Source organism: Jatropha curcas, chromosome 11, assembly GCF_041381405.1.
Source record: "Jatropha curcas cultivar XTBG-Jc1 chromosome 11, XTBG_Jcur_1.0, whole genome shotgun sequence".
Classification (NCBI taxonomy): domain Eukaryota; kingdom Viridiplantae; phylum Streptophyta; class Magnoliopsida; order Malpighiales; family Euphorbiaceae; genus Jatropha; species Jatropha curcas.
Window position 1 is genome coordinate 21,269,035 of NC_143161.1, and position 72,089 is coordinate 21,341,123.

A 72,089-nucleotide genomic window follows, 5' to 3' on the forward strand; every position below is an offset into this window, starting at 1 on the left:
TAAAGACTCAACCTCCTTATTGTACAAACCGTCCTTCTTATTGATGCGGGTTTAAATGCTCACCAACTATATCCTTTACACTTCTATAAATAGAGTCTTCACTTTACTTCTCCTTCACTTCCAGCATTCAAAGCAAATTTGTTTCTTAGATAATCCTTTTTCATGGCCTTCAGAAATCAAGTCTCATCCTTTGTCCAATCCATCCCCGATGACCTATCGCAAATTCCTCCTATGAATCAACTCGTTGTTTGGCTGAAATATTTCAAAGACTTAAAACCCGACCATGGCTTCTTATCTTGGCTCGTCACTCATTTTAATCCTCACACCATGGTTTTCCGGTTTGAAGACTCTGAAGTAACTCCGACCTATGAGGAAATGTGTGCCGTGATGGATCATCATCCTGAACAAGATGAAACTCCGGCTTTACCCCCAGGTCCTAGGTACGATCTAGTTGAGATTGTGGCCCTGTGTCCAGTTTACCTTTCTAATGGCGTAAACACGGATCAAGGTCTTTCTTTGGAGCCTTTTCTAAGTAAGGTTCTGTCCATGGATCTGGATCCCTCTTGGATTCGAGCTTGCTGCTTCTTGCTGTTGAATGTGTATGCCATGAAGAATCGCCAACCTGGAATTGGAGATTTCCGACTTCTGACAGTCGTTCGTGACATGCAAATGTACCATCATACTGTCTTCATGATGATCATGGGAGAGACGATGTGTTGGGTTAGGGATATCGCCCTTCACGTCACCAACTTCAATATTCATCATCGTGGTTGTCCAATGTTGTTGCAAGCCTGGGCTCTAGACAAGTTAAGCCTGATCCTTCCGGTCCCAGCTCATTTAATTCCAAGTTATGGCCCTGCCAACTTTCGGTCTCGGACTCGAGGACGCTTCGATTTTGGGGATAACCCGGCAATTCGGTGGACTTGTCCTTGGTGGAGGATCAGACTGTTTACAACCGGGAGTATGGGCCTCAACTACATGTTGTATGCAAGTCTAGACCATTCCATGGCTTACTTCCCAGATAGGATCAGCCGTTAGTACGGAATGATACAGCGTGTTCCCCGAATCCACAACTTTGAAAGTGGTCCGATAATGCCGCATCTGTTGACCAATTTGGCTGACCATTGGCAAAATCGAAACACCAGGTACTTAGATGAGGGAACGATGCAGGACACTATGACACCTGCATATATCAACTGGTTCTTTACCCCATGATGATGCCATGTTCTGTGAAGATAGGCCTCTACTGATAGGCCTCACTAGAATAAAATGTTGTTTGTTGCTTTTTCTGTCTCTTCTATGCTCAGGCCATGAGCTTTTATTTAATGTATCTGCTTTCCTTTTAATTGATGACCCCGATGACTCTGTCTTTATTAATTCCTGCTTTCTGCACCCATGAATCAATAAAAGACAACGAATCTTTTCTTTCGAAATCATTTGTTGCATTAGTTATTTGGGCCTCCTGCCCCCGGGTTAATAAATGGAAGCTCATAAAAATAAAATAAAATAAAATGAAAAAATGAATTATTCTGTAAAGGCAAAAGCTTACACCTGGAAACAATAAAGAATGGGGTGATTATTTTATTACCTGCACAAATCAAACAAAAATGACAAATGTAACTTCTTTATGTATGCATGAACCTACATGAGTACTAAGGTTTTATTCATGGTCTTATATTGATCTTTCCAGGGAAATCACTGAGAAAATGGTGTTCGTTCCTCTGATCAATGTTTTTAAAAGAATTCATTGTTTAGGCAGGACCAACAGCTGGAACATTTTAAACCAGATGAGTCGGTCTTGATCAAATAAGCAGAGAGGGAGGTCTTGCATTCTTTGACCATAACCCCGGAACAAAAAGAAAAATTTTGAAATTCAAATCCTTTATTAATCTTACTTCTTTTCAACATTATTCAGAAGTAAAGAAAATTTATTTTAATACAATGGTCATTTGTTCAAACTACTCGATTTCCTATTCTCCTTCAAATCAAGTTGATGGCGTTGAGCTACCAATCACAAATCTGTCACGAACGCATGGCATAGATTTCGCATTTAAACTAAGCACCAGGCGTTGATCCCGAAAATTTTGTTTCTATCATTATTTTTATTCATGCTCTAACTTTTACTTAGGCCGCCCTTTCGGGTTTTCAACCTAACGAGCTTATTTCTTGCCTAAGTTGCCCCTTCTGGTTTTCAACTTAGCCTTTTTTTTTTTTAATCGAAATCATCATTTCAGGCATAAAATCTTTTCATTTGGTCCTGGTTGACAATTCGGTTGACAGGCTTCCCTTCCATGGTGATTAATTCAGCGGCGCCTTTTGCTAATAGCTTCTAGACTTTGAACGGTCCATGCCAGTTGGGTTTAAATTTCCCACCAGGATGATTTTGGGCTTCGTGATCCAATAATCTGATTAATACCAAATCTTCGTTCTTTAAAGCCCTCGGATGTACTCGTTTGTTGTAGAAACGAGCAATCCTTCTTTTTCTCATCTGATCCTGGAATTGAGCATTCAGTCTTCTTCCATCTAAGAGCGCCAAATCTTCATACCTCTTCTTGACCCATTCTTCCTCGGTCAGACCAGCTTCTACCAAAACTCTGAGAGACTTCTTTTCGAGCTCTATTGGTAACACTGCCTCCATTCCATATACAAGTTCAAAGGGAGAGGCTCCATTTACTGATTTGAAGGTAGTACGATGCCCCCAGAGCGCGAAAGGAAGTTTCTCAGCTCAGCTCCTGTACCTTTCACACATCTTCGATAAGATTCTTTTAATCTCCTTATTCGCGGCTTCTACTGCACCATTAGCCTAAGGGCGATAAGGAGAAGAATGGTGATGCTCAACCTTATATCTATAAAGCAACTGACCAACATCTGCTTGAAAATGAGAACCATTATCTGTAACTATGTGATGGGGCACACCATAGCGACAGAAAATGTTCTGTTCAATGAATCTAGCCACATGCTTGGCGGTTAAGGTTTTGTAAGATTGAGCCTCAATCCATCTAGAGAAGTAGTCAACTGCAACCAATATATAATGATGGCCGTTTGATGCTGCTGGCGAGATTTTGCCGATGATATCTATGCCCCATGCAGAAAAAGGCCAAGAAGGAGCTGTCGGATGGACTTCAACAGCAGGTAAGTGGCTTTTATTGTCATGATATTGGCAAGCTTTGCAATGATGCACATAATGGACATAATCACCTTCCATCTGCATCCAAAAATAACCTTGCCTCATGATTTTCCTTGCTAAGCTCATGCCGCTTAAATGAGTACTTCAAACTCCTTCTGAACTTTTCTCATTATGTCTTCTCCTTCTTTTTTACTCACGCATCTTAACAGCATCCCATCCCAAGCTCTTCTATAGAGTTCACCATCGGCTAGGACGTAATTCAGAGCCATTTTTCTGAGAACTGTACGGTCTTCTTTCGTCGCATCATCAGAAAAAGTACCGTCTTTCATATACTGCAGTATATCCGTAAACCATGGTTCTGCCTCCGACTCCACCTGGTTCACAAAATGTTCTTGATAGCACGAGATATTAGCTGCGGTAATGATAAATGGCTTTTTCGACACTTTACTCAAATCCTGCCAAGCTGATGCTAGGTTTGCCAAGGCATCCGGAATTCTGTTATAGGTTCTTCCTATGTGAGTGAAGGTGATCTTATCGAAGAGTGCTGCCTTCTTCAACAAGTACTCAACATAGGGCTTCAATCTTTCTTCTTCTACCTTCCATCTCTCGTTGGCGTGTTCAATAACCAACAATGAATCTCCTATTACCTCGACCTCCTTCGCGCCAGATGTAAGAAAAGCTTCCATTCCCATGATGCACGCTTCATATTCAGCCATATTGTTAGTGACCGGAAACAACAATCTCTTGCACATTGTGGTGACTTCGCCATTAGGTGCTTCAATTACAATACCAACTCCGGCTCCATTTCTATTGGCTGATCCATCAAAGTACAATTTCCAAGCCCCTGTTTCGATGCACAGCAAATGTTCATCTGGAAACTCCAATTCCCATGGTTCGTCATCAGTGATTGGGTTTTCAGCTAGGAACTCTGCCACAGCCCGACCTTTGACCGTTTTCTTCATTACAAACTCTGCATCCACACTAGACATCTGAATTAACCACTTAGACAGCCGTCCTTCTAGAGTAGGCATTTTCTGCAGATACTTCAGAGGATCAATTTTGGAAATGAAAGTGACCCTAAAGGAATCAAAGTAAGACCTCAACTTCTTTATCGACCATACTACTGCCATACATGTTTTCTCCACCATGTTGTACTTCTCTTCAATAGGCAGTAGTTTCTTGCTAATGTAGTAAATGGCCTTTTCTACCCCGGCGGCGTCCGGCTGTACCAACATTGCTCCAACCCCTGCATCCTCTACAGACAAATACAAGATCAGAGGTTCTCCTGGTCTAGGTAAAGTGAGCACCGGTGGATTCATCAGATATTTCTTTATGTGGTCAAAGGCTTTTTGGCAGTCCTCATTCCACTTAACTAGCTGATTCTTCTTTAGTAGCTTGAAAATTGGAGCACAAGTAATGGATAACCTCAAAATAAACCTGCTGATGTACTGAATTTTACCCAAGAAGCTTCTCACCTGATGTTCTGTTCTTGGCGGTTCCATATCCTGAATGGCTTTTATTTTGTCGGGGTCAACCTCAATCCCGTTAAGTCCTACAACAAAACCTAACAACTTCCCTTTCGTTACTCCGAATACGCACTTCTTGGGATTGAGTCTCAAGTTATACTGCTTGACCCTTGCAAAGAACTTTTCTAGCATTTCTGCGTGCTCTTCCTGTGTTCTTGTCATGATCACCATGTCATCTACATATACTTCTAGCCCTTTATGGATCATACCATGAAATAATGTTGTAGCCATTCTCTGATATGTCGCCCCGGTGTTCTTCAGTCCAAATGGCATCACTTTATAGCAAAAGGTACCAAAATCCGTGGTGAAGGCAGTCTTGTGCTTGTCCACTAAAGCCATCAGTATTTGGTTGTATCTGGAAAATCCGTCCATGATAGAATAACATCCCATTCCGGCAGCACTGTCAATCAAAACATCTATGTGCGGAAGTGGAAAGTCATCCTTAGGCGAGGCTTTGTTCAGGTCCCTGTAGTCGACACAGACCCTTATCCTCCCATCTTTCTTCAGCACAGGGATTATATTTGCCAACCATTCCGGGTAGTGTACTACTTCCAAGAATCCTGCATCCAATTGCTTCTGGACTTCAGCTTTGATCTTATCCTGCCATTCTGGTATGACCCTTCTCCTTTTCTGTTTCACCGGCTTAACGCTCGGATCAGTAGGAATAAAGTGCTCTGTTATTGATCTGTTGATTCCTGGCATGTCTGCGTAGCTCCAGGCAAATACCTCTGAATTTCTTCTGATGCATTCTTGAAGATCCTGTCTAAGCTCAGGTTTAAAGTCTGATCCGATTTCGATTATTTTAGGATCTTCAGTGGTGCTTAAGTTAAATGCAAAATGATGCAATGCATTTATGTCAAATATGCGCGTGGTATAATCGATGCCATGAATATGACAATCAGGAAAACAAGAAAACAAATAGTCAAAGTTCATTTCCATTGATTGAAATAATAAAGGAAAACCATCCATATTGTTCTCAAAACAAACATCAGAAAAGCAAAATACAGGATTAATTGCTTGCTCAATACATTCATTACAAGTATTCTTTATTGCCTGAATCACTTCGTCTGCATCTGCATCTTCTTCTTCTTCCGGGGTAGCTTCTGCTTTCTCCTCTTCAAGCTTCATCTTCAACACCTTCCTCTCTGCCTCTTCGGCATCTTCAGCAGCTAATACCGACGGAGGATCCGTGCCTTGGCCTTCTGCTCTTGTACCATCTTGGAAACTTCATCCCCAATCCCCAAAAAGTCTTCAAACTTGGATATCTTCTTCGACCATTCGGATTCAGTGCTTGCTTGCATCATACCCACTGTGAACTCTGTTCCCTCCACCAGTTGTTCCAAGGAAGGTTCAGGAGACTTGATCAGTTTCTTTTCAAAGTCTGTCATGAATATCTCCAAGCCGGGGTAGGTCTTCCCCCTACTTTGAAATTCTCCTGTAGCTTGTGGGACAAAGAAAATATGATTTAGATTTGGCCCTCTAACCGGAGACCGGATCTCATACTTTTCCTTCTTCCTATTCTCAAAATATCCCAACCCGCGTCTATCTTGTTGTCCACATGCCAATGAAAGAGGTTCAAACCTTCCTTGTAGCTCTCGGCCTAGACCTTTGCCATATCGCCATTGCATCTTTTTCATCATCTTCCTTGAAAAAGGACTCATTCTGTTTACTGCACTTTTACTCTCATTGGTGGGCGCATCAATTACTGCCACTTGGAAACCAGACAACGGCACTGCCACCTCTAAGCCTTCTACAGTTGCCACATTCAGGTCTTCTTGCGCGTTAACGGTCACCACCTCTGTACCCCATGGAATCTTTACTTTTCTATGCAGGGTAGACGAAATTGCACCTAGAGGATGGAGTCAGGGCCTTCCCAACAAAAGAGCATAGTTGGCTAAGATATCAAGGACAACCACATCTACCCAGCTCTCTACAGCCCCTGTGGAGATCTTCGCTCTAAAAGTTCCTTTTGCGTTCCGCATAGTGTTGTCATAAGCCTTGACCACCATGTTTGATGGTTCAAGTTTTGACTCCTCAATTTTAAACTTGGATAGCATCTTCAATGGACACACACACAGGGCTGATCAGTTGTCCACCATTACATTCCGGGTATCACGCCCGTTAACGGCAATCTGGATGTATGATGGCTTGAAGTGGTTTCTTCCCTCTGGTGGGAGGTCCGAATCAAAGAAAGTGATTTCACCAATTCTACGCTGCAATACGTTGATCATGTCAATACTCTGGATCCGAGCAGGCACTCTGATAAAAATCATGGCTTCCAATAAAGACTCCCTATGCTCTTCAGATTGTAACGTCCCATTTTTCTATTGAATCGAGTCGTTGCTTAGAGTCGAGTTGGGCTGATCCAAAACCCGGTTCGAGCCATTAGAGTCTAGAATGGGCTAGAATGGGATGTAATTGAAATCAGGAAAAGAAGTGGACTTACTTGAAGGAAACAAAAAGATCAAAGTATAAGGATTAGGACTTGCTTGCACTAAATTATAAAGTTGAGGTCTGGAGTTGTACCATTTTGACACTTGAGGTACCATTTGGTAATTTTCACAAAAATTCATGATATTTTGGAGATGTACCCGTGAGTTCCATTTCATTTTCATTTCTTCATCCTTATCTTCATCTTCTTCCTCTATTTTCCTCTTCCACCTTCCTTTCTCCATAACTTTTAATGGTAGTGAAGATTTTAATGGGAGTTAAGCATTAATTCAACTTCTATTCAAGTAAGTAAACCTTCTTAAATTTCATAATTGAATCATTTGGTGATATTTTTAGATGATTCATAATAATTCTTATGTATAGGAGAAGTGAGCTCAAAGGTAGAAGAAAAAGGAAGCTAAAGAGAAGAGCTTAAGCTTTTTGGAGTGAAGGTGTGCTATCTCTTTTAGTTTAATTCATTTGCTTGCATGAGAATTTGTGTGTTGTGTTGACAATGAGAAGATATGTTGCTTAATGTTGAGTAAGATGACTGAAAATTGTGAAAAAGCATGAGATGTAATGAATAAATGAAGTAGATATTGAGTTCATGCTGAAACAAGTTTTGCTGGAAAAGTTACCAGTAAATTCACCATGATTTTGACCCTATTTAATGATGGAATTAGGAAGTGTCATAGAAGAGTTATTTGTTCCTCTATGTGTTAACTTTCCATGGGTTTTTGAATCACCCAAATCGGAGTTGTAAATTAAGAGATATGACCAAAATAGTAAAGACTGTGCAGGTTGGAAAACACGACGCGCGCTCGCGACTTTCGTTGCGCGCTCGCGACTTTCGTTGCGCGCTCGCGAATTGTGCCTGTAAACTCTCTGACTCTCATTTTGCACTTCTCGTGCTCGCGACTTTCATTGCGCGCTCGCGAATTTGGCCTGTAAACTCACTGAACCTCATATGTCCTTCTCACGCTCGCGACTTTGCATGGCGCGCTCGCGAATTGTGTTCTAATGCTCTTTTGGACTTCATTTTCAATGCAATTGTATTCCTTTGCTCAACTTGTATGCCTCCAATCATTTTAAAACAAAAAGACCACATGAGAACATGTATCAACACAACATGCAAGCATGCAAATGATGTGAAATGAGGTAAACACAACTTGTAATTGTATTCTATGCAATTGTGAAATGATGTGAAATGGTGTATGAAGTTATGAATTCTATGCAATTGTATTCTTTTTCTCAACTTGTATGCCTTCAATCATTTTAAAGTAAAAAGACAACATGAACACATGTATACACACAAAATGCAAGCATGCAAATGATGTGAAACTAACATGACACAAGCTGCCCGCTTGGCAAGGCTATCAGCATACAGGTAAGCAGTAAGGTTTATGAAATTATGAAGCAGTTAATTTCATGACACAAGCATGCAAATGATGACATAAGCATGTGAAAATAACATGACACAAGCATGCAAATTATGACACAGTTACTATGAATTTGTTTTATCTATTGACATACCATTAATATGCTCCATTGAGGTTAGGTAGAAACCATGTAGATAAGGTTATGTCGCGACATAGGATAGTAGATCTGCGCCCCATACAGTTTGGTACTCCGGCTACAGGCCGTTGAGTGGATATGATTATATATGGGCCATAGCAGTCAAGCATACAGTTTCATCCAGTTTCATACAGTTTTTCTTATCACTTCGGTTTCACTATAACCTTATGGAGCTATACAGTTATATTGACTACAAATTGCATAATCATATAGTATAATGAGCAGCAAGTATGATAATGAAAGTATCATGATATGTGTGCTTACATTCCATATGTGAGTACATGTTTATTTCTACATATGTATGTGCTTATATGTTTCTTTCTTCGTTGCGATATTCACTGAGTTATAATAAAAGTTGCAGAATTCATACAGCATAAAGGACACCAGGTAAAATCATGAAAGTATAATGCTATATATGCTTACAAGTTTATTTATTTAATTTTTAAGGAGCCATACAGTTATGAGATGTTATTAATCATAACTTATATGATGTGACTAAAAGTGCATAAGTCATACAGCATAATGAACAGCAAGTAAGACAATAAAAATATACTGTTATGTGTTCTTACATGTTTATTTATTTAATTCATACAGCATAATGAACAGTAGGTAAAATCATGATATGTGTGATTAAAGGTTCATATAAAGGAGTTATGAGATAATTAGAACTAAATTATTTATGTTTATGAATTAGAAGTTTATTCTTTGCTATAAGGATACATTTATGTTGAAATGTACTGATTCTATGATTATCAATGCTTTTATGAACTTTGTATTTTAAGTTAGTTGTCATCGCACTTTGTTAAGTATGTGAGTTATGAGCATCACTGAGTTTTATACTCAGCGCGTCGATTTTTATCACGCGTAGGTTGAAGATCGTGGTTGCTACTTGAAGACTTGAAGAGTACTATCAAAGCAGAAGTGATTAATTTGGTCATAGTAGATTGAGAGTTGTATAATTAAGAATTATGGCATGTATTAAGATTTATGGCATGTATAATTATTACATTTGTTAGAGCTTATGTGATTGTAAATATAAGTGAAGCATGTAATTATTTTGGTGTAAGTAGTTGGAGATAAGAATAATACTTATGAAATGATTGAAGATGAAATATTTTACTATAGTTGGTATGATTAGGTCATGAAGACTTGATATAGAGAATGAATGCAATTACTTGCTGGCTATTAAATGCTATTGAGGATTTATACAATTATGAAAAGATATATAAAGTGTTATTGTGTTATGATGATTCTTTGGAGATGTTGGAAGTTTAGAGTTTAATTGGGAGTGTTTTGTATTCATATTTAGCCTACAGGATGATATCAGCATAACAGGACATAAGTTCAACCAGATTGTAGCGTCTCGGCTCGGTTCATTCGGGTTAACGGGTGGACCGGGAAGGGATGTTACATAGATGCTATCAGCAAATCCCATAATGAAATATGTGCTCTTGTTCTCTGTAATTGGCTCAACACTGAACTGGCAGTTACACCGCTGGGTGCTTGGTTTTGACTGCTTTCACCCACCTCGACAGTCTTCTTCTGCACTTTCACTACTTCCTCTTCTTTCTTCTTTTCTTTTGGCTCTTCTCCTCCCTTCTCTGTTGTCTTCTTTTTCGTTCCATCAGCAGTAATCTATTTTCCCTTAGCCTGCACATTGCTATCGGGATTGTATACTCGCCCACTCCGGGTCAAGCTCTGGACACCTACCTCATTCACGTCCTCTTCGCTGCTATAATACCATTGTTCTTCTTGATCGGCTAAGCTTTTCTGGATTCCGAGCTAGATCTGCTTGTCTTCATCTTCTGGCGCGTCGCCCACTTTCACAGTAATGCTCTTCTCAATCTCTATTTTCACAGGCATCTTCCCTTCTTCATCGCTGCTACAGTCGTCCCATATGTTTAGCATTGCGCACATTCGTTCTTCCCACTCAGCTTCTGCTAACACAACTTCTTCCGGCAATCCACTTCCGATTGCATTGACTGATCCACCCGACTGAGACTTACGAGGCGGATAATTGTACTGGTATTGGGGGAGTGGGTTGTTCTTGGTGCTGGGCTTATTCCTCTCAGAGGGTTTGGTTATCTTTCCGCTATCAATCAGATCCTGGATATCGTGCCCCAACTTGAAACATTCATAAGTTGAATGCCCCTTGCACTGGTGGTAATCTCAATTCCAATCCATATACCTTCCACGCACAGGTTTAGTCGGATCGACCGGCAGCTTTGAAAGTACCCCATACATGACCTCAACACTGTACTCAAGGGCCTTCCTAGGTCGGTGAATTCTCTTCTCACTCTTTCATTGACTGCCCCCACTGTATTACTGCTTCCTGACTGATTCTGGTTGCTACTTTCGACATTTCTGTCATTGTAGGAGGTTCGATAGTTGACAAACCCTCTATTCTTCTTCTTTTCCTCCTTATACAGCTCCTCTATGTTCAAACCAGCTCTTTGAACTAGAGCAAAATCAGTGAGAGGTTGGGTCAACATTCTCTCTTTAAAGAAGGGTAGCAAGCTTCTACTGAAGATTCTGATTAGCTCTTGGTCCTTTGGCCTTATCTGGACCCTGTATAGCTTTGTTCTCCACCTCCTGTAATAGTCAGAAAAGCTTTCATCTTTCCCTTGTCTCAGACTCTCCAAATCACGCAAGCCAAACTCGTCACTCTCATCAGTCTTAAAGTACTTAAGAAAAGCGGTCTGCAGCTTGACCCAGTTCTTCTGAATCTCCTCATTTAGACCATCATACCATCTCCGATAGTCCTTATGGAGTGTTTGTGGGAATGCTCGTAAAACATCCTCCTCATTGTACCGGTTCATTTGAGAAACTCGGAGGAATTCAGACAGATAAGAACGGGGGTCGTTATCTCCCTCAAACACAGTATGCTTGAATGTTTTAAATGAAGTGGAGCTGGTTGGGTGCAAAACATACTCGGTTATGTGAAAGTTGGTGACCGGGTCCTTTTCCTTCACTACAGACATTTTCTCAATCTCGTCCTTCAGCTCGGCAAGTTGCTTGATTACATCATTCTCAATTGGGACAGTGTTTCCCACAGAAGTCTGATTATCTGAAGTAGGTTCTGGGATTTGTCTCTCTTCTACCACAGGTTCACTGCTTGAAGCGGGAGGAGTTTGATTTTGTGCCCTATCTTGGGAGAGAGCAGCGGCTACAATCTGAGCAATAGTTCTTATCTGAGCTTGTGAAAATCCAGGCTCATTCTCCATATCATCAGCCATTTCTACTGGGTCTGAATCAGAATCTGAATCCAATGAACTTGAATAACTCACAGAACTGACTGGGATAAACTCGGGGATTGGGGATGTTCTGACTAGGCGTTGACCAGGGCGTCGGTTCCAAACTCTCGAAGCAGTTTCCCGGGAAGGATCAATTCTGACAAAAAATGTCTGAGTTAAAGTAGGTCCTGCATGTATGCATGAGAAAATGAAAGCACATAGGATGAGAAATGCATTTCTAATGTGCTAAGACCGGCATGGAAATAAGATCTCAATTTCAACGACTGGATCCAAAAATTTGGTGTGAATAATATGACAATAACTTATTTTGTATTTCAACATTTCTAGCATTATCTGTCGTCGACCGTTCCTTTTGGATTTACGGTCAACTATTTTCTCTCGAATCCCTAACTTTTGCCTCGGAACGAAAGAATTTCCGAGCGGGATTTTATTTTTGCTATTTTTATTTTGCTGTGTATTTGTTGCATCCTTACTTTTTGCCTTGGAACATATGGCCCCAAGCAGGATTTCATTTTATTTTGTTACAAAATTTTGCAATCTCTCACTTATTTTCAGATAATGCGAGAAATGTAAAAATACAAAAGAATCGTAACCCCCTTATAACTCCCTTTTCTTTCGAGTATATATTCGATATAAGTGATTGCATTATATTATTCAAAACGAATTTGAGGTCCAGTCTCAAGACCAAGGTCAAATGTCCATACCGAACATTAGCTCTTATTAATGCATGGCTGAAAAAGAAAATGTTACATTATGCGTGAATGTCACAACATATGTACAGTTTATAACATACAGGGGAACGGGAGTTGGGAAATGCATGCCTTCCAACCTTGTTCTCCCACACACGGATTCCATTGGTATAAATTCCGACATCTGTTTCCTAGGATTAGGTCTAATCTCGACAACCAACAGGGGGTTTTGAGATTGACGATATCAACTCTCGGAAATGAATGCGGCATAACAACAGCAAATAGAACCGGTGTTTCCTTAAGGGAAGTAACTATGGTTTTTTAACTATATGCATTGGCTTTAGTCTTATTAGGCTTTACAAAGTCTGGGTTCCGCAAACAAGATTCGGGCTTTTGTTGGGCCTACTCCTTTTGATGCACCTTTAAGGTACTAGGCTTGCGGTTGGTAGTAATGTTAATTCTCGGATGGATGCACCTAAAACGCGAGGTTTAGGCTAGATCCATCGTCAAAGTTAACACCAGTACCGAAGGGTGGTACGGGTAGAATGTGGTGAGAAGAGAGAAATGCGGTATGAATGCGAAAATCCTAAAAAGAAAATAAAGCATTTAAGCACATTCGGACGATTAACAATTTTCCATCGGCTTTTCTAACCAATTTTATTTAGAAAAAGTAGGCTTTTAGAGTCAATTCCTAATTGCAACCACTTAATTATTAAAAATAACCGGGGATTAGTGGGTGCAAGATCCCCAGTGAAGTCGCCAAACTGTTTTCGCCCGTCTCACCCCAATTATTTTATTTGAGAGAGTTGAGATCCCTTAAAACCCCGGAAAAGGATCTCGGAAAACTACTTTTTATTGATTATTGAAAAGTGGTGTTAAAACTTTTTGGGAACGCGGTGCCGATAAATCGGTCTTATAAATCATTTTTTAGTCGCCACCCATTATTTCGGCAATGGGACCGTTTCCAATTTTATTTTATAAAAATGACTCCATTTTAAACCCAATTTTTATTTAAGGCCGATTATTTGAAAAACTGGTCAGGCGCACCACGTGCAATTCTAGGTAAGGGAATTGGGTACGTCGGCCCGTTGGAAGCCGACGCCCGGAAAATCGGCCTCTTTTAACCTACAATTTCTAATTGATTTTATTTTAGAAAAGCCAAATTATTTAATTAAACCCAACCCGAATAAATTGAACCGAGTTCCTATGTGGAAAACTAATTAACCGTCCCAATTAGGTTCATTCATTGCATTCATAATAAATCATCATCACCTTCACCATTCATCCATAGCAAATATAATTAAAAGACCCGCTCTTGCCTTATGGTTAAAGGCGGGCCACAAACCAGGTTTAATAATATACTTAACAATAAATAACAAATCATAAAATCTTATAATCATAGCAAATTAATTTGTTTGATTTGATTAAAACACAATTTGCCCATTATTGGTTATTTTCCGAATTAAGATTAATCACTTACTTAATGACATAAAATTAAAATAAAATAAGAAAAAGTGTCCTGGGACCCTAGAACAGATGCGTCACGCAGCTGTTCTATGAAGAACAGGTGCGTGACAGAACTCCTAGTTGCGTGGCGCGACTGTTTCGTGAGCTTATTAAAATCACCAGTTTTATTAACTATTTATTAAAAACATAACATTAAATGAAAAACATAAAAACGAAAAGAAAATGTTCCCACGAACAGTTCCGTCACGCAGGTGGTCCAAGCAAAGTCAAGGTCTTTTGGACATGAACAGTTGCGTCACACAGGTAGTAGCTGCGTGACGCAGCTGCTCTGGTCCGTAACTACCTTTCAAACTACTCTTTTTACGTGTTCTTTTTATTAGCAAAGGTTTAATATAACTCAGAAATACTCAGAAATGGGCAAAATGTTGTTTAACCAATACCAAACTAACTAAATACTAAGAAAATGAGATTTTAACAAATAAATAACTAAAAAATGAAAAAAGGAAGGTTTAAATGATTACCTAACCCTCAGATTTGAGGATTGCATGCGTTTTAGTTGATTTAGGGACACTGCTTCACGATCCCAGAGGTGTTTGTTACCAAGTTTTTGCAAATAAACGTTTCTTCTTTCCTTTTCTCTCTTTTTCTCTTTTTATGTTTCTTTTTTTTTTTTGTATTTTTAATTTTTCAATCTGTATATCTAATGGCTTGATCTTCCTCAAGGTTACTTACTTGAGTTCTTGGGGAAGAAACCCTAGCCATAAATCAAATATCTCTGCCTAAAAAATCAAAGTCTAAAGAAAATGAGAGAAAAAAGTCTCGTTTAAAACACAAAATGTTGTATTTATATGGGTAGGGCAACAGAACAAAGCTACGTCACGCAGGTAGTAGCTACATGACGGAGCCGCGAGCTGCGTGACGCATCTTACTTTTCGTACAGTTGCCGCGTATCCATACAAGCAGTGCAGACCGTTACACGGGCGTGTGCCAGGGGTGTCAGCCTGGTTAGAGTTGCGTGATGCAACTATGAGTGCCGTCAAGCAGGTGATAGCTGCGTGACGCAACCCTAACGCAGGTCAGACTCTTTGAACCGGTTTAAATCAAATTTTGATTTAAAACACTTCTGATTGACCGTGATTCTTTATTCCTTATCCTCATATCATCACCGGGTTAGGTGGGGGCATAAAATTATGCGTCAACACCGTGACACATCCAGGTGCACTGCCTCATTTTGCGTACCACTCGAATCAATTTTGCAAACACTAAACCCAACTCGTTTCGAGACCACCAGTGGCCCGTGCCACCTATGCCCTAAAATTAGGGCCATCCTAATCTCCATTTGCCTATAAATAGGCCATTAGTTTAAATGTTTGAGGGGTTTTATTCTGGATTCTAAGGGAAAACTCTTGCAATTATAATACTTAATCTCAAGGTTTAGTCTCTAAACAAATTTTATAGCCTTAAATCTAAGTGCGTATCCAATTTTTAACAAAACCTCCTTTAGATTTGCTGATCAATTTCCAACAAACACTCATTTTAGTCTCTGAATCTTGGATTGTTCATTAAGGATCAAAGCTTTTTGGGTGTTCTGGAACATTTGCTCTCAATCTTTGGGATTCTTCAAAATAAGGTAATACCTGAAAGTCCTCTATCTTTTACTTCATCTTTTTCTTCTTTCTGGTGATTAAAATCACCTTTTCTATATTGATTGTGAGGGAAGCCCATGATCAACCAAACAAACTTTGGTCTGTATAAGAAGTGGCGCATGCCACAACTAATGGTGCAGGCCATACATTATGGCGCACGCCACTCTTGTGACAACTAAACACTATGTTTACTCATTTTCTAGGCTCTGGTCTAGGAAACCCAGTGCACCACAAGAGCAATGGCAAATGCCATTAGTTGTGGCACACGTGGTTTCAATCTAGAGATCCGAATTCTAATTTTTAAGTGCTTAAATCCAATTCTTTGTGTCGTTTTGGCTCTAACACTAAGCATTAATGCTTTAATGATGTTTTAAATTCATTTTAGCCTTAATAATCAATAACAAACAAGTTTTGAGTAGTGATGATCACATTTTTTCATCATTTATGATGAACATCAAATTCTTGAACTCAATATCTTCTTCTAATCTAATCCTAACACATTTACTTTATTGTCATTTACTTTATTGCAATTAAATACTCTGCGCTTTAATCTTTTCTTTATTTATGCTTTAACTAACATTTTAACCTTTGAGTTTGATTATATTCTATTTAATATTTATGTTTAATTATTTACCCTTTATGCTCTTATTTCATTAATTTTCATTACTATGATTATGTGGCTATGTTTATGATTATTTATATTATGTTGATTATGTTTATTGTTGATTTATAATTTATTTCATTCTTTATGTTATTATTATATTTGCATGTAAAAAGTTCATAATGAGCTATATATTATTGAAAATATAATAGTTTGGGGGTAGGGTAATTAATGGGGCTTTTGTTTAGAATGTATTCTAGATTTATGGGTTGTAATTCTTTTCTCCTCCCTCTTTCTATATATGGTTTTAGTTTTATACTTTGATAATTTGATTGATCGATTATAATACTTATGAATGTCATGTTTTACAAAAGTGCATTAAAACATTTTTAGCATCTCAATTAGAGTCAATTTTATTACTTTGTTATGAATAATCGGACAAATAATGGAGGTCAATCCAATGACCGTATGATCTGGGTGCCTAACACCTTCTGGAGATCATACCCAACTTCCTTACATAGACTCTGGTAAAACAAAGGTGATCATTTCCAAAGAAGTGATCAGTTCGATATTTTTCCCTCAAAGAGGGTGGCACCTCCCAAAAATGCTCCTACCAATATAGGAACCTTTTCTTAAAAATCCTTTTTCAAAATAATATTGCCTCTTTGAAGGTGAAACAAGTTTATTAAAAAGAAAATCACTTTTGCAAATTAAAATAAATCCAAGCTTATTCTTACATCCCGACGATGCATCTTCAATCTAACGACTCTACTATAGGGATCGAATCCAGAATCTCTGATTTTTTGGTTTTTGGTTCGTGAAAGAAGTTAACTCTGATGTTTGTCCAATTATTCACACCTTAGTATTATTATTAACTTTGTAATTGAGTTTTAAATGATAGATATATATATATATATATATATATATATATATATTGGCATTCATGACATTATTCTCTTCTTAATCTTATTTTTACCCTAAACCCTAAAGGTGGTATTGGGGGATGTGGTCCTCTCACTCTACTCGACTGTTTGGACCTGCCACTAATATACACCACCCATAAGCCTCATATCTTTTGATATATTAAAAGAATTGGCATAATCCACTATCACCATTAGCATAGAACCAAATTTAAATGGGAGAAAATAACCAATTCTTGCTTACGGAACCCAACTCTTATTAACCTGACCAAAGCCCATGTAATGGCCTTAGTACTTATCCCTAGGTCTACCATAATAACTTTATGATGTGTTGTTGTATGATACATTCATCAATAAATGTGAGAGTTGTAGGTCCAAACCCCATGATGGTTTATGGGCCCAATCCAATTATCCTAGAAAATTAGTCGAACTTTTGACCATGAATCGTGTGAGGGAGAAATAAGGGTGGAGGTTATGCACTTTCCAACTCCCATTCCCTTTTGTTGTCTATGTATATTTTCCATGTTTTCTCATGCATCACATAACGTGTTTCTTTTTAAGCCATATAGGGGTGTTTTGTCATGACTCGCCCCGTCATTTGGAACATCGAAGGGGGAAAGACCTAACGAAGATGATTGACTCAAAATGAACCAAAAGAGCTCACCTCACTGTTGATGATCCGATAAAAGGCCGAAACTCAAGTTCCAAGAAGGAAAGCTCCTCTTGCTTTGTCACTGATGCATATGGATCCTAAAGAAGAGGTTCACCAACTTTTGCTTGAAATCAAGCACGCCCAATTAAAAGCCTTGACCCCTTTCTAAAGCGTTGAGGCTCGTCTCATTCTCATGTGCAATGCCACCAACTGCCTTGTTGAAATCAAACATTTCATTATAGAGGATGTTAGACCATTAAAGCTCTTAGTTAGGAGCTTGAATATTAAAATATTGTAAAAGCCTAGTTAGGGCCTTATCATATTATCATTTTATAAATACAACTTTTGGGGTAATGCAAAGCCTTTTTTTTTTCATTTGTTCCAAATATTTCTAGTATCTATTGACAAAATAAAGAGTGAAATCTCAACTATAAATAAATAAAAATCCTCACTCAGACATCATCGTTGTTTGAGGCAAAAAAAATGGAATCAAAGAAAAGAAATTCGTCAAAAGAGTGAAAGGCATCTTAAATATTTGGCTACAAAGTGACACATTTTGATCTCTTCATTTATCAAAGGTCTTTCCTCACTCATTCTTCTGAACGGTCGTAACCATATTATGATATAATACCGCATTACTTGCATTTTATGATGGTGTAAATGCTTAAATTTTGCCCCAGCATATCGATTCAGCGATGATAATCTTTTTTTGTCGCAAAACAAATTCTAGATATCCGATGGACTTGATTCTCAGACCAGTGTTTCGAGTTTAAGAAAAGTGAGTCATCGGGCCATTTTTATGTTTTTGGATTTCTAGGGATTTTGCATCGAAACAGGGCTGGGAAGCGTCATGGGTGCGTCCAAGACATATCCCGATTCACTGTCTCATTTTGCATGCCCTCGGAATGTTTTCATAAAATTTTAGCCCGACATGCCTCGGAGCCCACCAGTGGCCCGTGCCACCTAGGGTCCAAAATTAGGGCCACCCTAATCTTCATTTGCCTATAAATAAGCCATAGGTTCAAAGAATTAGGAAGTTGGTTTTTGGATTCTAAGTGAAAACTCTTGAAAATTCAGTACTTAATCTCAAGATTTAACCTATAATAAGTTTTATAGCTTGAATCTAAGAGATTAATAACTTTTTACAAAACTTCCCTTAGTTTTAATGATCAATTTCCAACAAACACTCACTTAATTTCTGAATCTCGGATTGTTGATCAAGGATTAAAGCTTCTTGGGTATTCTTAAACATTTCCACTTAATCTTTGTGATTTCTTTAAAACAAGGTAACATCTGAGAGTCCTTTACTTTTTACTTCGTCTTTTTCTTCTTTCTGGTGATTAAAATCACCAATTCTATATTGATTATGAGGGAAACCCGTGATCAACCCAAAAGCCTTGGTCTTTGTAAGCTATGGCACACACCGTAACCCAATGGTACACACCACGTCCTTGATAGTCAAACAACTTGTTTTATGGGCTCTGGTCTGGGAAAACCAAAACGCTACAAGAGAAAAGGCGCACACAATTACATGTGGCACACGTGGTTTCAATCCAGAGACCCAGATTCTAACTTTTAAGTGCTTAAATCCAATTCTTTGGGTCCCCTTGGGTCTAACACTAAGCATTAATGCTCTAATGGTGTTTTAAATCCATTCTTAGCTTTAATAATCAATAATAAATAAGTTTTGAGTTGTTTTAGTCACATTTATTCATCATCCATGATAAACATCAAATTATTAAACTCAATATCTTGTTTTAATCTAACTCTAACCCATTTACTTTACCGACATTTACTTTATTGCAATTAAAATTCCTATAATTTAAATACTATGCACCTCTAATCTTCCCTTTATTTATGTTCAACTAACCTTTAACCTTTGATTTGATTATGTTTTACTTAATGCTTATGTTAATTATTTACCTTTCATGTATTTATTTCATTAATTATCATTGCTATGATTCTGTGGCTTTGATTATGATTGTTTATTTCGTTTATCCTTGATGTATGGTTTATTGCTCTCATTGTGTTATTATTATATTTGGCTATGTAAAGAGTTCATAATAAGCTCTATTTTATTGCAAATGTAATAATTGAGTTTGGGTTATTAATGAGGATTATTGGTTAGAGTGTATTCTAGGGTCTTCGGTTGTAATAATGTTATAATTAAAATTTTAAAATATGACTCATGCGAAATATAAAAAATCTATATATAATTATAATAATTTAGAATATGACTCTCATAAAATATCATTAGTGGACCTTAATTAACTGACGATTTATTTTAATTATTATTATATAAATGTGAAAATAGGGAAATAATATTATTATATAAATGTGAAAATAGGGGAATAATGAAATTTTCGACGGTGTTTTAATGAAATTTGAATATTCTAAAATAACTTTTAGTCGTGACCAATTAGAAAATTTTATTTTATTATTTAATTGGATATAATTTATTAAAATTATTTTTTAAATAAATACACATATAGATAATTAAGCCTTCCAAAATTTTAAGTTTTATCTTTTTAAATTTTATTTTTTAATAAATATATATGATAATGAGAAATTTGAAAATTTTTATATTATATTTTTTTAATATTTGAAATATTTTATTTAGGGGAGAGATAAAAAAAGAAAAAAATTATATTTTTTATAATATTCATTTTTTCTTTATGTTTGTATAATTTGATAGGATATATTTTTTAAAAAATAAATTTTTCGATAGAATATACATTATTAGGCCTTTCAAAATTTTGAAATTTTTACAAATTATTTTTAAAATAAAATAAGCATATCTATATGTGGGATGACAAAGAGTTGAAATTTTAATTTAAAATATATATAATATTTTATTATTGTACATATATATATTGAAATATATTTATTATATGACATTGTAGAATTTACATATATCATTATTGGATGACATTGCAGAATTTTAGATAAATGATGATATAAATTGAACTAAAAAATGTGTGTACATTGCTGTTTTATTAATTAACTGTTATATTCACATTAATCTCATATGAAATTTTGTTTCTACATTATAAAAATTCAAATAATATAAGATAAAAATTATAATTAATATTTATTATCAAAAAATAAAACGGTTATAAATAACAAGTAAAAGTGAGTAATAAAAAATTGAACGAGTACCAATAATAAGTATAGTCAATGTGCAACACACGTTATAAAAGAATAATAAATATAATCAATATGCAACACACGTCATAAAAATACTAGTTAATATAATTGTACCTAGATGTTTAGTGCTGAAAAATTATTGTAACTAATTATACCAAGCACGCATATTCTCTAATAGCATAACCCCGCTGCCAAGTCTAAATTCTTACTAACCTCTCCTTACCCTATATACCCCTCCTTCACCTCCAAGCATCAAAACCCTCCGTTTTTGCTTAACATCAGTACATCACAAACAAAAGAAACCTGAAAAACTTGTACCCATAAACTCGAATCCCAGAAGCAAGAAACCCCTATTCACTTGTTTAGCAGCAGATGAGTCTACAACTCCAAAATCTACTGCATTATCACCCAGACCTGTCTTTCTCCAACAACAATCATCAGGTATAGTTGCAGTAGCACTTTTGTACTTCCGATACTGGTTCTAATTTCCAAGATGCAGTTTAAAATTTTAAAATCCCTATTGAAAGATATGAAAGATTTTGTTGATACATATATTTGTGTGTGTGTGTGCAAAGCATTAGAAAACAATTCAGAAGCTAACTATGGAATGATATGGGTTTTATGTTTTCAATGCCTTTTTATTAAACCCAAAACAAAACCCTTGCTTTTTAGTGAATCTTAACTCTCATTTGATTTAAATTTGATAGGTCATTTCTAAGTGAGATTTGATTTATGTTGTGTTTATGGTTTTTTATTGATGCAGATAATGCAAGCATCTCGGGTTTCTATTAAACCACTGAACTTTGCCTTATCACTTTATGGGACACAAAGAACTATTAGAAGGAGATCTTTGACGACAGTAGTGTCTATGTCAACCAAAAGTGTTGACATCCCAATCATGGTATATGCTAATTATTTTGTTATGGCACTTGCATTATCGATTGATAAGCTAATTTGTCAACTCTGTGACATTGTGAATATATGTTTGTCAAAAGGCAGTTTTTATCACTCACCTAAAGCATACTTTGGTTACCAGAATTCAAAGTAATTCTAGAAATGTCAATTTGTATGTTTGGTTATTATTAGTTCGTTTTCTGGGATATTGTACGATAATTGTGTTTAATAAATTTATGAAGAAATATGCAAATTACAATAGTACCATTAATTTATGTATATTCTCTTTACTTGATATTCTAGTTCAATAAAAAGTTTTCTAATAGTGAATTCACGTGAAATACAAATATCATTAGAAATGTAATTAATAAATATAACATAATAACAGTTTAAATGAACTGTAAGTCCAAAAAAAAAGGGTCAAAATTAATCAATGAGATCTTATAATTAAGGGTAATAATGTGCTTTCTCATTCACATGGGAATGTAACTTAAAAATGGTTTATAATTAAGGGTAACAATGTGCTTATTTTTTTTTCACATGGGAATGAAACTTTTCCATCTCTCTAGATGGGAAAATATTTTCCTTTACATGGGAAAGTAGAGGCTATATCTATGAATCCTAGAATTTAGCTTTCCTTGGAATATAATGTTCATGTGTCAACTAAACACTGAAATCTTACTTTCCAAGTCACTTTCCCTTGTGATTTTGCAACCAAACACTATAATTGGTGAGGTTTCTGCATTATGGGAAACTACATATTCGTCGTTTACATATTGCTTCACCTTTGGATTCTATATTATTATTTATAGTTGTATTTTGCATTATGGGAAAGTTACATTCCCATGCTACATTCACATAGGAATGTAACTTTACCATCTATAGGTTGCCACTATGAAAAAAAATATGTTTTCTAAATTATGAGTGTGGTGATTTTATGTGTGTTGATTCCACTTCATGTTTGTTCCATTGCTTTATTGATTTTAGGTAAATGGTTGTGGTGGAAAAATGGGGAAGGCCGTTATTAAGGCAGCAGACACTGCAGGACTTCAAATTCTTTCTGTGTCATTTGGCTCAGCAGAAGAGTCGGGGCAGACCGTGCAAGTATGTGGAAAAGATATTAAGATACATGGTCCTTCTGAAAGAGAAGATGTTCTTGCATCCCTGTATGATGAATACCCAAACCTCATTGTGGTGGATTACACTGTTCCTTCAGCAGTAAATGGTGCAGTATAAGTTATTTAAAGAAACAGAAAGAAACTTTAACTTTGGATTTTGCTGTGAAATTCAATTCTTCAAATAAGAATTGATTTAATATCTTGACTTTATATACTGAGCGGATTCAGTATTGTACCTGAATCAAATTTGAGCTCTTAATTATAAATTTAAATTAACTAAAAGAGAATATATTTATGTTTTCAAGCATGAAAATTGAATGTTCTAAATTTGTTTTTCTTAACAACATAAAACCTTTTTTTCTGTGTTTTAATTGAATTGAAGTGCTTTAAATTCTAACCTACCATTGTGATTTATTGATATTGTAAAGAGTATTGATCTTAAAATCATGTTTTACAGACTGTTCAGTAGAACTAAGTTCTCATAACACTTATCGGACTGTAAAACAAACTTTGACAACAGTTATTACATTGTTGCAAACAATATCATGCTTCATCTGATGCTTATGTACACTGTTTAATGACATATCCTCTTGGTGGTTGTTCTATGATGCAGACAATGCCAATTTGTATTGCAAAGTTGGAGTTCCATTTGTTATGGGAACCACTGGTGGGGACAGGGACTTGTTATATAAGACTGTAGAGGACTCAAAAGTTTATGCTGTCATCTCTCCACAGATGGGGAAGCAGGTTATCTCAGTTTTGGTATAGCTAATGTATGTAACTTTAAGTTATCCTGTTACATGTCCTAATAAATTATTGTTTTTGTAGGTGGTTGCATTTCTTGCAGCCATGGAGATTATGGCTGAGCAATTTCCTGGAGCTTTTTCTGGGTATTCCCTTCAGGTACTATTCTTTTGCATTGTATCCACGATTAGGAAGTTCTAATTTGCTTTATTATGCAAATATATATCCAGAAGGATTATCTTCGGGAATGATAATTAGAAATTCTGGTGGTTTTGATTGCAAATCCATATTTTTTGCTGATGTAAATCTTTGTCTCATAATGCACAAAGCTCAACTAACATGAAAGAAATCCTTGCAAATTTTGGGGTTGACAGGACCATTTTTTCTGTTCTTCTGTTGAACTGTTCACTTTTATGTTTGTTGATGTTTAATTTCTATCATTTCATGATAAATATTAAAGAATAACGAGTGATTTGTATCTTTGTGTTCTTATATACATTTAATCGTGGATTGTGACAATATTGGATGTACTAAGATTACTTTTCACTATAAAAATACACTACAGACACCCTGTAGTAATTAGAGAAAACAAATCAATCAACACTCCAGTCCGGTCATAATTGATATACGCTTTCCTCCCTTTCACCACAATTTAATATCATACATTTAAGGGCTTTTCTTTCCTCTGCATTGATCCTAATCTATTACTCCCTACATTATTTTTATACAGGAGAAATTTTCATTTTGAGTGTTCTTTTTATATAGAGAATTTTGCTTAATTTGGTAATTTTAGAAACCATGCCAATACGAAAAGTCTATCTTACTATTGTCTTAGTCCTTTGTGAAGCTTTTGGTATGAGAAATTCTCATGGTAAAGACAGCAAAGGTATCGATGAACATTTAATGTAAATAAATTTTGGAGAAAGGATTGTTTTTACATCAATTTCCATTAAAAAAAAATGTGCTTATACAGGCGATATGAGCATTGACTAAAATGTCGTTTGAATAGGAAGAGGCCATAGAATTTTCAAGTTGACCACATTGAGAGGAATCCTTATGGATTCTGCCTGAATATTTGGACATTGTACCATATTTAAAGGATGTTTTCAATTACCAAAGGCAGTCGAAAATTTAAATGAGCACAAATTTTCATATTTTCATACAACTTTGGCAAACAAGGACCAAAAAGAAAAAAAAATTCCATCCACAAGTTAGAGCATAAACTTTTATTTTTTTTGGAATCATTCGTATTCCCTTCGTTCCAACTAAGCATTTAAAGCTTAATTAAAATTGAAACATAATTTAAACCATAAATTTGTATTAGAGGAATTAATGAGACATTAAGGGTAAATTAGGAAAAGGGCAAAAAAGAGTAGGTTAAACTACTTAATCTTGATGAAGATTCAGTTGTTCCTATATAAAAAGAACGAAGGGAGTACAATTTAATCACTGCTCATTGATACATGATAAATGCAGGTGTTGGAGTCCCATCAAGCTGGCAAGTTGGACACATCTGGAACTGCCAAGGCTGTCATTTCGTGCTTCCAGAAATTGGGGGTATCTTTTGACATGAATCAGGTTTGTTTAAGGATTTTGATCCTTTAGCATTATATTAGTTTTTCTGTAATTCAAGTGAAAATCACTTAATCTGCTTTGTTTTGCATCATTGATATGTAATTCGTGTACTTAATGCAAAAATTAAGATATTACTCTAGATAGACCCCCCAAAATGTCATATTACCTTTGTCTAGACCGCTGCTTATTATAGCTTTAGAATGTGATCGATCCTTTAAAATTTATGAAAAATTTTTCAAGGCACTTTTTGCACTGAGCCCTCAGCATCTGCAACCATTTCTATTTGACTGTGTTTCAGGAGTTTCATGCATTGCCAAAACACATTATTATCCACCCGAATTGGAAATTGATGTGGATGGGAGGTTAGTTGCCTGATCAATGATCTAAGTTCAACATAAAATATTAGAATGGGAATATTATTGTGTGCACTCCATCTACTTTCTAGATTTTAAGAAGTTCCATGAACATGCTACTTGGGGAATATTTCAGTCTTGATATTAATAATACTTCAATTATGAGAAATATGATTGGACTATGTAACATAATCTGCAACCATTTCTATTTGACTGTGTTTCAGGAGTTTCATGCATTGCCAAAACACATTATTATCCACCCGAATTGGAAATTGATGTGGATGGGAGGATAGGTGCCTGATCAATAATCTATGCTCAACATAAAATATTAGAATTGGAATATTATTGTTTGCACTCTACCTGCTTTCTAGATTTTAAGAAGTTCCTTGAACATGTTACTTGGGGAATATTTCAGTCTCGACATTAATAATACTTCAATTATGAGAAATATGATTAGACTATCTAACGTAATTTGTTTTTCCACTTTCAAGGATTTGCGTGTTTCTTTTTATTTTGCTTGATAGTGATTACAGTTAGGTGCCAGTTTTCTGCAGTATTTGTTGACATTACTATTTCATTTAGAAAACTTCAACAGTGTTTTGTTGCGGTCACTAGTCCTAATTCCTATTTTTTTCTTCTTTCAGATACAAATGATCCGGGATCCTAAGCTACAAATTGAGATGGTGGGAGTTCCGGAGGATCATTTGTCTGGTCATGCATTCCATATGTATCATCTGACGTCACCTGATCAAACGTAGTAATAAATATCTTCATTTATATTCATTTCTTATTGAAATATGTTATACTTTTCTTTTGTTGCTTTGACAACCAATAGATAAGATCTTAAATCAATTTCCGTGCAGAGTTTCTTTCGAGTTTCAACATAATGTCTGTGGTAGATCTATATATGCTGAGGGCACTGTTGATGCAATAATTTTCCTTGCTAAGAAGGTAGACCTGTTTCCGTTCCTCTCATGATGCTCCTTCAGTTTTCCTTTTCCTTTTTTTGTTGACTCTTGTTGGAAGTTTAGATTCCAGCATGTAACTCGATTGAGAAATATCAAAAATGAACATTAGGCCTTCACTATAAATTAATCTTCCTTGTTTTCTATGCTTAACAAACGACCCTCATTTTTTTTTTTTTTTTTTTTTTTTGTTGCCAGTGCCTAAATAATTAAGTAGCAGTTACAACTGCCACTCCACATATGTTCTTTCATTTACTGTTTGTTTATGGCATGGCACGATGTGTCAATCATCTAGGCATTCTGAGTAAAGCACAATAAGTTGCTTACAAATAATGATTTGGTGATATGCAGATTCAATCTAAAGCAGACAAACGAATCTACAATATGATCGATGTCCTGCGGGAGGGCAACATGAGATAAATCAATCTGATGGTTCCAAGTTTTGGCTTCATTTCAATTTTTATTGTGCTTTCATTGCCATGCAACAAACGGAATCAGTCCATCTAAAAATTTGACAGAAGACTAATGGATGACCGGTTCAAATGGTGGTTAATGCCGGTTTTTTGAGAAAGGGGTGTGCATATGCCTTTAAAAGCAGAATTCACCCCTTCAAGTTTTGTTGTAATTGAGTAAATTTTTTATATTTTAGTACTTGTAGTGCAGAACAAGTTGGGTCTTTTAGGCAGGTGGTGTCATCAGAACTTAGAAGAGAACAAGTTGGCTTGAAAAAGAGAACTTTTGCTTGAAATATAATGAGCTGGCATGTATAATTATTTATTTTTCAGGCAATATCTTGTTGGTTATGTTGCATCCAATTAAAATATTAATTTTTTTTTTTAATGTAGTTAATGAGAAGTTGTGATGTGGTTTCACAATTTCACTTCTTAAATTAGAGTCTATACGTTTTGCCACTAACTGTCTGCAAGACAGCCTCGTCCAGCGTAAAAAATATACGATCCTAATGAGCAATCATACAGCTATAATATCAAGACGTGCAATTTTCCACCATAGCCATACCGGCAACCCTGAATAGCTTTTCCCATAACAAAACCGGTTAAGTAAGAAATGTAAATGCTTAATTTCTCTCTAGCTTATTCACTATCTTTAACCTCTTCGGTGGTTCGGCACGAAAGGAAATAAGAACTGTGATGAATGTGGGCAAGCGGTGAAGAACTTAGTTTTTCTGCAATATTTGTCATGACAATGTTAATCTTGTTTTAAAATTTTGCAGATTCATGGCATGTAAGTGAAGACTCAAGCAATCATAATTGCTGCAATCAGAGAGTATACATTTTTTTTTTATCAGCAATCAGGTTATTAGATTTATCAAGAAAGCTAGAAGGAGAACTTATCACACCCGAGTGACTACACCCAAGCTAATAAGCTTACCCAATACACCCAGATTCTAGCTCAGGATGATAAGAATACCAAGACAATGAAACAAGAGAATCAGTCTAGAAACCTCTCTTAAGACAAGAGAAGAGTGCTAGAAAAACTGAAAAAAGAGAACTTGAACAATGATGGAACAAAGAGATAACTGCAAAAAAAATACAAAGAAACTAAATCCAAGCTAAGTACGGATTCGTAGCACTAACCCCTTGCTTAGCTAAAGAATCGGCAAAATGGTTGTCATTTCTCGAGATGAAAACAAACTGAACCTGATTGAGATGAGACAAAATCTGATCAAACTTGTTAAACTTCTCCCACCAATGCCACAGCCGCTTGAGCTTTGACTAATCCAACACAAAGCGGTTTTAGAGTCTGATCCCACAATCAAAGGAAAATGTTTAACATTTGAATTCCAAAAAATCTAATAGCTGAAAAAATAGCAAGTAGTTCGGCCTCACTCGAATCCAATATATCGAATGAATGATAAAAAAAATATTTAACTAATCCATTACTGTCCCTTAACACACCTCCTACCCTTGCATGACCCGATTTACCAAAGGAAGAACCGTCAATGTTCAACTTTAGCCATCCTTCAGCCAGCGCTCCCTAAAACATAGACTTTACTGTACCAGCGGCTGTGATACACATTGAACCACCAGATCTGCAGACTTCAATCGGGAAAATTAACCAGTCACTGAGACCAATAGAAGGAAACTTATTTTTAGCCTTTAACAACTCGAAGCTTCTAAATTTAAGCTTATCGACAACCTCTTCCGAATTCTGCCTTAGATTACTGAACACAACTTGTTTCTAGCTATCCAAATAGACCACAAAGTTAAAAGCATAATAGAATTAGAGATACCACGACACCCTTTAACCAAAACAATACTATGCCACTGCCAGCTCAAGAATCAGAGAGTATATATGGACATGTGCTGCTCTTGAATTTGCACTTGTAGCTATTTTTGTTCACTTATTTTATAGCTTGGAAAATAAATGTGACATTCATTCTCTCTCTCTCCCCTCTGCCCCACTTAAAATTGTGCTCAGTTTTCAGTGGCGGAATCAGTTGTGTTGCCTAGAGGACCATATAGTACTATTAAATTGGACTGCCATTTCTTGATTGTAAAGTTGCAGAAATTTTCATGAATCTTTATCCAATGCATTAGATGTTAGAGATTAAAGAAGACAAACTGCTAATTAGGATCAAGATATTTTAAGCTGCAGGATTTAGCTCAAAAACCATTATTGCCTTATTACACTACAAGAAAATCGAGATATAGCTACAGAATTTTTTGTAGCTAATTGCATATTGCTACGGAGTAGCTATGAAATATTTTCGTCCTTAAAATGCTTGTAGCTAAAAATATAGCTACGAATTTATGGTAAATAGCTATTTAGCCACGAAATAGCTACCATAAATCTATAGCAATAAAGAGTCCAATCAATATCCAAAAATGTGTAGCTAATCTGTAGCTACGTATTACGGTCTCTAAATGGTAGTCATACCGTAGCTAATCTATAGCCATTTTGTAATAAAATTCATAGCTAGTTATCATAAATCCATATTCAAAATTGTGTAGCTAATCCGTAGCTAAAAGTTTCCATGTCTAATCTGTAACAATTCCGTAGCGAAAATTTATAGCTATTCTGTAGCAATATTGTAGCTAGAGTTAAATGTATTTGTAACTAATTCATAGCTAATCTGTAGCTATTTTACTATATATTTAATTTTTTTTTTTTATTTTGGACTCAGCAAACCTGTTAAAAATATAAATTATAAAGCAAATATGGAAAAGAAACTATATATAGCACTCATTTTTAACACTAGACATATTTGTAACTAAGTTCAAACATGTAAACATTTTAATCATAGATATTCAAGAAAAGAAAAGTTCACCAAGAGATATCCCTCTAACCATCCAAGCCTTGAACATCATTTTCGTCTCCATCTGTCGTAGGATCAACACCGAAGCTAGAAGTAGGAGCATCTGAGGATGCTGGTGGCTAGCTTGCCCTGATTTGCAAATGCCTATGAATTTGGGCAATCATATTTGTTTTTTCCTAAAGCAATCTATCAAATGCATCTTGTTGTTCCTTCAGTGAATGAATCAACTCCATGGCATCCGACGAAGTGGATGAGGCACTAAATGAGCTGCCACTCATACCAGAATGTGGATAGAAGAGGGAAGCCTGGGAGCCAATGCCGTAGACTCTACGTTTATGTTTTCCTCCTGCAGCCTCCAAATACAACTGGTACTCATCAATAGGAGTTTCTTCACCTTCAGGTTGCTGTGTGGATCATTGTTCTTTGAAGTGTTGGATTGTCCCCTGCAAAGTAAGGAAAGAAAAAAAACACAGTAGCCATATATGTGTTAATTTAGAATAAATGAAAATCTTAATAATTATTGTGAATATTAATGTCTAAAAAATGAAAGAAAACTTACAAATATATTCTCAGCGCGCTTGCCAATAAAGGTCTTCCTATCATCTTTCTTTGTATGGTACGAAGAAACACATCACATGTTAGAGGAATTGATTTAGTCTCTACAGCCTATTAAGTTCAAAATAATGTTTAAATTAATAGTAGTTGGTAAACACTAAAATTGATTAATAAATTGAAGTTGATAACATACCATATGTCTCGCATGTTCGACATGGGAGATAGAGCCTCCGGTATGACGAGATGGACCAAATCCCTTGCCACCCTTCTCAATACGCCGATTCTTTGAGAATTGTATAGGCTTTGCAACATAATCTGATGCTTTCTGATTCTCATTTCACTTCTTCCAAACATCATCTTGGACATAAGGCCTTTTTCCATGACATTTAAGCTTATGAAGCATATCCCTATACCTCTCACCTGCCTTTCTCTTCCATGCAATCTTTATAAGCTCATTCATCGCATCATCCCTTTGGAAGTGTTTCTATATGTACAACATAACAACAGAACAAAGTTTTAATAAAAATGAATAAAAAATAGTTTTGTATATTATTAAACAAAATTTTGGCAAAGTTTCCTCTAAAAGTTGGACTTAACTCCCCTCTTAGAATCTCAAAATTCGCAGTGTATCTCAAAATATTCTCATGAAGGTAATATCATCATATAATACATCAATTATTTCAAAATATGAACATTAACATTTTAATACTACTATCTAATATGGGATGGATGATTCTTAAGATAGACTTGGAGAAAGCTTATCAACGCATTTGGTGGGACTTCATTATTGATACACTGCATCGAGCTAACTTCCCTGCTTTTTGGAGTAATTTAATCTTAAAATGTCTTAGCTCATACTTTATGAAGATTCTTTGGAATGATACGATCTCAGAGTGTTTCACAACTTCCAGAGGGGTTAAGCAAGGTGACCCAATCTCTCCTTATCATTTTGTGATGGCTATGGAGAGAATGGGTCATGGTGATAAGAATACGTAACAGATATGAGTTCTTTGTACTGCTTGTAGTTATCTTTCCCATGTACTTCGGGATTGGATTCTGTTTAGTTTAAATTCCAAATCCCATTAGAATAGAGATTATCTAGTTCTGTAAAATATTATTTAAAGTTAACTAATACATAACAAAGACTATTGAAAAACCCAATCACAATTGGTTTCCAGTTTCTTTATGGTATTAGAGCCAAACTAGGTTTAAAACATCGTTTTTTCTACTTCGTCGCAAAATACTTTTTTTCTTTATCTATCTTTTTACGTTACCATGGATTCTCAGTTAGCTAATATCTCATATGTTCCTGTTCCATCTCTCTCTGCCCATCATCAAATCACAATTAAGCTTACCTCTACAAATTATCTAGTTTGGAAAACACAAGTTATTCCCCTTTTAGCTGGTCATCGTTTGCTTCATCAAGTTGATGGTAGCAGTAATGCTCCACCTGCATAACTCAATGATGCTCCGAATCCTGCTTACAATGATTGGTTCATCAAAGATCAGATTGTGTTGGGATGGGTTGCATACACAGATCAGAACCCTAAAAAATTCTCTGCACTCGTTATCACGAGATAATGACTCTATTGTAACTTATATGGACCGAGCTAAATGATTGTACGATCAGCTTGCTACTCTCGGTTCCCAATTTCTGAAGATGATCTTGTTGATCATATTTTGCGTGGCCTTGGTTCTGATTATAGGCCTATTACACGCAATATTGAAGCAAAATTGGCTCCAACTTCTTATGATGATCTGTTTAGATTATTATTATCTGAGGAATTACAGCTTAAAACTTCGTCTGCGGTTGTCCAGCCGCCTACTGTGGCCCATTACTCCTCTCGGCAAAATTATTCAGGAGTTAACAGAGGAAGAGGACGAGGCAAGGGCCCTAGCAATTATTCTTCTAGTTCTGGTCGTGGTCGCTGTTCCTCCAATCGAAGTGATCCTCTCTCTGTCACTTGTTACAACTGTGGTGGTCAAGCTCATACGTCTCGACAATGTACCAGTCCTAAGCTTCATAATATTAATGTCAAACTTGTAGCCCATTTTTCCTCATCACCTTCTAACTCTTCCAAACCATGGGTTATGGACAGTGGATCTACTCATCATCTGACTTCTGAATTGGAGAACTTGGGAATCCATTCTGAGTACATTGGCACTGACGAAGTCACTCTTACAAATGGTAAAACTCTTCCTATTACTGTGTTGGAACAAATATTATCTCTGTTGATTTTCATAAATTTTCTTTGAATAATATTCTGCATGTCCCTTTGTCGAATATAAATTTGCTATCCGTGTTACAATTCACTAACTCTAATGATGTTCCTGTTGAATTTTTTTCCCACCTATTTTGTTATCAAGGACCTTCGCACGAAGCAAATACTTCACAAGGGACTTACTAGAGATGGCCTCCATCAATTAGCCTCATCTTTAGTTGCTCCAGCTTGCCATTTTGTGTCTCTATCCACTTGGCATGCCAGATTAGGGCATGCTTCTTTTCCCACAGTGAATAAAGTGTTGTCGTTAAATAATTTGTCTACTACATGCAAGTCTCCGTTTTCTTTATGTGAAACATGTTAAGTGAGCAAAACTCATAAATTGCCTTTTTCCGATTCTAATTTTTCTATTTCTGCACCTTTAGAGTTAATCTGTTCAGATTTGTGGGGTCCTACACCCATAGCGTCTGTTGATGGTTATTTATATTATATTATTTTCTTTGATCATTTTTCCAAATATACGTGGAATTATTTTCTACGCAATAAATCTGATGTCTTTAGTACTTTCGTTACATTCCAGGCTATGGTTGAAAATTTTTTTGATAAACTGATAGGTGTCATTTTTACAGTATTTTTAGTATAATTTTATTTAGAATTTTAGTAAATTTTATCACTTTAATTTATTTTTTACTTCGTTTAATTATAATTTTTGTTTAAAGCTTCCTTGAATCATAATCCACTTGATCTGAAAGAAATTTATAGTGTTTTGGCATAGAAAAGAGCATTACAAAGGAAAATACTCAGGCTCGAGCACACCCAGCTCATGCACCATAGCACGCCCGTGCTAAAACTAAGAGAAATCAAGTGGAGAGTCAGGTGCTAGCATGGCTAGCCCATGCTATATGGCACACTCGTGCCCAAAAGAACCTCAGGGCGTGTTTGCCTAGCATGCCCATGATGAAATCTATCTTGGAAGGTCAGAGCCTAGCATGCCCTAACCGTGCTAGGGCGCACGCCCGTGCCACAAAGACTCCTCTAAGTGTGTTGCAGAACACGGCCCGTGCTAAATCATTCATAGATCCAGACTCTAGCATGCCCAAGCCGTGCTAGATGGCACGCCCGTGCTACGAAGGCAGAGCTGACTTGGAACTAAAAATGCAAGCCAATCTTTTTCTCACATGGGCCCACCTCAGGTATATTCCTAAACGTACAAAACAAGATCTAAACCTATTTAGGAAGAGAGAAGAGTCTTAACTAAGAAGAAATCCAAGGCCTAATCAGTTATGATCTCCAAAGAAGATTTCGTACTTAATAAGGACTTTATTTCCTAAACGGAGTCAGAATTTCCTTCAGAAGGTCTATATAAAGAGGGGAGCTACTCATTGTAGAGGCATCTCGAATTCTAGTATTTTTCTACATAGTTCTCTATCTCTCAAAGATTTCAAGCGTCCAAGATTTGTGCCAAGATTCAAGGAAGCCATCCACATAGTTGTTGTCTAGTTTTTATTTCTAAACTCTTAATCTTGTCTTTCTGTTCATTATTTATTATTGATTATGAAGTTTATTCAAGTATTACTGAGTTTTATTTAATTACTATGTCGAGCTAAACTCTCATACTAGGAATTTGATGTAGCTTAATTCGATTCCAATTTATAATATTAGATTTGCTTTTCCTTGTTCTTACTATAATTTATTATTGAACTTAAAGCTTCCAGGCAGAGTTTATCCCCTGGATTGATTTATTTCATTAATCACTATCGGAAGAAGGGTTTTTGATACGAAAAAGGTAATAAATTATATGAGAATAATAACTTGATGCGGAAGCTATAGGGTTTGACTTATGGGGGGTTTTCATAAGTTAATGACCTTAGGTTATGAATTCTCAAAACAAACCATAAAACTTAATGATTTAATTCATGCTTGATTGTGCTATAGGAAGATAGGTAATTAGACCAGATTAGAATAGCTAACAATACATCGGGAGAGCTTGTTAGTGATTTTAAGGTTGTTTCCCCTACTTGAACAATTAAAATTGATTATCAAACTAATAAAATAAATTGGATAGAATTAAGTGAAATCAATATCTTTAGTAGTTTTAAATCCTTGATCTCTTTTCATCTAAATTTTGTTCCTTGATTTCTTTCTGTTTTATTTTCAAATTTACTTTTCTTATAACCAATCTCTCTTATTGTCGTTTAAATAATAATAGGTTAACATAATTTTGGTACTTGATATACAATCCCTGTGGATAAGATACTTTACTCATTCTATATTACTTGTTGCGATTTCGTACACTTGCGAAAATCTCTGTCAAGTTTTTGGTGCCGTTGACAGGGATTGGCATTATCAATATCAATACTAATTACCTTATTATTAATTTAGACATTCCTTTTTATTTTATTAAATTTTCTTTTAAGAATTATTTCAGGTGTTTATGCAAAGAAGATCAGGTAGGACTGAACCCCTAGTCTTTGATCCAGAAATTGAAAGAACTTACCGTAGGAACAACGCTGCAAGAAGAGCACGTGAAATAAAATCCGAACAACAAGCAGACATGGTCAACGAAAACGAAATAGAAGACAGACCTCCACTTCAGAATCCGGTCCGCACCTTGCGAGATTATACAACACCTAATCTTAATGGGACAACCTCGAGTATTACAAGACCTAGGGTGGAAGCTAACAATTTTGAAATTAAACCCGCAATTATCCAAATGCTTTCCACCTCAATTCAATATGGGGGTTTGCCCAGTGAAGATCCTAACGCTCATATCACAAATTTCCTGGAAATTTGCGATACTTTCAAACAAAATGGTGTTTCCGAAGTGTTTTCGTCCCGCCCCCGAGCGACCCGAAAAATGTTCACTTTTTGTTTTTTGATGGAAAATGATATTATTATGAAAAGTGGTGACAAAACATTTTATTGGATATGATGCCGATAAATCGGTCTTATAAAACATTTTTGAGTCGCCACCCATTTTTTCGGCAATGGGACCGTTTCCAATTTTATTTTATAAAAATGACTCCATTTTAAACCCAATTCTATTTAAGGCCAAATCATTTAGAAAACTGGTCAGGCGCACTAATGCGATTCTGGGTAAGGGAATTGGGTACGTCGGCCCGTTGGAAGCCGATGCCTGAAAAATCTAGCCTCTTTTAACCTACGATTTCTAATTTATTTTACTTAGAAAAGCCAATTTATTTATTTATTTAAACCCAGCCCGAATGAATCGAACCGAGTTCTTATATGGAAAATTAATTAATCGTCCCAATCAAATTTAATCATTGCATCCATAATCATCCAAATCATCCAAATCATCCAAACCAAAGTAATTAAATCAAATAAATAAAAGACCCGCTCTTGCCTTATGGTTAAAGGTGGGCCACAAACCGAACCTAAAAATACATTCTACCCGATTCAAATTCAACCCAAAGACCGAAAACCCAAAAATCATGCATAATTACATTTAAACTTAATTAAATTACAATCTGTTCGTAATTGGTCATCTCTGGGATTTATTAGAAAAATTGAATTTTATTTTGTACAAAAATTAATTATTTTTCGAAAGAATAAAAAATTATTTCTGGAACCCAAGAACAGTCGTGTCACGCAGCTGTTCTTTGGAAGAACAGTTGTGTGACGGACCCGACAGCTGCGTGACGCAGCTGTTCTGGGTAAAGAAATGAAATTTTGGACATGAACAGTTCTGTCACGCAACTGCCAGCTCTGTTATGGATCCACTGGCTGCGTGACGCAACTGCTCTGGTTCGAACTTTGTTTTAAATTATTTGTTTAAAGTGTTTTTTTATTTAAATATATTTTAGGACAACTTCGAATGACCAAAACGAACATAATGCAATTCAATTAAGATTAAACTACTGAAACGATGCTAAAATAAATAATCAATAAACAAAAACACACAAAAGTGTAAAAGAATTACCTAATCCTCAGATTGAGGATTGTATTATGGCTTTAACGCCTTAACGAACGATGGTTAAGGCGATCCAGAAGCTTCGGCACCAAGGATTTAAATGTTCATTCTTTGGTTTCTTAATTTTCTCTCTTTTTTCTAGTTTAATTCACCTAAAATTGATCTAATGGCAATTCTCCTTCAAACGAACTCAAAAGAGCTTCTGGAGGAGAATGTCGCCTCAAAATATGTTTTTAGGGTTTTTAAGACGCTCTCAAAAGTTCTCCTTTAACGTGAGAAAAAGATCTATTTATATAAGTAGGTCACAGAGCATAGCTGCGTGACGCAGCTTACTTGCTGTATCAGAGCTACATGTCGTTTAATACAAAAACATCATGTAGTCTAACATAGCTGCGTGATGCAGCTATGACCCAGTCAACAACTTAACATCTTTTCTATTAATTTAAATCCTTGGATTAAAAGACTTCTAGATGGCATTAACCTTTCATTCCATATCCTTGTATCATCATTGGATCAGGCGGGGGCATAAAAACACGCGTCAACAGTTTGCCCCCCACTTTATCATTAATTGTGTAAACGATTAATGTTAAAGTGGTCTATTGACGCGCCTTCAATCTTGGGTTGAATGAAGGTCTTGATCATCTAGTCACGTCCAAAGCTCAGTGTAATCGGCTTTGTTGGCTCCAGTCGGATCTGCAAACAACTCCAAAGCTCGGTGTAATCGGCCTTGAAGTCACCTCCTCAGCTCAGTGTAATCGGCTTCAGAGGTTTTGATGATGTCCAAAGCTCGGTGTAGTCGGCTTTGTTGTTCACCTCCTCAGCTCAGTGTAGTCGGCTTCAGAGGGTTTGAAAAAAGTCCAAAGCACGGTATAGTCGGCTTTGTTGTTCACCTCCTCAGCTCAACGTAGTCAGCTTCAGAGGGTCTGAAAAGAGTCCAAAGCACGGTATAGTCGGCTTTGTTGTTCACCTCCTCAGCTCGGCGTAGTCGGCTTTGGAGGGTTAGAAAAGAGTCCAAAGCAGGGTATAGTTGGCTTTGTTGTTCACCTCCTCAGCTCAGTGTAGTCGGCTTTGGAGGGTTTGAAATGGAGATTGTCTTGATCAACTTCGTAATCCATCATCATTAATCAGGAAAAGGATTGACTCGATCCGCTTCGTAATGCATCATCACGAATCGAGAAAAAGATCCAAACAACTTCGGAATACATCATCACTGCTCGGTGGGACCAAACGGCTTCGTGAAATCATCACTGGTTGACCTGAAAACATTTTCAAAAGAAAAGAGCAATTGTTGTGTACAAACAGATCTTGCCTTTATTAGATGTTGAAGCATCACATGCCCCCATGCATTAATAATCATAAACTTTAAAATTTGGAATTTCGCATCAGGGCAAAAAGCAATTTCTGTATACAAACAGATCTCGCTTTGTGGGTCCAAAGAGCAATTTTTGTATACAAGCAGATCTCGCTTGATGGGGCTAAAGAGCAATTTCTGTATACAAACAGATTTTGCTTGGTGCAATTTCTGTATACAAATAGATTTTGCTTGGTGGGACCAAAGAACAATTTCCGTGTACAAACAGATCTCGCCTTGTGGGTCCAAAGAGCGATTTCTGTATACAAACAGATCTCGCTTAGTGCAATTTCTATATACAAACAGATTTTGCTTGGTGCAATTTCTGTATACAAACAGATTTTGCTTGGTGCAATTTCAGTATACAAACAGATTTTGTTTGGTGGGACCAAAGAGCAATTTCTGTATACAAACAGATCTCGCCTTGGTGCAATTTCGGTATGCAAATAGATTTTGCTTGGTGGGACGAAAGAACAATTTCTGTGTACAAACAGATCTCGCCTTGTGGGTCTAAAGAGCAATTTCTGTATACAAACAGATCTCGCTTGATGGGACCAAAGAGCAATTTCTGTATACAAACAAATCTCACCTTGGTGCAATTTCTGTATACAAACAGATTTTGCTTGGTGCAATTTCTGTATACAAACAGATTTTTTTCTTGATGCAATTTCTGTATACCAACAGATTTTGCTTTGATGCAATTTCTGTAAACAAACAGATTTTTTTCTTGATGCAATTTCTGTATACAAACAGATTTTGCTTGGTGCAATTTCTGTATACAAACAGATTTTTGCTTGGTGCAATTTCTGTATACAAACATATTTTGCCTTGTCCAAAGCTCGGTTTAATCTGCTTTAGAGGATTTGAAATTTGAAATTTCGCATCAGGGCAAAAGATTTTATTTTTGCCCCCAGTTTGGAAACCCATCCCGAGACCAAAAATATTATCTTTAAGCAAGCCTTGAAAATTTTATTTTTTATTCATTGGAAAAATTTCTTGAAATTTTAGCAAAAAATTTTACTAAATTTTACCAGTCCCCAATTTTCAAGTATACCCTTCCTGATGCGGTGTTGGCGAGAAAAACTTACCTGAGGGTAATTGGATGATTTTGATGATTTTCCCCCCTGTGTGGTGAATAAATGGAATTATTGAAGTATACGAGCTGCACACCGAGTCCAAATTGCCTGAATAAGCCGACTTGGGCTTTGATGGATTCTTGACGGACTTGGGCACTTTATTCAGATGCCAAATGCCCATCTGTTGTGTCTCCGGATGCTTCCACCGCTATTTTTCTACTTGATTCCTATTTTCTGCACTTAGAGACAGCAAAAGACAACAAATCTTTTCTTTCGAAATTATTTGCTTGATTAGCATTTGGGCCTCCTGCCCTTGGATTAAGAAATGAGAGCACATCAAAGTGGATTTTTTTTCTTTTTTTTTTTTTTTTTTGACTAAGGACAGAAACTTACATTATTGACAAACAATGGGGTGATCATTTTATCACCTACAATATTCAGATAGATAAAATATGCAACTCCTTCATGTATGCATGAATCTATTTAAATGCTAGGGATCTTATGCATGGTTTTTCTTTATCGATCCTTCCAAGGAAATCACCGAGAAAATAACATTTGACCTTTTGATCGCCGTCTAGAAGAATCCAACACTCGGGTAGGACCATCGGCCAAACATCTTCAAAACGAATGAGCGAATGCTGACCATATAGGCAGAGAGGAAGGTCTTGTAATCAATAGTCATACCCCAGAAACAAAAGGGAAGAAAAATTTGAAAATCAAGCTCTTTATTCACCTTACTTCTTTCAGCATCACACAGAAGTAAGGAGAAACTACTTTAATGCAATAGTCGTTCATTCTAACTACTCATTCGCCTATTCTCCTTCTAGTCAGGTTGATGGCATTGAGCAACCGGTCGCAAGTATGTCACAAATGCATGGCATAGATTTCGCATTTAAACTAAGCACCATGCGTTAATCTCAAAAATTTTCTTTTTTTTGTTTTTTTTAAGACTCTAACTTTTGCCTAGGCCGCCCTTTGCGGGTTTTCAACCTAGCAACCTCGTTTCTTACCTAGGTCGCTCTTTCGGGTTTTCAACCTAGCCCTTTCTTTTTTTCTTTTTTTCTTTTTTCTTCTCTTTTTTTATAATCGAAATCATCATCTCAGACATAGAACATTTTCATCTGGTCTTGATTAACGATCCGATTAAAAGCGTTCCCTTCCGTAGTGACCAATTCGGCGGCACCCTTGTCCAACAATTTTTGAATTCTGAACAGTCCATGCCAGTTGGGTCTAAATTTCCTTCCAGGATGACGTCTGCTTAGAAGTAAAAACCATTGTCTGTAACTATGTGATGAGGAGCACCATAGCGACAGAAAATGTTCTGCTCAATAAATCTAGCCTCCTGTTTGGCAGTCGATGAATAGACTTTTGAACAACTCACTTTTGGCTTTTTTTCCTTATTATTTTCCTTTTTTTTATTATTTCATCATCATTTTTCTCTTTTTTTTCTTGTCCGTAATGGAATAACATCCCATTCTTGCAGCACTGTCGATAAGAACATCCATATGTGGAAGAGGGAAGTCGTCTTCGGGTAAATCTCTGTGGTCGACACATGCTCTTAGTCTCCCATCCTTCTTGAGCATAGGGACTATGTTTCCTAACCAGTCAGGGTAATGCACTACCTCCAAGAAACCTGCATCTAAGTGCTTCTGAGCCTCAGCCTTCATCTTGTCTTGCCACTCTGGTCTGACCCATCTTCTTTTCTATTTTACTGGCTTGACATTTGGATCGGTAGGGATGAAATGCTCTGCACTTGATCTGTCGATCCCCGGCATATCAGCATAACTCCAAGCAAAGACTTCTGAGTTCCTCTTGAGACATTCTTGGAGGTCCTTTCAGAGCTCAAGCTTAAAGTCTGATCCGATTTTGATTATTTTGGGATTTTCGGCGGTGCTTAGGTTAAATGCAAAACGATGCAATGCATTTATGCCAAATATGCGTGTGGTTTAATCAATGCCGTGAACACAACAATCAGAAAAACAAGAAAACAAGTAATCAAAATTCATTCCCATTGATTGAAATAGTAAAGGAAATCCATATTGTTCTCAAAGCAACATTCAAAAAAACGATGCAATGCATTTATGCCAAAAATGCGTGTGGTTTAATCAATGCCATGAACACAACAATCAGGAAAACAAGAAAACAAGTAATTAAAATTCATTCCCATTGATTGAAATAGTAAAGGAAATCCATATTGTTCAAAGCAACATTCAAAAAAACAAACAGCAGAATTAAGAGATTGTTCGATACATTCATCACCGCTAACTGTAAGGGCTTGTATTATTTCATCGGCATCAGGAGCATCCTCGGTCTTTGGGGCAGACATCTCCAGCATCTTTCTCTCGGCTTCCCCCGTATCTTCTGCTGTAGTCATCCCAAATGCATGGCACACATCCTCTCTTCCAACTCTGTCTTTGCCAATATCAGCTCTTCAGGCAAACCACCTCCAATCGCATTAACTGATCCACTTGTTTGAGATTCATGAGATGGATAGTTATATTGGTACTGCGGCAAAGGATTATCCACGTGCTCGGCTTACTGCGCTCCGAAGGCTTGGTGATCTTCCCACTATCTATCAAATCTTGGATATCATGTTTGAGTCTGAAATAATTATCAGTAGAACGGCCTTTACACTGATGATATTCACAGTTTTGATCAACAAACTTGCCCTGAATAGGCTTAGATGGATTAATTGATAATTTTGAAAATACACCATTCCTGATGCAAGATCTCATAACTATGCTTAATGGTCTACCCAAATCAGTGAATTCTCTTCTCATTCTCTCATTAACAGCTCCAACTGTATTGATACTCCCCGCTTGGTTTGTAGCTGCATTACCAGCATTTCTATTCTAATCATTGTAGGAAGACCGGTAATTACCAAACCCCCGGCTTTGCTTTTTCTCTTCTTTGTACATCTCTTCAATATTCAATCCAGCCCTTTGTACCAGAGAAAAGTCGGTGAGAGGTTGAGCCAGCATCCTCTCCTTAAAATAAGGTAACAGACTTCGACAAAAAATCCTGATCAGCTCTTGATCCTTTGGCCTTATCTGTACCATAAACAGCTTTGTCCTCCATCTTCTGTAATAATCAGAGAAGCTCTCATCCTTCCCTTGCCTTAAGCTCTCCAAATCACGAAGACTAAACTCATCGCTTTCATCTGTCTTGAAGTGCTTGAGAAAAGCAGTCTGAAGCTTGACCCAATCTCTCTGTGTTTCCACCTCCAAACCATCATACCATCTCCTATAGCTCTTGTGCAGTGTCTGAGGAAATGCCCATAACACATCCTCCTCATCATACCGGTTCATTTGAGCAACACGAATGAACTCAGACAAATGGGACCTCGGGTCATTATCTCCTTCAAATAAGTTATGTTTGAAGGTCTTGGAAGAAGTAGAGCTTGTGGGCTTCAAGATATATTCAGCCACATGGAAATTGGTGACTGGATCCTTTTCTTTCAAAATAGACATCTTCTCCACCTTATCCTTCAGTTCTGCTAGCTGCTTAATCAGATCATTCTCAGCCGGACTAACATTATCAGCCGATGCTTGGTTACCCAAAGCGGGTTCTGGAGCCTCCCTTTCCTCAACTACAGGGGGAGACGTTTGATTACTTGAAGAAGGAGGAACCTGATTCTGTGCCCTCTCTTGAGCCAAAGCAGTGGCTATTATATCAACTATAGTCCTTAACTAGGCCGAAGAAAAACCAGTCTCATTTGCAGTATTGTTAGCCATCTCAACTACAGCCGGATCTAAATCAGGAACCGAATCAGACGAACTTGAACTGACCACAGAATTAACCGGAGCACGCTCGGGGATTGGGGACACTCTAACCAGACGTTGACCAGGTTGCCGGCGCCAAACTCTCGAAGTGATTTCTCGGGACGGATCAATCTTGGCTGACAGATAAAAGGACCTATGTCAAAGGAGGCTCTGCATGTATGCATGAAGAATAGAAGCACATAGGATGAGGAATGCAAGTCTAATGTGCTGATAACCGGTATGGAAATAAGATCTCATTTTTGACGACAGGACCTAAAATTCGGTATGAATAACATAGCAATAATTTACTTTGTCTTCAAACATTTCTGGCATTATCTGTCGTCGACCGTTCCTTTTGGATTTTACGGTTGGCTTATCTTCTCTCGAATCCCTAATTTTTGCCTTGGAATGAAAGAATTTCCAAGCGGGATATTTCTTATTTTTGCTTTTGGTGTCCTTACTTTTTGCCTTGGAACAGATGGTCCCAAGCAGGATCTCATTTTGATTAGTTACAAATTTTTTGTAATCTCACGCTTACTTTCAGATAATGCGGGAAATGTGAAAATAAAAAGGAATCGCAACCCCCTTATAGCTCCCTTTTCTTTTTGGGTATTAATTCACTATAAACGATTGCATTATGTTATTCAAAACGAATTAGAGGTCCACTCTCAAAAGCAAGATCAAACGTCCATACCGAAAATTAGCCCTTATTAATGCATGGCTGAAATGAAAAAACATTACGTGATGCGTGAATGTCACATCATATGAATAATTTATAACATGCATGGGGACGGGAGTTGGGAAATGCATGCCTTCCAACCTTATCTCTCCCACACACGAGTTCTGTTGGTAGAAATTCCGACATCTGTTTCCTAGGATTTGGTCTAATCTCGACAACCAACAGGGGGTTTTGAGATTGACGATATAAACTCTCGGAAATGAATGCAGCAAAACAACAGCAAACAGAATCAGGTTTTCCTTATGGGGAAGTGACTAAGGCTTTCATCTACATGCATGGGCTTTAGTCCATTGGGCTTACAAAGTCCAGGTTCCGCAAACAGGATTCGGGCTTTCATGTGGGCCTACTCCTTTTGACGCACCTTTAAAGGTACTAGGCTTGCAGTTTGATACGGATCAAATCAAAGGATGAGATGTAAGTTCGCCTCTATGGCACCCCTCGTTTATAATGAAACGGAAACACCAATAATCGAGATTAAATGCTCTATGGCACCCCACGTTTATAAGGAAACGGTAACACCAATAATCAAGCAAAGAACAAGATAAACGCCACAAACGAATTGATAAGTTTACCTTAAATTCTTGATGCAATTAGAGGAAGCAATCTCTCACTGTCACTCTAAGCAAATGGAACAAGCAAAGCTTGATCAAATGAAGTTTTTCAATTTATCAAAATTCTGTCCTTACATGGAAGACAAGTTATTTATACTAAATAAGGAATCTAGGTTTAACAAAGCATAAAACACACAAAACACGCCTAAGTCACTCCAAGCCTTCAAGTCGATCTCACTGTAGCGAGTCAAAGTTACTGTAGATTTTGGAAGCTAATTGGCGCGGGCACTGTAGCAGGCGTGCTTCCCTCCACTGTAGCAGGCGTGCTTTCCTCCACTGTAGCAAGTCAAACAAATTTATTGGAGTGCTTCAACTTCACATGCCACCAACAACATTAGAAGCCTAGGAATGCCTTCAAGTTCCTCACAACACTTGTTGAATGCGATATCATGAAGTTCTTGTGTTATTTGGGCTTGAACAAATAATGATATGGCTACCCCATATCGCTTGGCACGGCTCCTTGTAATCGGTCCAATAGGAAGCACCAATGGATCTCCTTCGTCGTTCACCATGCCTCCTTGCGATCCAGTGCCGAGTGATGATGGATCCGTATCATAGTTGGTAAAATTGCTAATTCTCGGGTGGATGTGCCTAAAACGCAAGGTTTAGGCTGGATCAACCTCCGAAGTTTGCAATGATACTGAGGGATAATTTGGGTAGAAAGTGGTGAGAAGAGGGAAATGCAGTATGAATGCAAGAACTTAGAAGAATAAAGGAAAGCAAATAAACAAACAAGGACGATTAAAGAATTTTCCACGGATTTCTAACCAATTTTATTTCCAATTTTAGAAAACGTAGGTTTAGAGTTCATTCCTTATTGCAACCGACTAGTTATTTAAAAAATAACTGGGGATTAGTGGATGCTTCCCAACAGAGTCGCCAATCTATTTTCGTCCTGCCCCCGAGTGACCCGAAAAATGTTCACTATTTGTTTTTTAATGGAAAATGATATTATTATGAAAAGTGGTGACAAAACATTTTATTGGATATGATGCCGATAAATCGGTCTTATAAAACATTTTTGAGTCGCCACCCATTTTTTCGGCCATGTGATCGCTTCCAATTTTATTTTATAAAAATGACTTCATTTTAAACCCAATTCTATTTAAGGCCAAATCATTTAGAAAACTGGTCAGGCGCACCAATGCGATTCTGGGTAAGGAAATTGGGTACGCCAGCCGGTTGGAAGCCGACGCCCGGAAAATCCGACCTCTTTTAACCTACGATTTCTAATTTATTTTAATTAGAAAAGCCAATTTATTTATTTATTTAAACCCAGCCCAAATGAATCGAACCGAGTTCTTATATGGAAAATTAATTAATCGTCCCAATCAAATTTAATCATTGAATCCATAATCATCCAAATCATCCAAACCAAAGTAATTAAATCAAATAAATAAAAGACCCGCTCTTGCCTTATGGTTAAAGGCGGGCCATAAACCGAACCTAAAAATACATTCTACCCGATTTAAATTCAACCCAAAAATCATGCATAATTACATTTAAACTTAATTAAATCACAATTTGTTCGTAATTGGTCATCTCTGGGATTTATTGGAAAAATTGACTTTTATTTTGTACAAAAATTAATTATTTTTCGAAAGAATAAAAAATTGTTTCTGGAACCCAAGAACAGTCGCGTCATGCAACTGTTCTTTAGAAGAACAGTTGCGTGACAGACCCGACAGCTGCGTGACGCAGCTGTTCTGGGTAAAGAAACAAAATTTTGGACATGAACAGTTCCGTCACGCAACTGCCAGCTCCGTTACGGATCCACTGGCTACGTGACGCAACTGCTCTGGTCCAAATTTTGTTTTAAATTATTTGTTTAAAGCGTTTTTTTATTTAAATATATTTTAGGACAACTTCGAATGACCAAAACGAACAGAATGCAGTTCAATTAAGATTAAACTACTGAAACGATGCTAAAACAAATAATCAATAAACAAAAACACACAAAAGTGTGAAGGAATTACCTAATCCTCAGATTCAGGATTGTATTATGGCTTTAACGCCTTAACGAACGATGGTTAAGGTAATCCAGAAGCTTCGGCACCAAGGATTTAAATGTTCGTTCTTTGGTTTCTTAATTTTCTCTCTTTTTTCTAGTTTAATTCACCTAAAATTGATCTAATGGCAATTCTCCTTCAAACGAACTCAAAAGAGCTTCTGGAGGAGAATGTCGCCTCAAAATATGTTTTTAGGGTTTTTAAGATGCTCTCAAAAGTTTTCCTTTAACGTGAGAAAAAGATCTATTTATATAAGTAGGTCACAGAGCATAGCTGCGTGACGTATCTGTAGCTGCGTGACGCAGCTTACTTGCTGTATCAGAGCTACATGTCGTTTAATACAAAAACGTCATGTAGTCTAACATAGTTGCGTGACGCAGCTATGACCCAGTCAACAACTTAACATCTTTTCTATTAATTTAAATCCTTGGATTAAAAGACTTCTAGATGGCATTAACCTTTCATTCCACATCCTCGTATCATCATTGGATCAGGCGGGGGCATAAAAACATGCGTCAACAGGAAGATGCAATAAAATTAAGATTATTCCCGTTCACTCTTTGGGACAAAGCACGATCTTTGTTACAGTCGTGCCCTACTGGAAGTTTCACAATATGGGAAGAATTAGCCCAAAAGTTTTTAGCAAAATTCTTTCCATCCTCAAAGACCACAAAACTGCGCAATGAGATAATGACATTCGCTCACCATGATCAAGAAAGCTTGTATGAAGCTTGGGAAAGATTCAAGGACTTGTTGAGAAAGTGCCCGCATCACAGTTTGCCTAAGTGGTTAAGGTACAAACTTTCTATAATGCATTATCGCCTAACATTAAAATCACTTTAGATGCAGCTGCAGGTGGATCTTTTAAGTGGAAAGGAATTGATGAGGCATATGAATTGATAGAGGAGATAGCAAGCAATAGCCGTTATCAAAACAACTCAGAAAGGAAGAAGACTGTAGGAGTCTATGAAATAGATGCCATTACAACACTCAATGCCAAGGTAGATAATATTGTAAGGAAATTAGACCTATTAACTACTAATCCTGTAAATTCTATTATGCAAGTTTGTGACAGATGCAATGGACAACATGGAATTGGAGAATGCATGATAGACTTTTTGAATCCGCAAACCTTGGAGCAAGTAAACTATGTGATGAATCAAGGAAGAAAGAATTACCCATACTCCAATTCATATGATAACAGATTGAGGAACCATCCTAATCTGTCATATGGGAATCCTAACAACGCTTTGAACAGACCACCAGGTTTCCTTCCTCAAGAGAAGAAATTTCATGATGATCTCCTTACTGCGCTTTCTAAATCGCACATGGATTTCATGAACGAAACCAGAGAAAACCACAAAATCCAACAGGCTGTGATAAGAAATTTGGAGATTCAGTTAGGACAATTCGCAAACATGATGGCATCCCGACCTCAAGGTATGTTACCCAGCAATATTGAAAAAAATCCTAAAGAACAGGTACATGTATCACCTTGAGAAGCGGCAAACAGTTAGAAGAGTCACCAAGGAAAGAAAAAAAGGCGAAAGAGTAGAAAAAGGTTCCCATCATTGACCTAGAAGAGCAAGAAGAAGTAAAACCTTATGTTCCACCTGTCCCCTTCCCACAAAGGTTAAAGAAAGATAAGATGACAAGAGCTTCCTAAAGTTTCTAGATGTATTCAAAAAACTTCAAATCAACATTCCTTTTGCTGAAACTCTTGCTCAAATGCCTAGCTATGCAAAATTCCTAAAAGATATCCTGACCAAGAAATGAAAAATCGATGATCAAGGAACGGTAATGTTAACTGAAGAGTGCAGTGCAATTATCCAAAATAAATTGCCTCCAAAGTTAAAGGATCCAAGAAGTTTATCTATCCCTTGCAATATTGGTAATCTTGATTTTGAAAAAGCTTTAGCAGATTTAGGTGCTAACATTAATCTTATGTCTTATGAAGTCTTTAAGACGCTAGGATTGTCTCTACAATTAGTAGATCGATCAATCAAATATCCAAGAGGAATTGTAGAAGATGTGCTTGTAAAAGTAGGTACATTCATCTTCCTTGTTGACTTTGTTATTCTTGATATTGATGAAGACAGGGAAGGATCTTTAATCCTTGGGAGGCCTTTTCTTGCAACTGCAAGAGCATTAATTGATGTTTATGAAGGTAAATTAACCTTAAGAGTTGGACAGGAAGAAATTATTTTTGAAGTTCTTAAATCATGTAAACTTCCTATGGACTATAGTGATTGTTTTCGAATTGATGTTGTTGATGAATGTGTGGAAAACACTTTGCATACCAAAGATGACATTAATGAATGAGAAAGAAAGTGAACCACCAAAGCAAGAACTAAAACAACTTCCATCTCATTTAAAACATGCATTCTTAGGTGAGAATCATTTTTTTCCTGTTATTATTTCTTCTCACTTAACACTTGATCAAGAGAAAAGGTTGTTGCAGGTTCTTCGAAAACATAAGAAGGCATTAGGATGGTGAATTTCAGACCTACAGGGGATAAGCCAGAGTGTATGCATGCATAAGATTCTGATGGAAGAAGACTATAAACCTTCAATCGAGCATCAAAGGCGATTGAATCCAAATATGAAGGAGGTAGTCAAGGCTAAAATCATAAAACTGTTGGATGGCGGCATTATTTATCCAATTTTCGATAGTAGTTGGGTAAGTCCTATCCAAGTTATTCCAAAGAAGGGAGGTATGACTGTTATCTCTAATGAAAATAACGAATTAATTCCCACTAGAACAGTCACAGGTTGGCGTGTGTGCATAGATTATAGGAAGTTGAACAAAGTAACACACAAGGACCACTTTCCCCTACCTTTTATTGATCAAATGCTTGAAAGACTTGAAGGGTATCCATATTATTGCTTTTTAGATGGCTATTTAGGATACTTCCAAATACCTATTGCTCCTGAAGATCAAGAGAAAACTACTTTCACTTATCAATACGGCACTTTTGCCTATAGGAGAATGCCTTTTGGACTATGCAATGCCCTTGCAACCTTTCAAAGGTGCATGATGTCCATATTTTCTGACATGGTAGAAAAATTTATTGAGATATTCATGGATGATTTCTCTGTATTTGGTTATTCTTTCGATGCATGTCTTCATAACTTATCCTTAGTAATGCAATGATGCGAGGACACTAACCTTGTTTTGAATTGGGAAAAGTGTCACTTTATGGTTAGTGAAGGTATTGTCCTAGGGCATAAAATCTCTCAAAAAGGGATTGAAGTAGACAAAGCAAAAATCGAGGTAATTGAAAAGCTGCCTCCTCCTAATTCAGTGAAAGGAATAAGGAGTTTTCTTGGTCATGCAGGATTCTACAGGAGGTTCATCAAAGACTTCTCCAAAATCATAAAATCTCTTTGTAATTTATTAGTTAAAGATGTTCCTTTTAATTTTGACAAAGAGTGTTTAAATGCTTTTAACAGGTTGAAAAAGGAGTTTATCTCAGCCCCTATCATTGCTACACCAGATTGGACTCTTCCCTTTGAACTTATGTGTGATGCTAGTGATCATGTTGTTGGAGCTGTTCTTGGGCAAAGAAAGGAAAAGAAGTTGCACATCATTTATTATGCTAGTCGCACATTGAATGATGCACAATTAAATTATGCCACTACTGAAAAGAACTGCTAGCTATGTTTTTGCTTTTGACAAATTTAGGGCTTATTTAATTGGAGCCAAAACAATAGTTTACACTGATCACTCGGCTATCAAAATTTGATAGAAAAGAAAGACGCTAAACCGAGACTAATTCGTTGGGTGCTTTTATTGCAGGAATTTGATATGGAAATTCACAACAAAAATGGAACCGAAAACGTTGTGGCTGACCACCTTTCCAGGCTAGAATTGGGGGAAGGAAATACAACAGAATTACAAATCAATGAAAACTTTCCCCATGAGCAACTTCTACTGTTGGCAAACACACAAGCCCCCTGGTATGCTGATATAGTTAACTACCTTGTTTGCAAAATCGCCCTTCCCAACTTTTCTTATCAACAAAAGAAAAAGTTTTTCCATGATATCAAGTACTATTATTGGGAGGAGCCCTTTTTGTTCAAATATTGTAGTGATCAGCTATTCCGGCGATGTATACCGGAAGGAGAGATGGAGAGTGTCCTCAAATTTTGCCATTCAATGGAATGTGGGGGACACTTTGGAGCAAACAAGACAGCAACACGTATATTGGAAAGCGGTCTGTATTGGCCTAATTTATTTAAAGATGCTTTTAACTTTGTTCGTCTTTGTGATCGCTGTCAAAGGTTAGGTAACATTTCAAAGCGACATGAGATGCTCTTAAATAGCATCCTTGAAGTCGAGATCTTCAATGATTGGGGTTTGGACTTCATAGGACCTTTTCTGTAACACCCCTTCCCGGTCCACCCGTAAACCCGAATGAACCGGACCGAGGCGCTACAAACTGATTGACTGTATGGTTTGACATGCTGAAATCATAATGTATATTGAATATAATAGCATGCTGATACTGTTTACAAAAATAATGTAATTAATATTTACAAAACATGATACTAGTTTGCAAAATGAAATGGGCCCAACTGAGTGCCCTATACATGCCATAAAAAGGGTAGACAAAGATACATATTACAATGAGTAGCTACCCTGAAGACTGAGTCTTCTACAGATGAACTGCAGCAGTTGTAAGCCGACTCTCTATGGTCCAATCTCAAAACCTGCGAGTTAAACAGGTAACTCGCTGAGCAAATAATGCTCAGTGGATATCTCAACAAATAAAGAAACAAATAAGCACATACATGTATAGAAAGAACCATGTAAACACATATGGCACATATAAGCTCACACATTATGATACTTTCATGATACCTTGATTATCTTTTGTACTGTTAATCATACTGTATAATTCATGAAATGTTATGTCAAATATCTGTATGGCTCCATAAGGTTATAGTGAAACCGAAGTGATAAGAAAAACTGTATGAAACTGGATGAATACTGTATGCTTGGCTGCTATGGCCCATATATAATCATATCCACTCAGCGGCCTGTAGCCGGAGTATCAAACTGTATGAGGTGCAGATCTGCTATCTTATGTCGCGACATAGCCTTATCTACATGGTTTCTACCTAACCTCAATGGAGCATAATGTTGGTATGTAAATAATATAACACAACATCACATGAATAATTCATAACTTCATAATTCATAATGTATATTTGATTTCACATCATTTGCATGCTTGCATGTTGTTTTGATACATGTTCTAATGTTGTATTTGATGTTAAAATGATTGGAGGCATATAAGTGAAGCAAAGAAATACAATTGCATTGAAAAAGAAGTCCAAAAGTGCATGAAAACACAAGTCGCGAGCGCGTACTTCAAAGTCTAGAGCGCGTAGAATGCAAAATGAGAGACAGTGAGTTATTGGGCACAAGTCGCGACCGCGTACTTGAAAGTCGCGAGCGCGAGAAGTGCCAAATGAGAGACAGTGAGTTCCCAGGCCAAACTCGTGAGCGTACGATGAAGGTCGCGAGCGCTTACAGGCCAAGGGCCAAGTACGCGAGCTCGCACTTCACAGTCGCGAGCGCGAGATGTGCCAAATGAGAGTCAGAGAGTTTGCGAGCACAAGTCGCGACCACGCACTTGAAAGTCGCGAGCGCGAGATGTGCTAAATAAGAGTCAGAGAGTTTCAGGTGAAAGTCGCGAGCGCGTAGGTCAAATTCGAGAGCGCGAGAAGGCAACGCGAACTCATCATGCAATTCGCGCGCGCGCTTCCAGCCTGCACTATCTGTACTCTTTTGGTCATATCTCTCAATATACAACTCCAATTTGGATGATTCAAAAACCCATGTAAAGCTAACACATAGAGGAACAAATAACTCTTCTATGACACTTCCTAATTCCATCAATCAATGGGGTCAAAATCAAGATGAAGCTACTGGTAAAATTTCCAGCAAAACCTGTTTCAACATAAACTCAATATTCACTTCATTTATTCAATACTTCCCCTGTTTTCCCCTGTTTTCTCACCATTACCAGTCCTCCCACTCAACATGAAGCAAGATTGTCTCAATAGCAACACACCACACAAATCTCATACAAAGAAATGAAAAATAACAAGAGATATCAAACCTTTACTCCAAAGCTTGAGCTCCTCTTTAACTTCTTTTTTCTACACTCCTTGAACGCCCTTCACCTATAAATAGGAATTCTTATGAATTCTAATACAATAGCACCAATTGATTCAATTATGAGCTTCAAGAAGGTTTACTTACTTGGATAAAAGAAAAGTTGAAGTTAAGGCTTAACTACCATGAAAATTGAAAAAAAGGTGGAAGAGGAAAGGAAGAAGATGAAGAAGATGAAGATAAACATGAAAATGGGAAAGTGAAAATGTGTATTACGGGTAGGCCATCAAAAATCAAAGGATTTGTGTGTAAAAATGCTAAATGGTACCTCAATTGTTAACAGGTTACTACTAAAGACCCAAGCTCAATCTTTTAATGCAAATCACTCCTCACCCATATGCTTTATCTTTTTCTCTCACTCAAATAAGTCCACTTATAATCTCATTCTACCCCAACCGGGTTTGGTTCGACTCGACTCAACTCGACTACTCAACTCTATGCTAAGACTCGACTCGGTAGGATGTCACAATTCTCCCCTCCTAAATAAAAACTTCGTCCCGAAGTTTACCTGTTGTGAACAACTGCAGATACTGTTGTCGCATGGTGTCTTCAGATTCCCAAGTTGCTTCTTCTGTCCTATGATTCCTCCAAAGGACTTTCACCAATGCTATTTTCTTGTTCCGCAATTCTTTAGTTTCTCTGGCTAAGATCTGAACTGGTTCTTCTTCATAAGTGAGATCCGGCTGAATTTCAATCTCTTCTGCTGATAACACATGTGATGGGTCTGATCTGTATCTCCGTAACATGGATACGTGAAAGACATTATGAATTCGATCTAAGGTTGAAGGTAACGCTAGGCGATAGGCCAATGGTCCTACGCGTTCAACAATCTCGTATGGACCAATGAACCTAGGGCTAAGCTTACCCTTTCGTCCAAACCTTAGGATCTTTTTCCATGGTGAAACTTTCAGGAATACCTTATCACCCACCGAGTACTCAATATCCTTTCTCTTTAAATCAGCATAAGACTTCTGTCGATCACTTTCTTCTTTCAGCCGTTTTCTGATGATTTCCACTTTCTCTTCCGTTTCTCTAACCAAATCTGGACCCAAAATCTTCTTCTCACTCAGTTCTGTCCAACACACAGGTGTTCTACATGGTCTACCATACAATGCTTCATATGGTGCCATCTTGATGCTCGATTGGTAGCTGTTGTTGTAGGCAAACTCCATGAGAGGTACATATCTGTCCCAACTGCCTTCAAATTCTATAACATATGATCTCATCATGTCTTCTAGAATTTGAATGACTCTTTCTGATTGGCCATCTGTTTGAGGATGAAATGCAGTGCTGAAATGCAATCTCGTCCCTAATGCTTCCTGCAGTTTACCCCAAAACTTCGATGTCAACCTTGGATCACGATCAGATATAATGGATGATGGAACTCCATGTAGTCGAACTATTTCGCTAACATAAATGTCTGCTAACTTGTCCAGAGAATAGTCCATCCTGACTGGTAGAAAGTGTGCGGACTTAGTTAATCTGTCCACGATCACCCATACTGCATCATGCTTCCGCTGCGTCTGAGGTAATCCAGTAACAAAATCCATCGTGATCTGATCCCACTTCCATGTTGGCACTGTTATTGGATGAAGTAACCCAGATGGTAATTGATGTTCTGCTTTTACTTGTTGACATGTTAAACATCTTGTTACAACATTTCCGATATCTTTCTTCATGCCCGGCCACAAATAGCCTCTCTTCAAATCCTGATACATCTTGGTACTGCCTGGATGCATTGTATATGGACTGTTATGAGCTTCATGCAGAATCTTTTGTCTAAGCTCCCCTATCTGAGGTACAACAACTCTGTCTTCATAGAATAAGACTCCACTGTTATCCAATCTGAATTTCCCACCATGATCTTCCTGCACTTGTTTTACCCATAGTGCTGTTTGTGCATCTTTCTTCTGTGCCTCTGCAACTTCCTGAACCCAAGATGGCTGTACTTGCATCTGTGCTAGAATAACTCCCTGCTGTTGCAATTCCATGCTAATTCTCATTGCTTTCAAAGCAAACAATGATTTCCGGCTAAGGGCATCAGCTACCACATTAGCTTTGCCCGGATGGTAATTAATGACATAATCATAATTAGCCAAAATCTGCATCCACTTCCGTTGTCTTGAATTCAAATCTTTCTGTGTCGGTAAATACTTTAAACTCTGATGATCTGTGTAAATGTAACACTTTTCACCGTACAGATAATGCCGCCATACTTTGAATGCTAGAACAATGGCTGCCAGTTCTAAATCATGGGTTGGATAATTCAATTCATGTGGCTTCAATTGTCTGGAGACATAAGCTACCACTTTCCTGTCTTGCATGAGTACACATCCTAACCCAATATGAGAGGCATCACTGTAAATCTCGAAGTCTTTACCTGACACTGGCTGAGTCAACACTGGTGCTTCAGTCAACTTTTTCTTCAAAGTGTCAAAACTCTGCTGACACCTATCATCCCATTGGAATACAACCTCTTTCTTCAACAATCTTGTTAAAGGTGATGCAATGATGGAGAATCCCTTTACGAACCTTCTGTAATAACTGGCTAAACCCAGAAAACTTCGAACTTCTATGACGTTTCTGGGTGGTCTCCAATCAACAATAGCTTCAATCTTCTTAGGATCCACTCTGATACCCTCCGATGACACCACATGTCCTAAGAAAGAAACTTCTTCCAGCCAAAACTCACACTTACTGAGCTTGGCATAAAGCTGTTTATCCCTCAGTGTCTGAAGTACAATCCGCAAATGTTTATCATGTTCGACCTTATCTTTGGAGTAGACCAAAATGTCATCTATAAACACCACCACAAACTGATCCAGATATGAATGAAACACGCGGTTCATGAGATCCATGAAAATCGCTGGTGCATTAGTGAGACCAAATGGCATGACTAAAAATTCATAGTGACCATATCGGGTCCTGAATGCAGTCTTAGCGATATCTTCTTCCTTTATCCGCAACTGATGGTACCCCGACCTAAGGTCGATCTTAGAAAACATACCTGCACCTTTTAACTGATCAAACAAATCATCGATTCGAGGCAATGGATAATTGTTCTTGATTGTCAGTTTGTTCAGCTGTCTGTAGTCAATGCACAGTCTGAATGATCCATCTTTCTTCTTTACAAATAACACTGGTGCTCCCCAAGGTGATACACTGGGTCTGATAAAGCCTTTATCCAATAACTCCTGTAGCTGAATCTTTAACTCTTTTAACTTTGCTGGTGCCATTCTGTAAGGTGCAATTGATACTGGTGCTGCTCCAGGATAGACATCTATGGTAAACTCCACTTCCCTCCTTGGTGGTAAACCTGGTAACTCTTCTGGAAATACATCTGGATAATCACACACTGTTGGTATGTCTTGCACTTCTGACTGTTCTTTCTCTGCTTGTAATGCACATACCAAGTATGCTTCACAACCCTTTTGAATTAATCTCTTTGCTGCCATGGCTGTTATCATATTACCCAGAAACTCTCGTCGCTTCCCGACTACTGTAATCTCTTCCCCTGCTGTTGTATATAATGTCACCCTTTTCTTTGCACAATCAACTATAGCCTGATGTCTGGATAGCCAATCCATACCCAGAATAACATCAAATTCTCTAAATGGCAACTCCATAAGATCTCCTGGAAACTCCTTTCCATGAATAACAATTGGACATCCTTCGACCACTGTATGAGTTTGTACTACATCTCCTAATGGATTAGTAACTACCATACCCTGACTCACATATGCAACTTCTAACCCTTTAACCCAAGGTTTAGGTACACTAATGTATGAATGAGATGAGCCAGGATCAATTAAAGCATAAACTGTATGATCACATAAGGAAAACTCACCAACTATTACATCTGGAGCTTCCTCATCTTCTCTGGCTCGCATAGCATAGACCCTGGCTGGACCTCTTGTATCAGGTCTGTCCACAGTCTCTGACTGCTGTCTCTGCCCTCCGGAGCTCTCACCTCTACCTCTGCCTGCTATGAACTGTGTAGGAACTTTTGCCCTCTTCGGACAATCCTTCTTCTGATGGTCTGATGCTCCGCATATCCAACATTTACCAGTCATCAACCAACAATCTCCACCATGCCGTCTGCCACAATGCTCACAAGGTGGAAAAGTATAACCGGCTGACTCTGCACCTCTACTGGTGCCTCTACTAATTCCTCTGCCTGATCCTCAACTACCACCAGCAGAACTAGCCACAACTGATACCGCTGGCATGTTAGCACCCCTAGCTGCGCCTTGGCTAAAGGAAGGTCTAGCACTAGCTGAACTACTAGCACCTCTGAATCTCTTGCTTTCTGACTGATAGGTACTGGGTGCACTCTGAGTCTGGTCTCTCCTCTGCTGCGACCGCTGGCGTCTGGTACGCTGACTGGCCTGAATGCGCTCTATCTCCTGAGCTGCCTCTACCAAAGCTGAGAACTCTCTGAATCTGGAAGCTACCACTCCCATCTGAATCTCATCGTTCAGGCCTTCCTGAAACTTTTTACACCTTTCGGCCTCTGTAGCCATTATCCCTTTACCATACCTGCTGAGCCTGGTGAATTCTCTTTCATATTCGGCAACTAACATTCTGTTCTGCCTCAGGTATAAGAATTCTTTCCTTCTCGCATCTAGGTAAGCCTCTGTGATGAACTTCTTCTTGAATTCATCCAAGAAGAATTGCCATGTACGCTGCTCTGCTGATACCCGCTGCTGAACAGTAGTCCACCAGGTATATGCCTCATCTATGAGCAATGATGTGGCACAAATCAACTTGTCCTCTGGTGTACATTGTAATTGTTCCAGAACTCTCGATGTCCCATCTAACCAATACTCAGCTCTTTCTGGACTATCATCCTTGTTAGCACTGAATTCTTTCGCCCCATATTTCCGAAGCTTCTCTAGTGGGGGCTTTCTTTCTCTTTCTACTACTATTGGTGCTTGAGGCATCACCCCTGCAATCTGTTGAAAAGTATCTGCAAGTTGCTTTAACAACACCTCTTGACCTGGTGCTATTGGAGCCTCACCCTCCACTGGCCTGGAGGCGTGTGACTCGCTCTCACCTTCCTGAGACATCCTCCTAAAAGAATAACAACTGCTTAGTTCATCAGGGTAGACATGGCATGTACACTATACTGACTTATGCATGCAAGCCCGAGGAAACTAAACCTAGGGCTCTGATACCAAAATTTGTAACACCCCTTCCCGGTCCACCCGTAAACCCGAATGAACCGGACCGAGGCGCTACAAACTGGTTGACTGTATGGTCTGACATGCTGAAATCATAATGTATATTGAATATAATAGCATGCTGATACTGTTTACAAAAATAATGTAATTAATATTTACAAAACATGATACTAGTTTGCAAAATGAAATGGGCCTAACTGAGTGCCCTGTACATGCCATAAAAATGGTAGACAAAGATACATATTACAATGAGTAGCTACCCTGAAGACTGAGTCTTCTACAGATGAACTGCAGCAGTTGTAAGCCGACTCTCTATGGTCCAATCTCAAAACCTGCGAGTTAAACAGGTAACTCGCTGAGCAAATAATGCTCAGTGGATATCTCAACAAATAAAGAAACAAATAAGCACATACATGTATAGAAAGAACCATGTAAACACATATGGCACATATAAGCTCACACATTATGATACTTTCATGATACCTTGATTATCTTTTGTACTGTTGATCATACTGTATAATTCATGAAATGTTATGTCAAATATCTGTATGGCTCCATAAGGTTATAGTGAAACCGAAGTGATAAGAAAAACTGTATGAAACTGGATGAATACTGTATGCTTGGCTGCTATGGCCCATATATAATCATATCCACTCAGCGGCCTGTAGCCGGAGTATCAAACTGTATGAGGTGCAGATCTGCTATCCTATGTCGCGACATAGCCTTATCTACATGGTTTCTACCTAACCTCAATGGAGCATAATGTTGGTATGTAAATAATATAACACAACATCACATGAATAATTCATAACTTCATAATTCATAATGTATATTTGATTTCACATCATTTGCATGCTTGCATGTTGTTTTGATACATGTTCTAATGTTGTATTTGATGTTAAAATGATTGGAGGCATATAAGTGAAGCAAAGAAATACAATTGCATTGAAAAAGAAGTCCAAAAGTGCATGAAAACACAAGTCGCGAGCGCGTACTTCAAAGTCGCGAGCGCGTAGAATGCAAAATGAGAGACAGTGAGTTATCGGGCACAAGTCGCGACCGCGTACTTGAAAGTCGCGAGCGCGAGAAGTTCCAAATGAGAGACAGTGAGTTCCCAGGCCAAACTCGCGAGCGCGCGATGAAGGTCGCGAGCGCTTACAGGCCAAGGGCCAAGTACGCGAGCGCGCACTTCACAGTCGCGAGCGCGAGATGTGCCAAATGAGAGTCAGAGAGTTTGCGAGCACAAGTCGCGACCGCACACTTGAAAGTCGTGAGCGCGAGATGTGCTAAATAAGAGTCAGAGAGTTTCAGGTGAAAGTCGCGAGCGCGTAGGTCAAATTCGCGAGCGCGAGAAGGCAACGCGAACTCATCATGCAATTCGCGCGCGCGCTTCCAGCCTGCACTATCTGTACTCTTTTGGTCATATCTCTCAATATACAACTCCAATTTGGATGATTCAAAAACCCATGTAAAGCTAACACATAGAGGAACAAATAACGCTTTTATGACACTTCCTAATTCCATCAATCAATGGGGTCAAAATCAAGATGAAGCTACTGGTAAAATTTCCAGCAAAACCTGTTTCAACATAAACTCAATATTCACTTCATTTATTCAATACTTCCCCTGTTTTCCCCTGTTTTCTCACCATTACCAGTCCTCCCACTCAACATGAAGCAAGATTGTCTCAATAGCAACACACCACACAAATCTCATACAAAGAAAATGAAAAATAACAAGAGATATCAAACCTTTGCTCCAAAAGCTTGAGCTCCTCTTTAACTTCTTTTTTCTACACTCCTTGAACGCCCTTCACCTATAAATAGGAATTCTTATGAATTCTAATACAATAGCACCAATTGATTCAATTATGAGCTTCAAGAAGGTTTACTTACTTGGATAAAAGAAAAGTTGAAGTTAAGGCTTAACTACCATGAAAATTGAAAAAAAGGTGGAAGAGGAAAGGAAGAAGATGAAGAAGATGAAGATAAACATGAAAATGGGAAAGTGAAAATGTGTATTACGGGTAGGCCATCAAAAATCAAAGGATTTGTGTGTAAAAATGCTAAATGGTACCTCAATTATTAACAGGTTACTACTAAAGACCCAAGCTCAATCTTTTAATGCAAATCACTCCTCACCCATATGCTTTATCTTTTTCTCTCACTCAAATAAGTCCACTTATAATCTCATTCTACCCCAACCGGGTTTGGTTCGACTCGACTACTCAACTCTATGCTAAGACTCGACTCGGTAGGATGTCACATTTTCCATCATCATACTCCAACCAATACATTCTAGTGGCGGTGGACTATGTGTCAAAGTAGGCAGAAGCTGTTGCTCTTCCAAATAATGATGCCAAAAGTGTAATGAATTTTATCAAGAAGTATATTTTCACACGTCATGGCACTCCTAGGGCAATAATCACAGACGGAGGCAAGCATTTTTGCAACAAATATTTAGATTCCCTTCTTGCAAAATATGGTGTTACTCATCGTGTAGGCACTTCGTATCATCCTCAAACAAGTGGACAAGTAGAAGTCACCAATAGGGAAATCAAAAAGATTCTGGAGACCACTGTTGGACAATCTAGGAAGGATTGGTCCAAGAAACTTGATGATGCTCTATGGGCTTACAGAACCGCATTCAAAACACCACTCGGTATGTCTCCATATCGCATGGTATACGGTAAGGCTTGTCATCTTCCTGTTGAGTTAGTGATGGCGTGGTGGAAAGGACTATGGTTTTGATAGAGAAACACGAGTGCTACAGTAACTTGCTACATGAACTCAGAAGCATCCGTGCTACAGTAACTTGATTCAAAATGTGATGAAAGGCTAAGATAGTTGATGGTGAAGATTAAAATGAAAAAAGATAGATGATTGTTTTTGGAAACAAACAAAACCCAATAGTTTTTGGAAACTAATAAAACCCAAATGTGATTAACACTTTCTTGTTATTCCAAATCTCCCTTTCAAAATACACAAAATCCCTTTATATAGGGAAACAAGAGATAGCCATAAACTCCCTTTGAATGTGTTGTTCAAAGACACAATTTCAAAGGACACCTAACTAGGTTGAAAACAACACATTCAAAGATACACCTAACTAGGTTGAAAACAACTTATTCAAAGGACACCTAACTAAGTTTGAAATAACTCATTCAAAGGCACAATTCAAAGAACACCTAACTAAGTTTGAAAACAACACAAATGAGCTGGAATTCATAGTCAATGATCAACCAAGTGCTCCTTGATTATTGTCTTCAAAGATGATGGTTTGAAGGAACCCAAATGGCCCTAAAAGGAGCTGTAGCTTCAGATTGAACATGTCACTCCCACCAAGCCCATCTTCACTTGGACTGTCTTTATTAACTTCACTAATGGAATCAAGGCCAAGGCCCATGTCTAGGACAGCTTGTAAGGCTAGGCTAGATGGACCTCCATCATTCTCCCCTTCTTGAAAAGTTTCAACTTGGTCAGAAGTTGACATGATGTCTTCCTTGTATTTGGCCAAGTCACTTACATTGAAGGTGTTGGAAATCTTGTAAGACGGAGGCAGCTCTACCTTGTAAGCATTCTGGTTTACCTTCTTGATGATCTTGTAAGGACCCTCGGCTTCGGGCATAAGTTTATTCTTTCTTTTAGAAGGGAATCGTTCCTTCCTTAAGTGAACCCACACTAAGTCACCTTCTTTAAATTCCACAACAGGTTTTAGCTTGGCTTGCATCTTGTAGGCTTCGTTCTTCTTCTCAATATGTGCTTTTGCTCTAGCATGGAGTTTGATAATTTCAGTAGCTCTATCCTCGGCCTTTAAGTTAGAGGGGATACTAGAGTGTGCGTTGCTCAAATCAAGAGGAACAAGTGGATTAGCTCCATAAACTAATTCAAAAGGTGTAAAATTAGTGGTCTTACTCTTCGAACTGTTGTAAGCAAATTCAGCATAAGCCAACAAAGAATCCCAATTCTTTACTTTCCCCTTTAGCAAACTTCGCAAAATGTTGCCTAAGCTTCGATTGACCACTTCTGTTTGTCCATCTGTTTGAGGATGAAAAGCCGTACTGAACTTCAAGGTAGTTCCTAACCTTGCCCACAAATGCCTCCAAAAATGACTCAAAAACTTTACATCCCTATCACTTACTATGCTCCTAGGAATTCCATGGAGTTTTACAACATTTTCAAAGTACAAATTCAGAATATGAGATGCATCATTAGTTTTGTTGCAAGTAATAAAATGAGCCATTTTTGAGAATCTATCTACTACAACCATAATGGAATCATTATTTCGTCTTGTTCTCGGCAAGCCAACAATGAAATCAATACTTACATCTTCCCATGGTGAGCTTGGAATCGGCAAAGGCATGTATGGTCCGTGAGCTTGTAAGGTCATCTTGGATTGCTTACAAGTATTACAACCCTCAACAAGTCTTGAAATCTCTTTCCACATCTTTGGCCAATAGAAATTTTTGCTTGCCAATTCATAGGTTTTGTCTCTTCCAAAGTGACCGGCTAGGCCTCCACCATGGACTTCCTTAAGAATTGCTTCCCTTAAAGAGCTTTGAGGAACACAAACAGCATCAAGCTTGAAAAGATAACCATCATGAATAGTGAAGTCCCTAAATGCACCATCTTTCCTAACTCTCTCCCAAATTTGACCGAAATCCCCATCACTCTCATACAAGGTCTTAATATTCTCAAATCCTATTACATGAGCATGCATGGTACTAAGAACCTCATATCTCCTAGACAATGCATCAGCCACTCTATTACTTGGACCATCCCTATACTTCACTACAAAATCAAAGGATTGCATGTATTCAACCCAAGATGCATGTCTCTTGCTTAACTTAGCTTGACTTTGTATGTATTTGAGGGCTTGATGGTCAGTAAATAAGATGAAAGAGTTAGCCAACAAATATGCACTCCAATGTCTTAGAGCACGAATCAAGGCATAGAACTCAGGATCATAGGCAGAATATTTTCTCCTACACTCATTCAATTTTTCACTAAAAAATGCAATAGGTTTGCCTTCTTGACTCAAAACATCCCCTATCCCAACCCCACTAGCATCACACTCCAATTCAAAAGGTAAGTTGAAATTAGGCAAGGCCAAAACAGGAGCTTTTGTCATTGCATTCTTTAAAGTGTTAAAAGCAAGGGTGGCTTGAGGTGTCCATTTAAACACCCCTTTTTTCATGCAGTCTGTTATAGGACTTGTTATAGTACTAAAACCTTTAATGAATCTCCTATAAAAAGAACAAAACCCATGAAAACTCCTTACTTGAAACAGATTGTTTGGAATAGGCCAATCAACAATGGCCTTGACCTTTTCAGAATCCATACTTATACCATCTTTAGATACAACATACCCCAAAAAACTAATGGTGCTATCACAAAAATGACACTTCTCTACATTAGCATACAACGATTCACGGTCCAAAACCTCAAAAACAAGTCTCAAATGCATATAATGCTCATGTGAACTAGTACTAAAGATCAGAATATCATCAAAGTATATCACCACAAATTTGTTAAGAAAAGGTTTGAGTACCTCATTCATGAGTCGCATAAAGGTGGAAGGTGAATTAGAGAGTCCCATAGGCATGACCAACCATTCATACAGCCCCTCATTGGTCTTGAAGGCTGTCTTCCACTCATCACCTTCTCGAACACGAATTTGGTAGAATCCATTTGCAAGATCAATCCTTGAGAAAATTGAAGCTCCATGCAATCGATCAAGCATATCATCAAGCCTTAGAATAGGAAACCTGTACTTGATCATTATCTTATTAACAGCCCTTGAATCTATCACCATTCTCCACTTGCCATTCTTTTTAGGAACAACAAAGGCTGGCACAACACAAGGAGAAACACTCTCCCTTATAAAGCCTCTCTTTAACAATTCATCAACTTGCTTTTGTAATTCATCACTCTCTTTAGGACTCATTCTATAGGAGTGCTTATGAGGAATTTGAGCTCCCGGAACAAAACTGATCTCATGTTGTATTGATCTTAGAGGGGGCAAACCGATAGGTAAAGTGTTCGGGAAAACTCTCTCAAACTCTCTAATAAGAAATTGTACCTCTTTTGGAATCACATGATTCTGTTTAGGCTCATCCTCCACATCAATTGGAACATAGCTAGGCAGCCCTTCCACGATCTCACTCTTCTCATCATTGGATAACAATCCAACCATTCCAACTTCTCTTTTCTTCTTTCGCTTCTCGGGTAGTAACGGTGTGAGCAAGATGGTGTTACTCTCATGGAAAAAGGTGTAAGTATTGGCCTTTCCTTGGTGTTGCACATCCTTATCATACAACCAAGGTCTCCCAAGAAGCAAGTGACAAGCTGTCATTGGGATAACATGGCAGCTCACCTCATCCATGTATTGCCCAATTGCAAAAGGAACTAGACACTTCTTAGTGACTTTAATTTCATGCTCAGAATTCAGCCAAGCCAACCTATAAGGGTTGTCAATTGGCTCAGTTTTCAGTCCCAACTTCGCAACCATTTCATTGGATACAACATTCTCACATGCACCACTATCAATAATAACTTCACACAATTTATTTTTTGTCAAACATCTAGTGTGAAATAGGGATTTCCTCCTCCAATCCTCCTCATTCTTTTCAATATTCAAAATACGCATCATCACTAAACACTCCCCATCTTCCATTGCATCACAAACTAGCATATCTCCCTCATCAACATTCAATTCACTTTTTACTGCAACAGAATCAGCATGGTATATTTCTTCCTCAATCTCCTCTATCTCTCTAAGGGTCATTACTTTCCTTGAATGACATTCAGATTGGAAGTGTCCATACCCTTGGCATTTGAAACATTTCAAAGCATTCTTAGAGGTACTTTTGGATGGTGGGACAGATTGGGTATTTCTTGGTGTGTTGGAAGTGTTTTTAAGAGGGGGTTTTGGTGAAGGTGTGTATGTGGTCTTGATAGGGGCAGCATTGGGGCTACTAGAGCTGGGTTTGTAGTTATAAGGTCTAATATTGGTTTTGTTTTGGTGTGAATGCTTCAAACTTGTCTCACTTCTTAGTGCTAATCTCTTCAATTCAATAAGAGATTCATAAGGATAGAAGCTTACCATGTCTTGGATGTCGAATCGCAAGCCTTGGAGAAAACGCCCCATGATCAGCTCCTCGGTCTCCTCGACCTCACACTTCAATAAGAATTCCTCAAATTCCATGGTGTATTGTTCCACGGTTTTAGTATCTTGTTTAAGGCTCAACATTTTCTCAATCATTTTCTGTCTATAATGGGGTGGCAAGAACACCGCATCCATCTCTTCTTTCATCCTATCCCATTGAGTAATTTGAGGCCTCCCTTCCCTCATCCTTCGTTTTTGCAAATTATCCCACCAAAGGGCAGCATATCCCTTCAACTTCATAGCAGCAAGCTTCATTCTTTTGTCTTCGGACACCTCCCTCAGTTCAAAGGATCTCTCCATTGAGTATATCCATTCAAGATAGGCATCAGCATCGATCTTACCATGAAATTCAGGTAATTCGATTTTATAGTTGAAAGATTCTTCTTGTCTTTCAACACGGATGGGTGGTGGCAAACGCCTTGCCCCTTGGCCAAATCCTCCATGAAACAATCCTCTCCCTCTCCCTCTAAAACCTCCACGTCCCAACACAAGGTGTTGGTCCTCTCCATTGAAATCTTCATTAGTCAGTTCCTCTTCATGAGGACTTCGGGTATTTGGGGGAGTATTTTGGATGAGTGTTTCTAAGGCTTCATTCTTGGCCTTAAGAACTTCCATTTCCAACCTCATTTTCTCAATTGCTGAGGCTAGATCTTGATCTTCTAACATGACTTGTTTGTCTTTGTTAAGAGATGCTTGTTGGTTATTAAGCATAACTTGAAAACAAATGAAAGTGAAAGAAGGTAAGATTGTTGGCTCTGATACCAACTGATGGCGTGGTGGAAAGGACTATGGTTTTGATAGAGAAACACGAGTGCTACAGTAACTTGCTACAGGAACTCAGAAGCATCCGTGCTACAGTAACTTGATTCAAAATGTGATGAAAGGCTAAGATAGTTGATGGTGAAGATTAAAATGAAAAAAGATAGATGATTGTTTTTGGAAACAAACAAAACCCAATAGTTTTTGGAAACTAATAAAACCCAAATGTGATTAACACTTTCTTGTTATTCCAAATCTCCCTTTCAAAATACACAAAATCCCTTTATATAGGGAAACAAGAGATAGCCATAAACTCCCTTTGAATGTGTTGTTCAAAGACACAATTTCAAAGGACACCTAACTAGGTTGAAAACAACACATTCAAAGATACACCTAACTAGGTTGAAAACAACTTATTCAAAGGACACCTAACTAAGTTTGAAATAACTCATTCAAAGGCACAATTCAAAGAACACCTAACTAAGTTTGAAAACAACACAAATGAGCTGGAATTCATAGTCAATGATCAACCAAGTGCTCCTTGATTATTGTCTTCAAAGATGATGGTCTGAAGGAACCCAAATGGCCCTAAAAGGAGCTGTAGCTTCAGATTGAACATGTCACTCCCACCAAGCCCATCTTCACTTGGACTGTCTTTATTAACTTCACTAATGGAATCAAGGCCAAGGCCCATGTCTAGGACAGCTTGTAAGGCTAGGCTAGATGGACCTCCATCAGTTAGAGCACAAAGCATTTTGGGCAATTCAATTTCTTAACTTTAATTCAAAGGAATTTGGTCAAAAACGGTTGCTACAATTGAATATGATGGATGAAATGCGCCTCCATGCTTATGAGAGTGCCAAAATATATAAAGATCGCACCAAACAATGGCACGATAAGCATATTATCCTGAGGAATCTAAAGGTAGGACAACAGGTATTGCTCTATAATTCTAGACTCCGTCTCTTTCCTGGTAAGTTGTGCTCCAGATGGTCCGGTCCATTCACAATCAAAGAAATTTTTCCACATGGGGCCATCGAAATAGTGGATGGTAAGTCTAATCGAAGTTTTGAAGTTAATGCTCAACGTTTGAAAGTTTATCAAAATGACAACTTTGATCCTGTCAAAAATACCATCAGTCTCGTTTGACCTGAAATAGGTTAAGTGCGTCGAGCTTAAACGACGTTAAACAAAAGCGCTTGTGGGAGACAACCCATGTTATTTTCTTTCTTAAATTTATTATTTCCATTTTACTTTTATTATTTCTATTACAAATTTTCCCAAATTTTCTCCATAATTGTCCTTTTGTTTTTGTCAAAATTCTTTCAGGATCAAGTCAAATCCACAGGATGACACGCCCAAGCCGTGCTCAGCAACACGGCGGTGCTTCACAATGAAAATCCTATCTTGAAGGTCAGAGGCTCACACGCCCTACCCGTGCTAAGAAGCACGCCCTTGCCAAGATACAGCAACTAAGCATGCCCAGACCGTGTCCCAAGACACCCCCGTGTGCCATAAAGGAAAATTTTTCTTTGAGAGTCAAGGGCTAGCACACCCTGACTGTGTGCCACAGCACGCCCGTGCGACAAGAAAGGAGAAAAACACTTTGAGAGCTAGAGGCTAGCACGCCCAAAGCGTGTCAGGCAGCACGCCCAAAGCGTGTCAGGCAGCACGCCCGTGTCACCAGAGAAGAGAATTTTCGTTCACAAGTCAAAGGCTAGCACGCCTAAACCGTGCTTCATAGCCCGCCCATGCCAGGTACACTTAGTTTTTCTTTGCAGGATAGAGGCTAGCACGCCCCAGCCGTGTTCCATAGCAAGCCTGTGCCACGAACCGCCTCAAAGCCAGATTAGCGCGCACGGTCTGGCAGTGCCAAGGGGCATGCCCGTGCCACGACCAGACAGGCATATTAAATCGCACCTCTATTTAAAGAGCACGCCCTAGCCACTCCTTATTCCCATTCCGCACGCCCTAGCCGCCAAGCCTTTCATCTCCAATTTTCTCTCTTGTCTCCCTTTTCTCTCAAATCAAACACACTACACACCAAATTCTCACACCATTCTCCTTCACCATGCCTCCTCGATACAAGCGTAATAGACCCGCATCCTCGGTTGCAGCTAGACAACGGCCAATCGCTCGATCTTCCACTGCTCCTCCACCGGTTCCACCTCCTTCCACACCTGCTCCTCCTCCATTTGAGATTGCCTCCCCAGAACAGTAAGAGAGGTATAATAAACTATCTCTTAGACCTATTTTACTGAATAGATTTATCGATGAAAATGCCTTAGCGCAAGTGGGTCTTAGAGATGCTGTGATAGAACCACTTAGGCGTATAGGGTGGGGGCAGTTTATTGATATGAAAGATCTGGTTTATGCACCTTTAACCCTAGAATTTTTGAGTTTTTATTCCTCTTTAATTAGATTATTACCTGGCAATCCCCCGAGCAAAGTTCGCTTCAGGTTACTTGGTAGAACTTTTGATTTTTCTATGAATGAGGTTAGCCATATTTTTGGATTCTCCACTCAAAATGCTCAAATCCAAATACCTAAGGATTTTAATGAATGTTGTACATGGCAATATTTGACCGACGAAATTAATTATAATCCTAGGTATTCAAAGGCATCAAAATTAAAAAATCATGTCCTGAGATACATACACAAATTCCTAGCTAACACTATTTTTGGAAGAAGTGAAAGTGATGGAGTACTAAGCTTAAATGAATTATATTTTTTGTGGGCGATTAATCAGGGGATTTTGCTAAATGTGGGTTATTGGCTATGCCAAAGATGCACGAGGGTAGCTAGAGCGAAAAAAGGGGCTATCATGATGGGATGCTTTGTGACAAGAATTGCTGCGTATGTACGAGTCTGGAACCCGGCTAGACCGATCTATGATAGTGTGGGAGGGGGAAAGGGTACTAGATTAGACTTAGATGTCATGATCCACATGAGGCTGATTGAGAAAGTGGGAGATTCCTATCGGGTAATAGGTGCTCGAGATGACAGTTCTGAGGATGAGGAAGCCGAGGACGTGGGTGGTGCTGACATGGAGGAAGGTAATCCACCTCCTTTTGGTCCTTCTTTTGGTGCAGGTACTTCCGACGCTGGTCCATCCTTTCAAGGAACGTCGAGCATGTCCAACGACGAAATCATTGCACGGATGATGTCCCGAATGGACATGTTTGACACATGCCTTATCGGGATGGAATCCATGATTGCAGACAGATTCCAATCCATCGAGATTATGCACGGGAGCCTCGACTCTCACATGGATACACTGCAAGGCCAACTCCATATCGCCATTCAGCTATTACAGCCACACCATCCTCCGCCACCGGAGTCCTGATGGATTTTGATTTCCTTTTGTGTTTTTCTATTTTTGATTTTTGTTCTCATATACTGATTTTTCTGTCTTGAATTATTTCCTTTTGTTAATGTTTCCGTTCATTTGAATATTTCATCTTACGTAGGTTCTTCTTTTAATGTGTTTCTGGTCTTTTAGCTATGACACAGTCCCTCACTCAGCTCAATTGTATTTTTCAATACAATTTTGGTAATGCTTACTGCACTCTCTTATTTCTTTTCTTCTGTTAATGCAATAAGTTTGGGGAAGTAACTTTATTTTGTACACATTGGGGACAATGTGTGTGATTAAATTGGGGGAAGGAAAAATTTTAGCTAAAATTTTATTTTTGCTTAACATTGGTTGGAATAATTATAAGCAGGCTTGAAAGTTGTCACAATTTAGTAATTTGTGATAAATTTAGTTGATTTTCTTATCTAGTATGTTTGAGCTTTAAATTTTAAATTTTTGACTTAACATGATTTATTGGTTTAACTATCTGTTTCTAAGATTATAAACACTAATTTTTGTGAAAATTTATGATATATAGGCATTTTTTAATCTAAAATTATTTAACCTTGGCATTCCTAGAATAAATTAGAATTCCCTTTGAGGCAAAAATTTTAAATGCTTATATTTAGAAAGAGATGATTTAGGCATTCTTTGTTGAACTTCATATTTAGCCTAGGTCACCTAAGTTAAAAATATGACTTTTGCAACCAATTTAAAGCCTATATCCAATTTTTACTGATCAAACCCTATTAAGCCTAGCCATTAAACCAATTTAAATTCCTACCCTAAGTACAATAATGTATAATTGAAAGATTCGATTTTTATTAAAACATAGCAACAAGAAGGGAGAAAATTTCATTGATACTAGCAAGTGTACCAATTAGAAAAATCAAAACAGAAACACCCCATAGAAAAAGCAATCAATCAAAGAATTCAAGTTTTGGGAATTTAAAAGCAAGGAAGAAATTATCAAAATATTATGGAAAGACCTTGCCAAAATAACTCTAGTCATGAGCTAGTGAAGAATTTCAAGACAGAAACTCCCTTAAAACAAATAGTTTTGGTATAATGAAAATCTGGATATTATACATTCTTTTGTACTCTTTGTCTATCTTTTATCCTTTTTCTTTGATTAGCTAAATTTATACCCCGAAAACCCTATTACAACCCAAAATAAAGACCTTTTGATCTTTTAAATCGTATGCATTTCAATTGTGGAGAAGGGATGACTAATTTTGCATATGGGAATGCTGAATTTATACTATGAAACATCTTATTTAAAAAGGTTAAATAATTTTTGTAGACTATTCATATCCTATTTGTCATAAGTTGAATATTTATTAGTGTTGAAAATATTTTTAACTTATGTTTAAATTGTCATAAGTTGAATATTTATTAGTGTTGAAAATCTTTTTAACTTATATTTAAATCAAGGAATGTGCTTTATCAAAAATTGAATTTTCGCTTAAATATAATTAGCATGGAAAACAATTGCTTTATTCACATATTAATGATTGTGATATCTTATGAGTTTATGAATAAGTATCTCCAACCATAGTAAGCTAGTTTTGTCAGTTTATTTTGTTATCTTATTTTTAGTTTTGTTGCTTGAGGACAAGCAATGGTTTAAGTTTGGGAAATTTTGATAGGTGTCATTTTTACAGTATTTTTAGTATAATTTTATTTAGAATTTTAGTAAATTTTATCACTTTAATTTATTTTTACTTCGTTTTAATTATAATTTTTGTTCAAAGCTTCCTTGAATCATAATCCACTTGATCTGAAAGAAATTTGCAGGGTTTTGGCACAGAAAAGAGCATTACAAAGCAAAATACTCAGGCTCGAGCACGCCCAACCCGTGCACCATAGCACGCCCGTGCTAAAACTAAGAGAAATGAAGTGGAGAGTCAGGGGCTAGCACGGCTAGCCTGTGCTATATGGCACGCCCGTGCCCAAAAGAACCTCAGGGCGTGTTTGCCTAGCATGCCCGTGATGAAATCTATCTTGGAAGGTCAAAGCCTAGCACGCCCTAACCATGCTAGGGCGCACGCCTGTGCCACAAAGACTCCTCTGAGCGTGTTGCAAAACATGGCCCGTGATAAATCATTCATCGATCCAAACTCTAGCACGCCCAAGCCGTGCTAGATGGCACGTCCGTGTTACGAAGGCAAAGCTGACTTGACCTAAAAACGTAAGCCAATCTTTTTCTCACATGGGCCCGCCTCAGGTATATTCCTAAACGTGCAAAACAAGATCTAAACCTATTTAGGAAGAGAGAAGAGTCATAACTAAGAAGAAATCCAAGGCCTAATCAGGTATGATCTCCAAAGAAGATTTCGTACTTAATAAGGACTCTATTTCCTAAACAGAGTCAGAATTTCCTCCAGAAGGTCTATATAAAGAGGGGAGCTATTCATTGTAGAGGCATCTCGAATTCTAGTATTTTTCTATATAGTTCTCTCTCTCTCAAAGATTTCAAGCGTCCAAGATTTGTGCCAAGATTCAAGGAAGCCATCCACATAGCTATTGTCTAGTTTTTATTTCTAAACTCTTAATCTTGTCTTTCTTTTCATTATTCATTATTGATTATGAAGTTTTATTCAAGTATTATTGAGTTTTATTCAATTACTATGTCGAGCTAAACTCTCATACTAGGGATTTGATGTAGCTTAATTCGATTCCAATTTATAATATTAGATTTGCTTTTTCTTGTTCTTACTATAATTTATTATTGCACTTAAAGCTTCCAGGCAGAGTTTATCCCCTGGATTGATTTATTTCATTAATCACTATCGGAAGAAGGGTTTTTGATACGAAAAAGGCAATAAATTACAGGAGAATAATAACTTGATGCGGAAGCTATAGGTTTGACTCATGGGGGGTTTTCGTAAGTTAATGACCTTAGGTTATGAATTCACAAAACAAACCATAAAACTTAATAATTTAATTCATGTTTGATTGCGCTATTGGAAGATAAGTAATTAGACTGGATTAGAATAGCTAACAATACATCGGGAGAGCTTGTTAGTGAAGCTTTCTTTTCATTATTCATTATTGATTATGAAGTTTTATTCAAGTATTATTGAGTTTTATTCAATTACTATGTCGAGCTAAACTCTCATACTAGGGATTTGATGTAGCTTAATTCGATTCCAATTTATAATATTAGATTTGCTTTTTCTTGTTCTTACTATAATTTATTATTGCACTTAAAGCTTCCAGG

The 72,089-nt window shown here is 37.6% G+C and overlaps 2 protein-coding genes, 1 non-coding gene and 1 pseudogene across 5 annotated transcripts; 1 reads left to right on the forward strand and 3 right to left on the reverse strand.

Annotated features, from left to right (window-relative positions):
• The first annotated feature begins 21,223 nt into the window (after nucleotides 1–21,223).
• LOC105645107 (4-hydroxy-tetrahydrodipicolinate reductase 2, chloroplastic) lies at nucleotides 21,224–27,486 on the forward strand. Of its 2 annotated transcripts, none has more exons than XR_016318969.1 (9): nucleotides 21,224–21,475; nucleotides 21,798–21,935; nucleotides 22,916–23,153; nucleotides 23,660–23,793; nucleotides 23,875–23,949; nucleotides 25,267–25,368; nucleotides 26,363–26,475; nucleotides 26,582–26,669; nucleotides 27,035–27,068. XR_016318969.1 is itself a non-coding variant. In XM_012230620.4 (9 exons), the coding sequence occupies exons 1-9, from the start codon at nucleotides 21,407–21,409 to the stop codon at nucleotides 27,101–27,103; spliced, it is 1,023 nt and encodes a 340-aa protein (XP_012086010.1). In that variant the 5' UTR covers nucleotides 21,226–21,406; the 3' UTR covers nucleotides 27,104–27,486. The 2 variants fall into 2 exon arrangements, 1 of the variants encoding a protein (XP_012086010.1); XM_012230620.4 differs by having other exon boundaries at nucleotides 21,226–21,475; nucleotides 26,363–26,472; nucleotides 27,035–27,486.
• A 2,406-nt stretch (nucleotides 27,487–29,892) lies between these two features.
• Nucleotides 29,893–30,975, reverse strand: LOC119371009 (uncharacterized; annotated as a pseudogene). Its single transcript, XR_016318708.1, has 4 exons — nucleotides 30,940–30,975; nucleotides 30,709–30,840; nucleotides 30,520–30,626; nucleotides 29,893–30,403 (listed from the first exon to the last, which is right to left on the reverse strand). The product of XR_016318708.1 is annotated as an uncharacterized LOC119371009 (transcript).
• A 10,543-nt stretch (nucleotides 30,976–41,518) lies between these two features.
• On the reverse strand, nucleotides 41,519–42,403 carry LOC149492719 (uncharacterized). Its single transcript, XM_089715932.1, has 2 exons — nucleotides 41,977–42,403; nucleotides 41,519–41,925 (listed from the first exon to the last, which is right to left on the reverse strand). The coding sequence occupies exons 1-2, from the start codon at nucleotides 42,401–42,403 to the stop codon at nucleotides 41,519–41,521; spliced, it is 834 nt and encodes a 277-aa protein (XP_089572058.1).
• A 4,484-nt stretch (nucleotides 42,404–46,887) lies between these two features.
• On the reverse strand, nucleotides 46,888–46,994 carry LOC149492720 (small nucleolar RNA R71). The gene has a single exon (XR_016319032.1). It is a non-coding gene; the product is annotated as a small nucleolar RNA R71 (small nucleolar RNA).
• Nucleotides 46,995–72,089: the final 25,095 nt, after the last annotated feature.

Excerpts from the sequence above, each read along its gene's own strand:
- LOC105645107 (XM_012230620.4), top strand. The coding sequence starts at position 21,407 with ATGAGTCTACAACTCCAAAATCTACTGCATTATCACCCAGACCTGTCT. Across the intron at positions 23,950-25,266 it reads TTTCTGGGTATTCCCTTCAG|GTGTTGGAGTCCCATCAAGC; the intron begins GTACTATTCTTT and ends TGATAAATGCAG. Across the intron at positions 25,369-26,362 it reads TATCTTTTGACATGAATCAG|ATACAAATGATCCGGGATCC; the intron begins GTTTGTTTAAGG and ends TTCTTCTTTCAG.
- LOC149492719 (XM_089715932.1), bottom strand. The coding sequence starts at position 42,403 with ATGAACCGGTATGATGAGGAGGATGTGTTATGGGCATTTCCTCAGACA. Across the intron at positions 41,926-41,976 it reads AAAGCAAAGCCGGGGGTTTG|CTACAAACCAAGCGGGGAGT; the intron begins GTAATTACCGGT and ends CTGGTAATGCAG.